Source organism: Ceratosolen solmsi, unplaced genomic scaffold (genome assembly GCF_000503995.2).
Source record: "Ceratosolen solmsi marchali unplaced genomic scaffold, CerSol_1.0 scaffold1, whole genome shotgun sequence".
NCBI lineage: Eukaryota > Metazoa > Arthropoda > Insecta > Hymenoptera > Agaonidae > Ceratosolen > Ceratosolen solmsi.
Window position 1 is genome coordinate 12845764 of NW_011948415.1, and position 72089 is coordinate 12917852.

General features: G+C 27.9%; 1 protein-coding gene across 1 annotated transcript; it reads right to left on the reverse strand.

The window, feature by feature from the left end:
- Positions 1 to 29359: 29359 nt before the first annotated feature.
- Positions 29360 to 60180, reverse strand: LOC105359081 (guanylate cyclase 32E). Its single transcript, XM_011495558.1, has 23 exons — positions 60106 to 60180; positions 54709 to 54906; positions 50655 to 50777; positions 48754 to 48952; positions 47542 to 47619; positions 46337 to 46587; positions 45688 to 45833; positions 44037 to 44175; positions 42850 to 42940; positions 37553 to 37758; positions 35866 to 36048; positions 35671 to 35775; positions 34893 to 34964; positions 34552 to 34717; positions 34201 to 34405; positions 33914 to 34048; positions 33716 to 33828; positions 33014 to 33165; positions 32480 to 32578; positions 32251 to 32395; positions 31975 to 32073; positions 30886 to 31342; positions 29360 to 30022 (listed from the first exon to the last, which is right to left on the reverse strand). Exons 1-23 carry the CDS (start codon positions 60178 to 60180, stop codon positions 29623 to 29625), a joined length of 3837 nt encoding a protein of 1278 aa, XP_011493860.1. The 3' UTR covers positions 29360 to 29622.
- Between the last annotated feature and the right edge of the window lie 11909 nt (positions 60181 to 72089).

The following is a 72089-nucleotide window of genomic DNA, read 5'->3' on the forward strand; positions in this document are numbered from 1 at the left end:
TCCACACTCCACGCTTTTCATCATCCGTCAACGCATGGTAGGTTGTAAGCGAAGCAAGAGAAATATAGAGAATGCGATTTAATAGCCACGGGTTGCATCAAAACGTCTTCGGCCGTTAGCCTCCGCGTGCAAGGGGCACTTACATAATCGTGATCGCAACCGCCTGCGCTCCACCGTGCATTTGCGTCCGAACGTAAGTGGGATAAGCCGTCTTGCTATTCCCCCAATAATCTCGGGGACACACCCTCGAACCGATAAATGACAGGCAAACAACAACGGGGCCCCGCTGGATTTCGTGTAAATTGCCTTCGCGACAACGTGTATAAATAAGTCGTTCTCGAAATGTCTTGGGGATTCGCTCTCGTGGGCTACCTACGCGTTGCGCGCGCACCACTCAAACAGGTGTTTTTCCTGACGAGCGTGTGCTGCAACGCTGGCTATTTATAGACGAGAGCCTTTTCTCTACTACCTCCACTCCCCCCCCCCCCCCCCCCCCCCCCCCCCCCCCCCCCCCCCCCCCCCCCCCCCCCCCCCCCCCACACCCCCCCCCCCCCCATCCCCTCCCCGCCCCTCCCATCGTACCTATCCCCACCCCCAAACCAATCACCGTCGCCACCTTACTCCCCGTGCGAACGCGACCTATCACGCGCTCTAATAATTTCTAGGTGTACGCCATGCAACCTTACTGAAGAATTCTCCGCGTCTTCCCGCTATCGACGATCCTGGCAAATTAATTACGAATCTTGCAAATGGCTGCGTGCCACTACGTGCGAGCAAGTTTACACTATTGGAGCTGCGCCATTGATATGAATGCTGAATCTAATCCTCTTGCATGATGATTTGTTTTGCGAGCTTCTTGTGCATTCGTTCCATTGACTACCGAAGGCAAATGGCGATAGTGCGACTTTGCCAAAAAATTTAGAGATTCCTTTAATCGGTTTTTTTTTTTATGATAGAATTGCGTTACGCACAGTCCTTCTTCTATACTATTATAAAAAAAAAAACAAACAAAAATTCTAGTCACAGTCGATGAATAAACGACGTCGTTGTATTTTTTTTTTTATAAAAACTACAATTAAATTAATTCTTGTCGTTTAGATCAGCCAATCGGCTGATTATTGCAGATTTATCTACCCATGCGTACAACTATGTAATTTTTTTTTTTTTTTTTTGTTTTTGTTTTTTTGACAATAATATAATTTTTATACGAGCCTATATCGATCATATTATTGTTCATGCGCTTCTTATTTAAGATATTCCTTATTATGAATATGAAGATTAATTGGAAAAATAAACTTGTTTAAAACTGCTTCTCACATAGTCGACCAGTCGACCAACCATAGTCAGCAGTTAAATTGCTTCTATCGTCATTTGGCTATGAATTAAAATTTTATGAATAAAAGCTTACAACAAACATCAATCACAGAATTCGTCGTTAAGCTATATTATCCTTATAATAATGAACAAATTGACTAATAATAAAGAAAAGCAAATTGATCTTAAATATCTATTCTCTTTTTAACACAAAAACTCATTATTAATATTTTACGTAGATTAGATGTAAATTAATCAAAAATAAAATATGATAAAAGGGTCAGATCTTCAATTGTGAGTTTACGTAAATTTTAATAAACATTATGGTTAAATTCATTTAAATAAGTTTAACTGATTTTACGCCTGGCTATCGGACACAAACGAGATAATTATTCTATCACTATTCTTACCTATTACGGTATTTATGAATAAAAAGTATTTCACAATTAATTAGAAATGATAATTATATATACGATTTATTATCGACGTATTCAAACGGAAATTTAAAGGATAAAATAAAGTATCATAGTAATCATAAATAGCGTGTGTGATGTAAAACCTATGCACATAGCATATTACACAAATAAATTTTTTATCCAGTACAAATCTTAGAAAAAAATTTATTTTTTACAGTATTTCAGAAAAATGTTAGATGACTAATACAATTTAATTTTAAAAAATAGCCATAAACATTGCCAACATTGCCATCGTGTACAGGACAAAAATTACAAATATAGATCATCTAAATAAAAGTTAATACTAAATTTCTAAGTAATATCATTAAATTATAAAATTATTATTTTAAAGAATTGAATTTTTAATATGATTTTTTTTTCAATTTTAATTGCACGTCCTGTTAAATTGAGATTTTTTTAATTTACATGTTTCTGATTTACAATTAATAAAAGTTTTGTTATTCAACAAAGGTTTATATACATAATACTATCAAAATTACAATAAAATAAATTTATTTGTAATAATTCGAGTTTTTATTAACAATACATTATGTATAATTTAATTATATGTTTTAACTTATAAAATTCAAATTGTTAATAAATAAAAAAAATACCCGAGTAATTTACTATTAGAGTAAAATCATAAGCTAATTAATGCTTGTAAACTTTTCAAACTACTAGTCTTTACTAATAGTAGTTTCGAAGAGTATTTAGCTCAAGTTCCAATCAAGTTAATATATCATTAATATTTTCAACGAATTTTAATCAGCTTATTTCTATCTGATTAAAAGCAATAACCGATTGACCTCAAGTAGAAGAAATATTTTAAATAATAATTTATCTTCTAATATTATATTGAAATAAATTAGCTTATTATAATGAAGATCAAACGGTATTTATAATGAAGTTACCGTGACACATTTGTCACTTCACTGGATTAATTGCATCCTTAATATCACGTGACACAAAAACGTCATTATTAATTAATCAAATTGTTGCTCGTTCAAACAAGCCTACTTTTGTACCTTATATCAATCGGGCCAAAGTTGTGACTGATAAAGTCAACAATGTACATGTTTTTATATAGGCTAATTAAGATTGGTGCTGGATCTGTAAAATAATATATCTGTAAAATTAAATCATATTCTCTAAACTGTACATTTCATTACAATCAGTAATAACGAGTATATTCAAATTTATTAATTAACACTAATAACGAGTAGCTGATTTATTTCAATGTTATATATCAATTTCTTATATAATGTTGAAGGTTACTTTTTAGGACACTGCTATTTACATTCATTGTATTATCAAATGGATTTGACATTATACGCCTAATCTTTGCTTTTTAAATTGTATTTTCTACTTTTGTGTGTATCATTCTTATCATCTAAGAAAATAATATAATCATCTTTTTAGAACGTCGTTATTTTTTAATTATGTATTTCATCAAGTATATGTTTGAAAATATGGAATAATTAATTATTTGCCAATTGAATTTGAAATCGTGAAACTGTACGGTAATTATGATGCGATGAACTTAAATTTATTAATAATATGATAATAAAAAGTAAAATTACAATGATTAATCGAGTAATCGACATTGAATTGAACATTCTGAACAGTAGAAAGCAATGATTGCAAAAGACCTATAGAACTTTAACATTAAAATAAAATTCTTTGAAGTATATTTATTAAATACCAATGAGTATATTATTATATCATTTTCATTTCAAATTTTCTTGGAAATTGGTGAAGCTGATATTGTTACAACTTAAAATAATTTACCACGCATATAGAGAGTAGGATTAATTATAAATTGACCTTTAGTAGTGGATCATTTTTATCTTTAGATTAAAATAGCTGAGAATATATCGTACTAGAAGAGAGATAAGAGTTTGTATGCATGTATACATTGTTTGTGCTTATGGGTCTTGTTTACGCTTGTGTATAATTTTTCATATATTTGGTCTTATGTGTTGTATAAATTCTATAAAAAAAAAATAAAAAAAAAAAAAAAAAAAATGAAAGGGTCTACATTACGGTACATTTTATTATATACAAATATATCGTTTACAATTTTTCAATCATATCGAACAAATTAAGCAAGTTATGCAACTAGTATTTTAGCGTTTCTCAGAATTGTTATAATTATTAACACAAAAGTTAGTTTGACCTTTAATTGACGAGAATGCATCGATATCTTTTGGAATTTCATTATATAAACTCTACACTTTATTAGGCTGATTAAAGTGGCATTAGTACATAAAATCTATTGTTCATTAAGATTATATTTATTTAAATTTATAATTCATATTTCTTAGATCAGTGCGCCTTTAAAACCCCATAAATTAAACATGATAAATATTTAAAATACAAAAAGAATTAAATGCAATCGAAATTTATTTTAATTATTGCATGGATATTTTGTAAACCAGAATTGATATGGTTATTTCTTATATATTCGGCAAAATTTTTAACAAAGATGCATTTTAAATGTGTTTGTTAAATAAAATAAAATAGCATTTATTATTATTTTATTGTAATTTTCAATAAAATGAAAATAATTTTAAATTACATTAATTTAATCTTTTTAATGTTTAACCATTGAAGAATTGCTTCTTATTTATTTAGTAAAATAATGAAATGTAAAGAAATATAAATACTATATTAGAAATATGAAATAATTGATATATTAGCGAAAATCTATTCATTCAATTAAATTTCATTATGAAAGTATTATCAACCTATTATTATAGATTATAAAATTTCTCTTCCTAAAATTTTAGATAAGAAGATTGTTTATAAAGTAGTGTAATAAATATAAGTTATATTGTAATTTTAATATTATTTTAATATAAAGAGAATAAATAATTTTTTAAATTCAATTATATATTTATAGATAATAGATAAACTATATATGAATAATAAACAATAGATGAACTATTCATATTTTAATATGAAATAATCGTATGAAGTCACTTTCCAATTTTATCAGATTATCAAATGAACTATTCATATTTTAATATGAAATAATCGTATGAAGTCACTTTTTTCATAATTATAATGTTTATTCGATCTGAATATTATTAAGACAGTATTTCATTTTAATAAAGATACAAAATATCTTTTATTTGAATATATTGCTTTACTAGTAAATACATTGGATTAATAGACGTAACTTTAGAATTTAAAATACTTGACATTAATTGTATCACTTTTTTTTTTAGATAATAATACATTTTTCAATTATTCATAGATTTTGTAAATATTGGATAATAATATCGGAAAGATAAAATTTGATATCATTAGTATTTTTTTTTTATGCGTAGAAATCAAAGATCGAATAAAGTTTTTATCTTTTCATTCTTCTACATTATTATCATATTAAAAATCAAACTTTGTACATGAAATTGAAATTTACAATGTAATATAAAATATATATTTTAAGGTAGCATGTGTAATATTTTTATTCCGTTGCATTCAAATTTCATTTAAAAAACATATTCATTAATTATTAGATTCTAATTCGTGGCTATTTGCCATAAGCCATAGAATAAATTTTGCTACCAAGCAACTTTTACGTCATTTAACTGTAAATTTTTATTATATTTGTGAAACTCGTTAACCAATAGTCATAATTCATTACGATTGGCGAAATTGCATGCAAACATATTTATAATCTTTCTAGGACCAAAAGCCTTACACGCATGCGAGTCATATATGCTCATATACTTATATTCGTATTATTTAAATATTTAAATAATTTAAATAGCGAGTCGTAGTATAAGAAAATAGCTGAGCCCATACTTCTAAAAAATAATAATAAATTATATTTAGCTTGAAAAGTTATAATACTCCCTTATGTTGTACGCATTAATTTAATTAGTATATGGTATTAGCCAATGAAAAAGAAAACTATGGGAAGCCAAGTTGAATAGAGTCCCTGAGATATGTTTGAAGAATTTGGAGAAATCTTTGCAATCATTAAGAATTCGATTAAATAGAAAAATGCGCAAAGAAGGTTTCAAATATCAAATAATTTAAATGCTATATAAAAAAAAAAAAATGTATTTATAAAGTCATATAACTTATATTTGTACAAATAGCTTATAATAAATATTATTTTTATTCTTAAATAGATGTATTTTCTACTTCAGGAATTAAGAGAAATCATAATTGTATCATAATCAAATATTATTAAAATTTTGGTACTTCCGAAACCATTGCCTACAAAAAAAAAACCTATAATTTTTAATAACAATGAATTTTAAAAGTATGACGATATGTGGTAAAGTATTGATTATAATTTATCTAATAATTTTTATTTTTAAACTACTAATGTAGATAGGAATAAAAGAATTTTTAAATAATACAGTACGGTAATCATTTATATTGATTGTCTTTTGAAATTTGTAATAATACTGGGATAAAAAACTTTTATTTTTTAAAATTTCATAATAATAATTATAATAATTTTACACTGATGATTGGTGTATTATGTGTGATGCAATAATATCGAAGCTGCATAAAAATAATCATGCAATTGAAATTATTATTTATTATTGTCATTAAATCGAACGTTCAAAAAAAAAAAAAAAAAAAAAAAAAAAAAAAAAAAACTCATGAATTGATTTAACATAAAATTTGTTAATTAATGACGCATTATAGTATTTTATTGTCATTAATATAACATTTCTTATTAAATAATATATTTTAAAGTAATTAATTAATATTGACCTATGCTTGTCGTTTTATATTGGGCTGGTAAGTTCTATCAAAGTTCCGCTTAACGGGCTTTAAATAATATGAATATATCTATTAGGTAGAATTAAATAATACATTTGTGCTTTTAGTCTTTATATATAATATATATATATATATATTATACAAAAACTATATACAGTGGTAATATTTATTAAAATACAATTTAACGTGACTAAGTGTTATATTATAAGTGTTTAGTACAATGTTAAATTTAAAAAACTTGAAATAGGGAAATTAATGATTTAAAGTTATTTAAGATCCTTTGTAAGAGTATATATTTTACTAATTATTAGTTTGATTAATGCATGGTAATATTTTCATTATTCATTAATCTATATTATTTCCATGTCTAATTAATCAATGCCACGATTTCTGTAAAAGTACAAAAAAGGTAGAAAATCTAACAAAAAAATTATAATAATATAAGAGTAAAATAAAATTGTAATATTAATGGTTTTAAGCCCTGTGATTATTAACAATCAAGTAATATAATTATTGAGATCTATATATTTATTTTATATGACAATATACTGAATAATTATTTAATTAAAATAACGAAATATCGAATTACGTTTATTATAAAAATTGGAGAATGAAGCTTTTTCTTTTAGGTGCAAATTTTAATGAAAATTTCCTTTAAAAATTAATAAATAATTTTATTATTTAATATTGAAAATTGATTGGGTATTAATTAATTTCTCTAATTTAATGTTCATATGAATCTAATTTCATTTAGTTAGCCATTTAATATTTAATTTCTATTCTTTATTTTCAGTTCTAAATCAATGCTGCATTAATAAATTTCGAGATACGATTTCTCCATTATCTTTCATTAAATCTAAATCATCTGCGAATGTCAGCACTTGAATTACTTCACTTAAAGAAGCCCCTTTTTTATTCTCTGGTACGAATTTAATAACATACATCAAAATGAAATTGAATAAACGAGATATTAGCGGTTTACTTTGTCTTCGTTTGAATCTACCCTAAATCTTGTATAAGTCTAATAAATTATTTCTACTCGCAGCCTAACACCATTACATTTCATGTAATTTACTTCATTAATTATTAATATTTTCTTTTAAATTAAACACAGTCTATTGAAATATTAAAAATTATCGGTAATTTACTAGGAAAAAATATTATTTTGTGTAGGTGTTTATTTTATTATAAAATTTGGTGTTCCTCATAACATGAATACATATGTGGATTTTAGCAAATATCTTAGCAACAATCTTATCAAATATATTGTTAAACAATATTGAGTTATTAAATATCGATGGAATTTTATGGTCCATAATTTTCGATGATTTTTTTAATAAGTTTTTAGTATAAGAATATATATGTTGTTAGTATAAGAATGAAAATGAAGTCTTTAATTTTGAAATTGCCTTTTGCTAAACGTACTTTTGAACTTAAAAAATGCATTTAACTTCAATGTTTTAATTATGATTATAATTAAATCAAAAGAATGTAAATTATAAGATATCAATTTAAAATAATAACTCGTGAAGATTATATGTATATCTATTTCATTCAGGACACTTGCTTAAAGTGATTATTAAAGTTTGTTAAGTAAATTAAATAGATTAATTACTATTAATATAAAATAATTGATTGACTCAAAATTGCTTTATGATGCATACCGCATTATTATTATTATTATGTTTTTCATGTTATTCGAGCTGGTTTCTGATATTGCCTTATGAGGATTTATTACTCTAGTATAAAGTGATCAGAACAATTTCCTGTAATCATAACTCTTTGCTTTTTTCTTTCTTGATAGCCAAGGGTAATATCAATATGTGCTAGTATTTTATTTAGAATCTGATGTCGATATCAGATGATAGCAAAGAGTGTTGCTCTGTCTAGTTACGTTTTTTTTTTTTTTTTATTCAATGAGGATGGTCAGTAAATTATATTATACGTACGTTGACCAAGAAATTAAAAATAGCCATTTATTAGAAAATTTTTACAGAATTTTTAGATTACTACGGAATTTTAATATTATACCAAAGTATATTAGAAAATCCAAAATTTAAATGGCCTTTAACTGTTACATTTATTATTTTTTATATCATTCCGTTTCTTGAAATTTTAGTGAATACAGTTTTTTTTTTTTTTTGTATCAATCTCTATCATGTTATTTCTATAATGTTATTCTCATGTTATTTTTCCGATATTTTCTGTAGATTATAAAATTTTAATGCTAATTGACAAATGTAATAGATAATAATTGGTAATAAGAGAATCTATCATTTCCTAATGGTAATCGAATATTCCTTTTTATTACTCCAAAGCATAGGATAAAATACGATGATAATTCTTCTAGTTTAATCATAATACAAGAAAATGTTTTACCCATTTAGTTTATATTATTTTTACAAAAAATTATATACAATTTACCGTTTATAATGTGAATTATATTATAATGATTCATTATGAAATAAATTTCTTCTTTTCTTTTTTCAATGAAATTACCAAAACAATAATGAATAATGTCTTTACCTTTCTTTACGTTCATCGCTATAACGAAAGAACATCATAACCTATTGCGCTTCGTGTTTATATACTAATAACAACGCCAGCCTTTATCCTGTATATTCCTAAATGTCCTTTTGGCTCTGACATATATTACGGATCTTTGATTTATAGGCATGTTTTCTCGCTGTTAGCCAGCTGAAAATCAGCAGTCTTCTTTGCTAAAAGCGCTTTAGTTTTCATGGGTGTTTAAATTATATTTCCGTATAAGTTATTTATTTCCTTGAGTCTACACTCGACTTTCTTCACCTGTCATTGCATCAATTTATCGCCATTCTAACTACGTGCACGCACTATTTACGTGCTCATGTATATTCTGAAGGTTGTATACTTTTAATCGATAATTTTTCGAGAGATCTGCAACAAGCAGAAGAAGATGCTTACTTGTCTCATTCGCGTCCTATTTACGATTTGTCGTATACGCGAAGAGATTTCGTTGGTCGTATATTAATTTTATTGCTACTTTGTGATATTTGGTGATAGAAAAAAATGTTTTTCAACTTTATTCCGTAGATTAATTAACGTTATACCGATGCTGGTACTTATTATTCACATATTATTTGGCCTGTATATTCTTTGTAAGTTTTTATATTTTCATTATGAAAATGCATTCTGATTAGATATTAAGCCTTGCTTCTTACATGTATTAGGTAATTTACTTGTACACTAATATATTATTAGTTACGTCATTAACTATCAAAGATATTGAATAGTATATTCTAATTTCTTGTCAATATAAGATAATTTATTTATACTGACGTAATAATCTTACATTTTTACACATATATTTTTTTTATTTATCAATAAATAATCATTATTCATTAGATGCTTAATGTCTAAAAATTACTTATTTTTTCATAATTTTTGATATTTCAGTCTTGTGACATTAATTTAAAAACATATTTTTAATATGTGTAGTATTAAAAAACTTTTGTTGGTTATTCGCGTTCACATAGTGAATATTCGTATGAATTATATAATTACAATTAAAAATATTTTCTCAAGAATAAGTTGATTAAGAGATTTAATTTTCGATGTTGTAGTTAAATAGATTGATAATGCATTAATTATAATTTTTTTTTAAATTAATTTCATTAAATTATTCTTTACATTAAAAAATGCCGTAAATATTCAATTTTATATTGTTATATTTCATATTGTTAATAAAACTATAAAGATATGAAGATAAATGACATTATTATGAGATATAACGTGTTCCTGCATTGCGTAAGAAAAAAGAATTTTTTACGCAAATAATATTGATTTCCATAATGTTTATAAATGTACTTTTTGCAAATCATTACTAAATAATTATCACGTAATATTTACACTTTTTCATATTGTGTCATTTTTATTATTTTTTGGATTGTTATTTATGTTTATTTCAAAATTATGTCAGGCCTTTCATTTCCTAGCAATTAATAAAGTATTAATAATATGTATCTACATAATTATTTCTATGAAATTTTTATATTAATGTATCCTTATAATTTGTGCAAAATTTCTCATCACATAATAATACTTACATTATTTTTGTTTCAACAAAATACAGATAGTTATGTAATTTAAATAAAAATTTATATTTTAATGTCTATTAGTAGAAGTATAAAATATTCTAGAAATAGTTTGAGCAATAATTAAATTCTTAAGTATTTGAATGATACATTACTTTTTCAGACACCTTATATCGTTTTATTTTTGGTTAGGAGAATAATATTTATTATATAGTAATTATACGATATTTATATGAATTGTATATAGTCTGCAAATTATATTATGTGTCGAATGTAAAAAAGAAATAAAGATTATGTCGTATAACAATTCAAGAGATCTTCATTGATTTTTTGGTGACAAAAACATGAGCTTTTTTATTTTTATGTATTGCTTTGAATTTTTATAATTTCTATTGAATTAATTTTCATTACTGTTCAATATAATACAAGTGTTACATTATATTATATTATATTATATATATATATATATATATATATATATATATATATATATATATAATTAGTTTTTGTATTGACTAATAATGGTTTCAATATTTTACCACAACTATTTTGCATTTTGTAACAATATAAATACTTGTGTAGAATTAGTCTCAAAAAATACGAATTAAAATATTTCTGAAATTAGGTGAATCGTTTGTTTAAAAATGAATTTTTTTGTATCGAATTATTATTAAAATTGTTAGTATAATATGTAAATTATAATGGGGATTCAAGAAACTGAATTAAGTGACTCACTACTAAAATTGTAATTCATTGAAAAAAAATTTATTAACAGTTAATAGCAACAATAGTTGCTCAATTGTGAATAAATATATAGGAATAGTTTTATATATTTATTCAATGTTTTATCTTTTTACTAGCTTTCAATAAAAAAAAAAAACCATTGATATAATTGTTTTTGGTAATAAGGCAGTAATTTCGTTAGAATTAGAGGATTTAAAAGAATATTTTAATAATTAAGGAACTGGTGTCTGAAATGCACAATACTATTGTATAATAATTATTCGTCAAGTAATATTATTAATTTTTACTTATAAGTTATTTGATATTTTAAGTATTATTTAAGTATGAAGACTATAATATCGTAATTATACGATTATTAGCATTTTTTTTTCTTTTAGAATTAATAATTAATGGTATTTTCATGCCATTATGCGATGGGCGTATATCTGCTCGGTTAACATCCGTTTATTTGCAATTAAGTTTATTAAAACATTGGAAAGCACAAATTTATTTATACATCCAAATGGATTGTGATTATAGCTGTACTAAAATGGTTAATTTAATGCTAAATAAGATACTTTCTGGTCATCGATCCGTTACAAAAGCAAACAATTTTATGATTTATAGTTAACCTACTTATATTTAATGTCGGATTGAATAGATCAAAATATACATAACGGCAACGGCCATCAATATATCTAGGTTGTATTATTTCTGTTTGTTTATCTTGATTAAATTCATAAGTTTATGTGAAAAGGGCGCATGATCTTTATCTTTGTTATTTTCATTGTTTGAATTGATGGCGGTAGATATTTTCCAAGTTAATAATGTTTTGACTCCAGTAATGCAATACGATTTATGATTGTGATATATATATATATATATATATATATATATTTGTAATATTAATATTTTTTTTACTAATATCATGATTTAATTGATTTAGTTTTTCAGTATGCATAACTATTATCCGAATTTAATCTTAGTAAGAAAGACATTACGTATAGTCTACTCACACCCACACGAGCTACTATTATCTGACTTCATTGTATATAAATATAATAATGAGTAAATATAAATTTATGTATAAACTATATTTGTATATAAATATAATAAGATAAATGGATGAGTAAATATTTAAGCTTCTATCGTGTTTTATTACAATAGAGCTCAACTTACTCCAAAGAAACATCTACAAATATGCAAATAATATATATATATATATATATATATGGGGAACAGAAAATATTTTGTCGAAATATTTTTACGTCTTTTAGTTTTATAATGTTGACATAAAAAAGTTTTTTCTTATTCTATTTTTTATGGCAATACTTTATATTTAACGTTTCTTTAATTTTCTTCAATAATGAAATGCTAACTCTAAACGATACGATTATTTTAAGATAGCGAGGGCACTGTCGATTATCTTATTATTGTTTCAAATACTAAACCAATGTAAAGGAAATTTGAAGCTCAATTATTTATATTACTCAATTAGATTATAGTGTACGGAGCTGATCCGATCGTCGCGTTGTACTGTTTTATTGGATCAGCATATCGCTTTCAACTTCGGCTACTTCTGATTTTGCTATTTCCACCAATATATATCGGAATTTTATGTCATATGGAAGTGATATTTGATGTTAGCAGCTTATGTGGTATATGAATGCGGGGGTCATCCATCCAAGCCGTAATTCAGTCGGAGCTGCTTAACTTCGTTTGATTGGTATTAGTCAACTGCTGTCACTATTAAGCTAGCGACCGATGACCGTTAGCTTTGGCATGTTTAGCGTTAACCGCTACATTCATTACTCTATGTAGTAGTTTCAATCTTAAATAGCCACATAGTAGAAACGGTAATTGATTAGGTAATTCGCCGAATGTACCGATGCATTAATCTCTTCTCCCTAATTGCAATTCTATCCTTACTTTCATAAGACTTCTCGTATGCAGTAATCAGAGTCTATGGATAATAAGAATGTTTGGATAAATTTTTTAAAAGCTTTAATTAATAAAATTAGCCAATATTATGGAGCTAGCGCTCGTCTTTATCAAATATGCATACGAGATTTACTTATCCACTTCGTGGACTCTCGCTGTAAAATAGCCGAGACAGGCTTTAATCGTTAATTTAATTATACTTCAAATATTGCTCGCGATATCTTAAACGTAGCTTTAATGAAAGTTAAGTGCTTTACACGGACCGTAGGAGAATATAATGTGTTAGTTAAGCAAGGGCGTAATGATGGTATTAATTATTTTGTATGTTGTGGGTTACGTTCGCGTGATATCTTGGTACGACAATCACGCATTAAGCGTGTCATAAAAAGTCAAATGATATAAATGTCGCACACCTTAATGGGGACAATAATAAATGCTGTAATGACCTTGAATTTATAGAAATGTCGAATAAACATTAGAACATACTTATTTTTGGAATAATTTATTCAATAATTTTTTTGGGACAATTTGTAACATGTATAGTTTTACAAGATGACAAATAGTCAATAAGAGAGTGATATTTCAATGTTTCAACGAGCAAACTTTGAAATCATGTATTTTTATCTTTTGCTTAAAGTGATTAAGCTTTCAATACTCATTAATATATGCAAGTATAGTTTGTTTCATATATATATTGCTATCAATTATTATGAGAATAGTATCGTCATAATGGTCCAAATTGTTATTTCAGGCTATTAATTGCCCGAGTTAGTAATATATTAGTTATTATAATTCATGAGCAGCTAGAAATTTCAGATAATACATATAATTTAATATGTTTATGAATTAGGTTAATTTAATGCACGAATAAGTAATTGACTTGAATTGTTTTTAATAATATTTTCAATAATATTACTTTATATTATTCGTAAAATATAAACGAGAGAGTTTTTATTTAGGTAGATTTTTTGTTATAAAAATACTTATAGTTTATACAAGTGTAAGATTGTTTTTAAAATCATATAAAATTTTTTTGACGACCTATTAGAGCGTCAAAGTATTTCACTACTTTGCTTTATGACTTTTATACTCTTTACAATTGTCTCGTCTGTCGTATTAAAATTACATTTTCCCACGTCCTTAATTAAGAGTGCTGTCTGAATATTATGAATATTATTTTGCTCCGTTTAACGCCTCTCAATTCCTAATGTTAAGCTCATCTCTACGTAGAGCTAAATTCTTTTTTGTAAACAATACTGATTAAATCATTGCACATCTTGACAATCATTTTGTAGTTTACACTGCCTCCCTCCTCCACGCATACACAAATTAAACAAACAAAAAAAATATATAAATACACACACACGCGCGCACACATGTAGATAAATTAATTTGAAATATTCTATTTTGAGCCCCATTTATTTAATTGTTTGTTTAATCAAATTTAAATCTACTCAAAATAATGTTAATATTTATAATGTTTATTGAACGAATTGTTATATTGTGATGATTTATTCGAGTGATATTAAAATATTAATTATGGTAATGTAATAAAATAGAAATATTTATTTGCACGAAAGAATGGTTTATAATTGCATTTAAAGAGCGTAATTAAATTAGATACAAAATGATAATGTGTTTACTTTAACTGATTTACTAACCAATTGGTATAAAAAATATTATTGCCTATAAAATTAAATTCATTTATAAGTTTTCTTACCCAATATCATTACAAGTATTTATAATTATTTTATGTAATTGTTTATACTAAATAAATATTTGATATCTTCGGTTTATTCTTATAAGTCGAGCACACATATAAAAGATTTATTAATTATAACTTTACTTTATTAACTTTACATTATACATTACGTAAATTTTTTGTTGCACAGGCGTTTGCAACATTATTTGATAAATTTAAATACTATTATTTATGTGTATTTATTATAATATTCATCGGATATTTAGATGAGTAAAAATTTTGTGAATTGATACTTATATACTTAATAGGTTTAAAAAAAAAAAAAAAACACTTTCTATTTGATATTTATTTAATATTTCAATGAGCACAAATTGCCAATGCATTGATTTTTTAAAATTTATTTTTGGGAATGAAACGATTATTTTTACAGATTTTTAATACTGCTTTATATAGAACTTTTAACAGTTATGTTTATTAAATCCTTATTGAATTGAAATTGTTTCTGTTTAAAAAATGAAATGTGAAATGAGTGAATAAAAATTGTTATTTAAGAATCCGTTTATAATATATTATCTAGCATTAATAGTTTTGTATGGCATATAAATAATTATTATATGATATATAAGAATTATTATATGATTAATAAATATATATGATTATATAAGCGTTTTGATATTGTAGATGGGGATTTATTTTGTTTTGTAATTAATGATAGTTAGAATATCAATCAGGATGTTCTCTAAAAAAAAATTTACACTGTTATTAATTTCTCAGCTTTTATCCGAAATAAATTACAGTCTGAAGTGAATAAAATAGAGAATCGAAAAGAGAAGAACATGAGTATATTGGTGGGGTGAACGTACAAGAACGTGAGAAGTAGATAGACAGACAGAGAGTGTTGGAGTGGGAGGGAGGAAAAATTGATAACAATAGAAGAAAAAGTACATAGGACAATGAGAAAAGATAGGCAGAGGAAGAGATAAAAAGTGTAAATCGAAGAGACAGAGAAAAAGTGAGAAGGAGAAAAAAAATAGAGTGCGACAGAGGGATAGATAAATAAAGAGAAAATAATGGGTTAATCAAAGAAGATTTCACTTTGTTTACTTTTACCATATATTTTTATTATATTTTATATATAGTATTTATATATTACTTTAGTGAGGTTATATTAGTAAGTAAATTAGTTTAGTACTAAATATTATTAGCTTCCATATTAATGTACAGACATAATATTAGTTAATTACGATGGTGCATGTTTAATAAATGGATGAGTTGACGAGCTGAAAAGTTCATTATAATTTTTATCTTAATAACATTTTTTTTTTACAACTAGAATAAAATATTTTTATGTTCTTTTTGATATGTCACTTTATCGTAAAAATAATTCTTTCTATCGGTTACTAATTGATTACTGACAATACATCAGTAGAAATTCCGATTGAAAGTCACTTTTCAGATCGAGTCACTTAACAACATATTAATTATTAATGTCGTTAAACTAATTAGTTATTGAAGTGAACGAAATTTTAACACATTTTATTTATTATATTTAACTTCGATATGATAGGAAGAGAACTTTCATATAGTTTTATCAAATTTTATTCTGTAAATTATTATCTGTTGTCATTGACTGTTGGTAAACTGTAATTTTCAATTAATTTATTTTTATGAAATTAACAGTATTTTTTCTCGACGATTCGTAAATATGAAATGTAGGATGGCGAGGAAAATTGTCTTAGCAATTGCATCAATCGATTACTGATATTAAAATATTAAATATATACATGGTAAAGTAGCGTCACGATCTAAAGTTTACTATTAAAATGAGACGAGCAAGAATTTTTCATAAATTTACTCTACCAAAATACTAATTTAATTTTTTTTTTTAACGACTCTCTGAGTCTCATATCCCTTAAAACTGCTTTATATATTGTGATATTGAGGAAATATTCGCTCTACCCGTCAGACTCTCTTCAATACTTGTTCGAAATATATTTTGAATATTCGAATTTGAATGGCGTTCGAGTACCATTCTGCCTCAGCATCTTCACGTGCAAATTCATTAATCTTTAACGAGAATATCATTTTTAATACATATCTTCCCAAATTCTTTACAATAAATTGTAATATAACACGAAGCTTATATTATAATCACGACATAACACTATGAGTTTTTATTTATAGACCGCTTACACATTTCTCATCATTTCGAATTTAAAACGTTATATGAGCTTTTTAATATAAACATTTGATAATGCATATCTAATTCTGATTTTCACTGCTGGCTAATTATAGAAAATGCTGAATAATAATTCTGTTCGCATCACACGATTAGATTTTCATCATATAGATTACATTTCGTGACACTACTCGCTTGGAGCGCGCAGATCGATGATAAAATTTAAATTAAAATTACAATTAACATTCAAACGAGTCTTAATAGAAAAAAAAAAAAAAAAAAAACATCAAGATTTTAAACATTTTGAGGTATTAATGTAATACCAACTCAATAAATTATATTTTTCAAAAAGTAGCATATAACTTGCAATTTCAATAGCAATCAATAGTAACATTACATTATTATTTTCATTAATTTACTAACAAGTAAACAATTATATTTACCTAATTCTGTTTTTAAAATAAAAGTTATATTATTAATTGTTTATATTTTGAAATACCCGTGTAGTCTATTTGCCAATACTTTGTATAAATACATTTACAAATAATTAATAACTAATTCAATCTATGATGCCTCAATAAAGAATTGACTACCTAGAACCTGACTACCTAGCGAGCTAAACCAAACAGTCTCCGCTCGTCGATCAATCTTATAGTTTTTATTTTCATTCAAATACCTTTCGTTTGCTTCTTAAACGACTTTTTAATTCCCGCTATCGAGCGTAATTGACAAAATACGAATAAGTTCTATTACCAAGCATGCTTATCCCTACATAGATATGCTCTCATTCCATTTTCTCCATACCAACATCACTACTGTTTGTGTTCTCGACCAATCAGCATCAAATCGCACATCACCTCGCTACCGTCCAGCTGCAAAAACATCAATCGAGAAAGGCTCGATTATTTACGCCAACGTTAAAAAAAAAAAAAGAAAGAAAGAAAAAAAACAACAACAAAGCCACACTCGACGCGCAATGTACCCAACACTTTCGCCCGTGCAAGGATCGATGATTTGAGCGCAACTCGCGTCCCACGCTCGACTCGCATCCTCGATCGAGTCTCGGAAGCGCCACTTGGAGCAGACTACGACGATACGTCAGCCTCCTCCTGTATAGCGTACCCAAGGCTGCACTTCCTCATCGTCTTCCTACGCCCCTCTGTATCGCTATCAGCCGGTGTTTGCAAATAGCACGGCGCCGCGCTTGCCTCCATCAGCCCAACCTGGCTACAAACAGTCGCAGCAATCATTAGGCGAGCCTCGGTCGGCCGTCCGACTTTATACGATAATCGAGCCTGACGTCAAATATTAAATGATCTCGCCGCGTGGAATCGGGATGCTTAAATTGTTCCTCGTCCCCCGATCCCCGAGCCACGACTCGCGTTAGATTGGATGATGGCGGCGCACTAAGTTGGCCGACAACCACTTCACCGATAAATAAGATGGTGCCGCACGCATGCGAACCCGAGCCCCTCACGAATCGCTTTCCATACGGGGGTGAGAGTGAGAGACGGCGAGCCCTAGCCGGAAGCCCGGCGAGCCGGTGCGATATGTGCATTATGTCGTCTTCCACTCGCATTAGTGGCAATGATAGAGCCGCTCTCCGCCTACTCTCGTACACTTTGCTCACAGCCCGTGTATTGGTGTAAGCCTCCCCGGGCGCTTTCCCACTCGGCACTTGTCGCACCGAGTGCCCATTCGTGCATGAGCCTCGAGGCCTTTTTCGACGCCTCTCTCAAGCCCGCTGCCGACGTTCTTGTCCTAGTCGTTGCAATTGCAATTCGGCACGATTGCCATTAGGTCCGCGAGCCTTATTTCCTTAACATTCGTTAATCCGATGCTTTCATTCGCTTTTGCTCTGGAATCCCCCGTATTTTTTTCAGCTCTACTCTACTCTACTCTACTCTACTCTACTCTACTCTACTTTACTCTACTCTACTCTCTCTCTCTCTCTCTCTCTCTCTCTCTCTCTCTGACTGATCGTGCTAATAATAACGGCTCATTTTACTTTTTAATTGGCCTTTGAGTTGAAGGAAGTTTATGAGATTTATATAATTGCTGATCAATGGCATTGGCATTTTTTTTAGATTCGGTATAACGCATGGATCGTTAATCTGCAAAAAGAAAAAGAATGCATTGATTCGTTATGGGCGGTAATAGAGCCTAGAATACAAAAAGAATTAGGCCAATAATAAATATAAAATATCGTTAGTAAATTTATAAAGCCACGATCTTATTATTCATTATGCCAGTTCAATTATCCTACATACGTATACGCACGCGTATATTTTGATTTGGTAGTTTAGTAACTCATTCGATTATTACATTATAATTACAATGAACGCATTTCGCAAGATTTATTAATAAATATTAATTATCCGTGGCTCGGTCAATTAACGTTACAAATTGACTCTCTTTAATTGAAGCCGTTGATATAACTCGGTAATATATGAAATAGTAATTTCTCTCTTTAATTATCCCCGTTATGATACTCAATATTCATAATTTTGTTAAACCACTATTAGATAATGATTATTTAGTATTTGGTTAATAAGTATTCTTCAAAACTTTTATGAAACCCTTACTATTTATCGGAGTTACTATTGAATTCTTTTCATTCCTTTTATTATACGAGGAAGTACATTCATGATTTATAATTTTCAAAAGATAAATAATCAATTTGCTTATATTACGATTGTAAGAGATTGTAATGTGAGAAATAGAGAGAGAGAGAGAGAGAGAGAAATATTATATTCTAAATTACGCATTAAATATTATGGCAAAGCACATACATAATGATTCAATCATTGTTTAAATTATAATATACCGTAGTGACTTGAATTAACAGATTAGTTATATTTTATTCATAATATTTTTATAATTTAATTTAATTTTTCAACTTAATTCTTCAGTTTTGAGTTCATACCGTTTACACGATGAGGTTAGTATCTTTTGATTTGGTTTGAAAAAGTGATAATCTCATAGAAATATTATGTGTAAAAACATTTGGTTTTTATAAAATACAACATTTACATAATTTTAATGACTTAATAGTGAGTAATTGTAATCGAAATGATTGTACAATATAAAACATAAATCAAAAGACTGTTTTTAAAATTATAAAAACTTTCTCGACGAAGAAACAGTAGCAAATGCATACAGGCTGTATGTGTAAGTGTAAGTAAGCGTTCGATAATTTTTATAAAATGAATAAACGCTTATATTTATAAAAATTTTTATCAATGCTCATAATATTTGCTGAATATACTTTTCGATATACGTAACAAATAAAATTTTTTAAAAAATTATCGTCGAAATTAATGTTCCGATCTTTTTTATTTATTAAATAGTTGCCACGATAATTTGGTGCAATTTTTGTGAATAATATTGTTGGCTAAATTAGGCTGCTTCTATGGAGAAAAAATAGCTTAGTCAACATTCTATCATGTAATTAATGTATTATTGTTATTAAATATAGCACATAATTATTTCAACATATATATATATATATATATATATATTGATTCCGCAATAGAATATTCAAATTATAAATGAAAAACTAATTCTTACGTATGAATTATTTTAGAATTCTGGTACATTGATAAAATGTCTTTATTTATTGAATTTATTTTACTTTTTTTACTATCTTCTTATATATCTTATATATCTTATATAAGATGATGTTATACAAAGAGAATTGTTTATATTTCCTATCTTTCAAAGTTATCAAAGTAAAAATGTATAACTACACAAGAGATAAATTAAAAATATTTGATCTGTACGTACGTGATAACGTGTTAATAACTTCGTCCGAGGGTTCAACAAAATTTTTGCGCTTCCTTTATTTTATGTTTACCTTATCACGCTTACCTGTTCTACTTTTATTTACAAGTGTATCAAAAATAAATATATATATATATATATATATATATATATATAAAATATAAACAATGCTCATTTTCTGGATTATTTTCAATGGAGTTCAATTTTTGCTTATTAAGTCACAGTATACAAATGAGATAAGTAGAATTATAATAAATTTATTTCTGAATATCTTTCTAGGTTAGAAGATAGAACAATTCTAATTTATCAAACGCATGGATTTATAAAAATAATGGAAAAAGTTTCTTTTACATAATTATGCATTCATTTTTCTGATTGTAGAAGAAAATATAAGCAGTTTCTTGAAAAATGTCGTGAAGTAAGAATTTTATTATAGAAATAATTTTCCGCACAAATAATAAATGTTAAACGTAATTTTGATTCGATTGCTACTTTAACCAATCTAGGATTCATTATAAATATTATTTCATTTGTATTAGATATAGGACAATTATTATTTCAACATCATTATAACTAAATTATACGAGTATATTTAAATTAAAGAAATACAGTTTTTAAATCTTAAGTAATTTAAATATTTATGCTTTAAATATATTGTATTAATATATTTAATAGAAAATGTAATGTAAAGAAAATATAAACCTCGTACAAATACACTAAATACACATATACCATTCTCATATATGATTATGTTTAATTTGTTGAAATTCAGTTTACCTAGGATTTATACAATTAATATCTAGTAAAACGTTCATTGTAAAATATTTTAAAAAATTTTTTGAGATAAATATCGATTTACGAATGTAACTCAATGTAAAATTTTTGTTTTATTTTGTTTTCATATCTTATTAAATTATGATATAATGCTGTATTTACATTTATCCAACAATAGTATGCACCAGTTTATGTAATATATTCGAGTATCGGTCGATTCTACTTAATAGAAACAGTATATGAGAATAAGAAACATTGAAGTAACGGAAAATTATATGTAAGTATATATTAGTCAATAAAAAAGATGCAAGCATATTTTCGTTGATTGATTAATGTCGAATAATATTGCAATGAGGATATTTATGTTGCTAGAAGGCAAAGTAATGGAGAAAGAAAGAATGTGTGTGTTCGTGTGTGCGTGTGTGCGTGTGTGTGTGCGTTTGTGTAACGGCGGAGTGACACGACGCGCTGTGTCTCTCCTTTTTATGGAGTACTTTACATTATCTTTGCTCTCTCTCTCTCTCTCTCTCTCTCTCTCTGTGTGTCTGTCTGTCTCTTTAGCTCTGTTGTGAACTCGTTTCATTTAAAAAGATAAATGGATAGTATGGTTATGTCTTTCTCGTTCTTTCGATGAAAATCTTCGTCTATATTAGGTCCGATCAAACCTAATATAGGAATTTTTGCATTTTCAAAGCCCATAGAAAGGACTTTGTGGGACATATAGAGCCGACGTTTTCGAATCGACCAGTTCGACCAATTATTCCTTCGACTGTCCTAGACTTCAGGGCTCGGAGAACTCTGAATCGCCTTCGTAGTCACCGATGGTCACTTTTCTCAGGAGTACTCGAGCTTCTGCCATTGAGGCCCTTATGCGATGTATCGTAATACCTTCGTAGCTTCGAATGTTCAGTCCGCTGTTCGGCAGAATAAACGTGTGCCAGCAGGAGCCCTTTGTGAAAGGGGTTCTGGGATCTGGGGAAAAAGAGTTCTTTATTCGTAGAACTCTATAATGCCAAGATAGAGCGAGGAAATAATACCATAAATTTTTGGAAGGCCGGCACGAATTTAAGGATAGAGGCGGAAAACTTAGGAGCGGTACAATAGACTTGCTTCGGTCTTTTGTCAAATACGATACAAATAGGACTTTGTAAATAAATTTAATAAATAGGAACTGCGGTTGAATGGGAGGGACGAGGTTTGGGGGGTCTAGAAAAGAGACATCTGGCATACACAATAACTCAGAAAAGTAACGCTAAGCTATCTTATATAATCTTATTTGATGCAAAATTTTTAACTAAAATTTTCAATTTGAGCTTTAAATAATCTTCGGTAAGAAATGTGCGTGTCGGATTGATTATACGGGATTGGATGTTATGACTAATGTTTGTCGAATGAAAATGCAATAGACTTTAAGAACTCAATAATACATGTATGTTAATAATATTATAGGAGTTTTAAAAGAATTTTAAAAGAATTAGTTGGAATTAATTAATTTTTTGTTGAAAAATTCCTCACTTGGAATTCGATACCAACTGTAATGAAATTTATATAACGCAATTTTCTGTAACGCAAGATCCGATAGATCGTGTTCAATACGATATTTTCAATAATATGTCTAGAAGTGCTTGAATGTCTCCTCTTTTCATGAAAGTGGTAATCAATAAGCAAATCGTTTATATAATAATGAACGAGGGAGTTAATAAGCCTTTTCCTAATCTTTTCAGTCCTCCCTGTTATCCTGACCTGGCAAATGGACGATATTAAACACTAGCCGCTGATGGACATGATGCCGTGGAACAACGTATTGTCTCTTTTGTTTTAACGAACATTTTATCTTTAATCAATCGCTGGAGCCGAGTACTTTTTTTCCTATCGACTCGAGAAATGGAGCATCGACAACACACTGATATTCCATTTGCTAGAATTATTTCAGGAAAGCACGTGGATCATTAAGGGATAGAAAGTCGGAACGATAAAAGGATGTAAAATTTCGGCTACGATCAAATTTGCTTAATAACGTTCCTCTTACTTTACGCATATCATATATAATATAGAATATGCATGTAAGATATTATTGTATATAGTGTATCCGCTATGACTACAAAATTATAATTATACTTGGATGATATTTCTTGTTCTATCTTACTTGACGATATTTAATATTGGATCGAATGACATAAGAAACCGATCAATTGAAATAATTAGAATTTATCTATTTCAACAAGTTATAAGCGTTTGATTCAATATATATGTAAATATATATATATCTTATTAGTAAATATATAGTAAATAGTAAATATATATATATATATATATATATATATATATGAGTTCAAGCCACGAATACTACAAACGAATATTACATTACACGCGAATACATGAATTTATTGAAAATGCAGATTTTAATTAATACTTGAGAAAGCATTTAGGTTTTGTATTTGATTTTGCATTTATGAGATGGTCCAGATGCCACTGGAGGTGAAGTTAATATCAAAAAGTGATTATAAATAGTTCGTAATGTTATACTCTTTCAAACTATAATTTATTAAATGGTTTACTTTAATAATAAAAACGATAATTCAACAAATAACCGATATTTTTAAATATACACATTCATAATAATATTAATAATTACGAATCTAAAATTCGTATTCTAGTTGAATATATGTATGTTCATTCACGATAAATATAATTAGATTTAGTTAATAAAATTAGCGAACTTAATATTAAGGTTAATTTATAGCTTTTGGTCTAAATCGCATTATAAAATCTTAGAAATAAGCAAAAATAAATAAATAATGTTCATCATTATATTCAATAATATACTAAATATATATTTCAGTTATAAATGTCATAGAAATTTTAGTTGAAACGATGCAGTTTTATAAAATTTACGGTACCGTTTAACCACATAAATTATAAACGAAAAATCACTTGTAAGTTATTACGAGTCGAATTATCTATAACATTTCTAAGGCATTTGCACTACTACAATGATATACTGAAAAGGGATGAAAAATATTTGCTACGTTGAGATTGTATAAAATCGGAATTAATGTATAATGAGAGAAGGAAGCGTAATTATCTAATTATTTCTTGCAAGTTTGAATCTACAAAATCATTTTAACAATTACTTGCATATACGTTTTAGATATGTTGATACGTAGTTTTCTACTAAGTACATACAACGATTAAAATTTAATAGATTAAGATCGAATAATGGTTTTAAGAAATATGAATAGCTTTATTTATGAAATATATTAAATTTAACTAACGATGATAGAGTACCGATATTATACATAATATAATTATAATATATTTTCATAAAGTTCATTTGAACAACTTGATAGTATGTTGGTGGATAAATACATTAGTTGTGGGGTTAATTTATGATTTTATTATAATTTAAAAGTGAACATTTTTAAGGACACTTTAATTTGACATTTTAATAAAAAATTATTAAACAATTTGATGGATAACGATCGATATTTTACTTATTTATGGATACTTATTTATGGATCGTATCAATTATTAATTTCATTAATGCATGTTTCGACGGGCTTTACACAACATCATTTTTACATTTTTTTTTCTTCTGTTATTTGAAATAAATGTAATATTTATAAATTTTGCCGCGATCTCTTATAAGATAAACTTTATAAATCTAAGAAAACCTTTTCTTTTAATGCACAAAATAATATAATCGACTGATTAATAAATAATTTTATCTAGAAGCTAGAGCTTTATATCATAAAATAATATGTTTTGCTCTGTTTGTTTTATTCTATTTTATATTTCTATTATTGAAAATCAATATTTCTATATTACCATGTATTAACAGTATAATAGTGTAAGAATCTATAAAATTTATCAAGCGAGAATATTTTAACTTTACCTTATTTATTATAAGGATAATCAAATCTGCTTAATTATAATACATATTTTCAACAATTAATAATAAATTTTCTATATCGCTAGTTTATATTTTATGTATACATTTTCATTGAAATGAAAAACAAAAGGCGCGATACCGTTACATTGTAATTACTAAAAATTCAAAAATAATATTAGATTGATACACTTATTTATTCTGAAGCTTCGATTGTTTCAAGATATTATTTTCGAAATAAATGAAATTAACATAATAGCAATAATTTTCTGATGAAAAGTAAGGGAGAGAGAGAGAGAGAGAGAGAGAGAGAGAGAGAGAGGAGAGCAAGTGATCTTATATATAATATCGATTGGGTATCGTCAATCTCTAATATGCATGTGCAACTATTCACAAAGCCACTTCCTTTAGAAAAAAATTACTATTAATTTTATCTAACTTCGGGAACAAATTGTTCCGCCTCGATATATGCTATAGACAAAAGTTATACTAGGAGCTGCGAAAGTTTGTCTGTATGCACGTGGAATAATCTATTTCTTCTGTTCCTATAAAAACAGTTGTTTCGATGTCGAAGGTTTTCTAACACGGATACATATTTTTGTGAGTTTCAATGGTCGTATTTTATTGTTGGGATTTCGTTTCCGTGCGTTGCATACCGTTTCTTTGTCATTTTTCAATTGACTTTGGATTTACGTTTGCGCCTTTAAAATGTGACCAGATCTACACAATAGCATATCGAAAATAGAATTTACGCTGTTATTTATAGATAATGTGACCGTATATTAAGCTTAGAAATGTAATTTTTCTAAAAATTTTTCGTCGACAATAATATTAATTGCACGAGGTCATGGGTGTAAAATTTGAAATCCAATTTTGTTATAAAATTAAGAGTAGTTAAACGTATATTGATGGTAAATAATGTTAAATGAAGAAATGAACATGAATTATTTTATAAAATAATGATATACTGTTGTTACATATACTGTAATATAATAATATTTTATTTTTAATATACTTTACAATATATTTCTTAATGACAAACAATCGTATATTGTTAAAATTTTTATCCTTCAATTATTAAAAATTCTATTTAATATATTTCATATATATTTAAAATATTTTGAAATTGTTTATACGTATAAAAGTTTTTTTTTCTTTCGATTTTATGCGATGATTCATTATATTTTTATTCGTTATTTAAGAAAAAAAATTCAAATTTTTTTAGGCTTAAAGATTGACTAGATTTTACTGTGATTCTTTCTATCTATATCTCAGATTATTTTCTTAAAATTAATTTCTTCAAAAAATTTATCGTTGAAAATATACAAAATAATAATTTATTTAATTATCATAGCTAGCACATGTGATATATTTTTAAATAATGTAAATAGTGGAGTATTACAATTTTGTTTACAAAGAAATAACTTTTATAGATTATAAAGGTTATTTAGCTTATAAATTAATAGTATTTAAAAATTATAAATAAATAAATAAATATATATATATATATATATATATATATATATATATACACATATGTATTTTTCTTATAAATTAAATATGCACGATCATTAATGTTTAAACAATGAAGAGATTAACCGGTAGATATCTTGTAATCGATAATATTAATAAAAAGTACAAACTTTTTGATTGTCTACACATCCTTAATGCTAACTTCGAATACATAAAGTAAGCATTCGAAATAATAAATTGATTTCTACAGAGTTGTGAAAAAATATAAAAATCGTATTCAAGATACTAAATTGTTTTTATGGTATTGTTTTGTGTATTTGTCTAATATAAAAAGATCTAAACATTAATGATATTTTATATATTTTATACGCGATTGTATTCAAAGTTTTTTTAAAAAGATTTTTCGCCATTATATTATTATTTATATTGTGTTTATTGTATTTGACATTAGTTCACATAGCAGAAGAATAATTAAAAATTTTCCTTAAAAGTCTTTAAATACAAATTATTATAGTCTGTCAAAGCATTTTATTATCTTATTTTATAGCATACCAATACGACTTAGACATATTAATTTAATAAACTTCCTTCTCTCTGTACAAATAAATATGAAATTTATATTCATGTAATATAATTTTTTATATAATAACATTTTCATTTATTTTATAAATTATAAATGGATTTACATTTTTTATACAATTAATTGTATATAATTCGTTTTAACATAGAGTCTGTATACTATTTTAGGTAAGAAATAGATATAATTTTTTCAAGTATAGTTTCTTAAATATAATTGAAGTCTTTTTAAAATATAAATTAAAATATTTGACGTTTTCAGTCTAAAATTTACATAGAATATTTTACCGCTGATTTCTTTTATTCCATAAGTAATGGTGCTGTGCATTATTTATGTTGTCATATTATTTATTGACCTTTCTGAATTATTTTTAAATTTATGTTCCAATGTCGAGTTTTTAGTGTGTGCTATAATATTATTAGTTCAATATTGAATTTATTTAAATAGTTGAGATAAAATTGTTTTTAGCAATATGTCTTAATAGCCAACTAAAAAATTTAATTTTAACCTTACATATAATTTCGACAATTACTTTATTATTACGTATTAATCACGTAAAAAATAACAATCTAAAGATTATTTGTAACACTTGTATTGTAAGTTTAATAATAGCTTTTATCATTAAAATTATTCCGATCATAAAATATAATATTAAGTACTTCGAATAAAAATGATTAAATTTCAGAATTGTCCATGCAATTCAATATTTCAATGCTTAATTTTAAATATTAATGCTTAAGAACATTCAGACTCAATTTCAATTTGTAAATCTATTAGTTTTATACATACATAAACATTGATAAAGTTTTTTTTTACATATATTATTTTAAAGGATCAAATATGATCTTAAATATTAAGTAAAAATTGTCTGTCATACCATTTTATTTAATTATTTTCTTCATGTATGAAATTTCATTTTTTTCTTTTTGTTTTCAAGCTAAAGAAATATTTTACACATTTCATATAAACTATTAATTTGAGTAGGAATTTTTGAACTTTTCTTAAATTTTTAATATTCTTAGACATATTTTGTATCTTAGAGGAATGTAGAAAAATCCATAAATTATTACTTATAATAAAAATCCTACAATACATAGAATAGTTTGAATATATTACTCTAAGACCAATTATTATCTGGATCGATTAAATAGTCTTGATATTAGGTTATAAATTATCTAGAAATTAATAATAACGATGTGCATTATGTCAGTATAGATACAAAAATTAAATGCGCGCAATAAAAGATTAAATTAAAACATTGAAATGTAACAGATTAGAAAATCAATTTGTAAAAATTAATTATTTTTTGGTGCCTTTTTTTTTCTTTATAGAAATAAATATAATTTATAAATCGGTTTATTATGAGTGTATAATATAAATTATAATATAATTGTACATATACTCAAATTCAGATATTTGTATATCTTTAATTATTCAATTGCTCATGTTTTTTCTCTCGATGGAAACGTACTATTTCTTAACAATAAAAAAAAAAAAGAAAAAAAGATTTCAACTTCTCAATTTTGTCAGCAATTATTGTGAAAACATCTATCTTATTTGAATATTAGCTTGCAAAGTTATAAATAGACGCTGGTAAATAAAAATAAATATTAATATTAAAAATTGTTTTATACTCGAGGCTTCGTTCTTAAATTTATAAAAGTATAGAAATTTATAATATTTATTCCCTACGGCACTGAAAACGAACGCATTAACGACTGAAAGCAACGAATGTTCGCTCCTTATAAGTAAATATTTCATCATTTTGCCTAATATCGTACAGATTTAATGAACAACGCAGGAAAGCTCAGGCTAGTGATTTCGTATGTTGATGAGTGTCAGCTCTCGTCGTTTCGGGGCCTCTTTTCTATAAATACTGAAAGTCGGCGAGGACCGCCTTGGTAATTAGCAATCGGTATCGTGGCGTCATTAACGAGCTTAAATAAATCGTTTAAACGAATTACAGTCGCGAGCGCGGCATTGCACATCTTTACACTCGGTAATGCAACTTCGGGACGTGGGATTCGTAATGGATGAGGGGTGCGGCGTCCCATTCCTCGAGCTCTTCGTTCGACTGGACGGCTCGTCGAGGGCTGACCAGGAGAATGGAGCCTCTACTGGGACTACTGGGTGCAGACCTGCAGGCACCCTGGAGTAGTCCTTGCTTGCCGGGGTGAAGACCCTTATCGCCTAGTCGGGAGTAGTAGCCGCCGGCCCCGTTTTCTTCCTTCTCGTCCTCTTCCTCGTGCTCGCGAGCCTCGGGTAGGAGAACCGGGACGCTACCAGTTTCCAGCTGGGGTGCGAGCTTAAGATGGACGGCTACAGGTAGACGTAGTGGAAGCGACGTTTCGCCAATTTGCTCGACGCACGGGCACGAGCTGCTCGACGACCTGTATTCGACGGTGAGAAGGGACTTTTACCTTTTGGCTTTTACAGTGCTGGTGGCTTATTTATTTGTTAATTGTATAAGATTATAGGGGAATTTATTTGTGCAAGAGACTATTCATTGGTAATTTGAGAATCGATCAATTTTTCTGTTGACTATAGAGATCGATGTGATTTGAATTTTAATATTATGTCGGCGAGCAACGTTGTAATCCCGTTTTCTTCTTCATTTTTTTTTTTTTTTTTTTTTTTTTTTTTTTTTTTTTTTTACAAAAGTACATCAATTTTTCCCCTATGGCAATGTTTCCGATCTATCCGATTTTAAAACTAAAAGTTAAAATTCTTTATCGTAACTTGCGCGTTTTCATTTCTAATTTTTCATCGCGCTATATAACGTAAAATTAATATTTATTAGGATGAAATAACGATATTATTGCATTTAACATTGTAATACGGTAATCGTCCGTTAGACGAATTTTAAAGCTTAACGAATTTCATGGAATAAATCGCGACATCTCGCAGTCCATGGCTTATTAATCGCAAGCCGAATAATTTTATCTCTCGAACAATTAAAATGTCGATATAATAGTAAATAATCGAAATAATCGTTCGACGAATTTTCTCTCTCAAACGTCAATTACCAAATATCTGGAGAAAAAAAAAAAAAAAAATTTTGTTCTTAAAATTCCATTACTTTGGCGATTACGAAGGATTACGAGTAACGAATTTCTTAAAGCTTTTGGCAAAACCATAAATAGCTTGTCAAAGTCGTGAAACATTGGTGAAAAAATTCGAAATCGATAAGATGGAATGTGTAGAAAGAAAGGTCGAATTACGTACGATCGATGTCTCGATTAAACAATAATACCTCGTGCCCTCCATGCAGGATGATCTGCCGGAGGAACACAGTCCACGGCCGTTGCAGGGGCTTCCATCGGCGATGGACTCGGGCTTGCCTATGTCACCGGGTCGCGCAACCTTGGTCGCCTGGTCGAGGTGGTCCGAGCTGGCGAAGCGCAGCCTCTTGGGCGACTCGCTCGAGCATCGCAGGAAAATCGTCCTCGCGAGGGATTTGTTCTTGAGGGAGCTGCGAGGCGCGGATAGCTCCTCGTAGGCGCTACACTCCGCTCCGGGCGCCAGTCCCACTCGCCTATTGAGTCGCTCGCGGTTCCGCTCCTCCCGCATGCTCGGCTCCTCGCCGATCAGCCAAAAGGTCAGACGCTCACCCTTGCCCTTCATCGGCACAAGGCCTCGCTCGGCCAGGCTGAAGCCACCCAGTTGATCGAGCAGCAGCTTCGTTTCCATGCTGCAGTGGATGCGCAGCGCTGCCCGTTCAAATACATTTTGTTTTATTTAACGGCACATGCTATTTAATAATATTTGGGACTTAAGCACCGCTAATCTTTTGTGGCTCGATATTATATCGATGATGGATGCCCGTATGTTAGACGGTATTTAGCCGAGGGGAGAGGAGTTTATTTATCGAACGAACATACAATTTCTTAAAACTTATCTCGTTATTTTTATGACTTGAATCTGCTGTCTGTACGACAGGTCAATTTTTATGTATTTTAACGATAGTTTATAGTTAATGGAGCGTATTCCATATTTAGGACGATCATTAATTATAGGCCAAATTGTGACATTGTTTTAACGTAATAAATGCAAGGTGGATCGTTGTAATTGCAGTTAATAACAATATACAAACCCTTAATAACAAATTATGCCGTTTATAATAGAGATTTTTACTATTAAGTGACTAACGATCGAGATATCATTGGCGATATCGATGTTGTTTAATCAAGACATTAGTTGTTCATGCAACGCCGGTCTGGTGCAGTACTAATAATATTAGTAAACTTATGTGATTTTTGTTTCATTATTAGAAGGTGGGATTTTTATTTTATTTTGTTCTCTCTTCTCTCTTCTGTCATTGTATTTGGTGAATAGGACTTACGCGAGCCTGTGGATTCCATTCGACTGGCCGTATTAACAGTATCGCCAAATAAACAGTAGCGTGGCATTTTGAGACCCACGACACCAGCGCATACAGGTCCTGAAGGAATAGAGAAACAAGAAAAGATGTTACTGAAACTGAGGTATTTTGAGGTTCGAGGTTAAGCGATAGTATGAAGAAAAACGTGTTCTATGGGCCTGAAAATTCAAGCATTATAAAGGCTATTTATCATTTTCTTTCGAGCCTTCATAATTAACGAATAATTTATAATTATACCAGAATGTATTCCAATTCTTAATTGTAATTTATCTAAAGGCCTGTGACGAATTGAAAATTGTTTTATAGCATCCAAAAGACACAATGACATGCTTGCTATCTCTCCCGCGTGTTGAATTCCATTTCTAATGGGCAATCCGCTTACCTATAAATATAAAATGCATTTAAATCCATCGAATTGCAATTTATGAAATTAGGCGCCATTAGTCCATTTTAGCATTATACTTACAACCATATAAGCATCGCCAATTGTTTCGACTTTGTAGACGTCGTAATTTTCAATTGTAGAGTCGAAATATGTGTAAAGGTCGTTCAGGAAATCAACTACCTATAGATCAAAACTGAACTTTAACCGTTTAATTTTAATTAAACATTGTTTCACGTAGATTGGATAATTGATTTATTTGAATAAAAATTTAATTACCAAATTAATCCATGTACTTTTATAAATCATGAATTTGATAAACCGTTAATTATAGTCGTAACTAGAAATTCTTAAAGTACAATATACTATTTTATACAATATGTGTCTTTTATTTCCAAACGCTGATCAAAGTTATTATTAAGTTTATTTATTACCGAATGTAAATGAGGCACATTGTTTTCCGACAGAAAACAAACACACACAAACACACACGCACACACGCACACACACACACGCACGCACGCACGCACAAACACACACTTTCAATCGCTCATGCACACTATGGGGTCTGGAGCTTTTCCATCTCTAAAAAGCCTCTAATTGGCGGCTGACGGTTACCTGAAGGGGGGTGCTCTCGGCGGACATGGCGGTGAAGCCGACGATGTCACTGAAGTAAATAGTCACGCAGTCGAAATTCTCGGCTTCGACTTTGTGGCCGCGCTTCAGCTGTTCTGCCACATAACGCGGCAGCATCTCGTACAGCAGGGCGTCTGCAAGTCAACAAGCTACATCGATCTTCCCCCGTTGTTACATCCTCCCGTTATACGCGAAGTTGAAAGTAAGGTTGACTCTGCAGTCGGCTTGGCTTTTGTTTTATTTAGACGAGAGGTTGGGAATACGCGAATATGCGAGTCTACAGTTTTCTTTATATGATGAAAGCGAAAGGTCGTTGCAACTACAGCAATACCGACATTTTCACATAAAATCGATACGTTTAACGGAGAGAGAAAAACAACAATAAATAATCACGCGACCGATAGTCCAATGCCATTGCCAATGCCATTGCCAACGAGTCCTTTACGTAACGTAAAACTTGTCCGGTGCTTCGACAGCTAATAATTAATTTGACTATAATATATATATATATATATATATATATATATATATATATATATAAAGCAACAACAACAACAACAACAACAACAACAACAAATACAAAGAAAGAGAATCCTCGGATGCATCCTTGATTAATCAAGTTTATCAGAGCTCGCCATAAAGTATTTAAATTCGTGTTTCTTAATGTCTTAATGCCAGGCGTACCAGTTTTCTTTTTCTCTTCGGACAATTGGTCGGTTCGCTCGTCGACCAACGCTTCCAGATTATTAGCATACTTTTCCATCATCGCCATCATATTATCAAAGATGTTTGGCTTCCTGAAATTATTCCAACATCGACCCGCACGAATTAGCACGCTAAACAAAGAAATTGCTTTGCAAAAATCCTCGGAGCTACACTCACATGCCTTTTCGCAGTGGTCGCAATTTACCTCGGATGACTTTGAAATCGGGACGAAGCTCCGGATTCTCCGACCAGCATTCCACAAGACAGTCCCTAACAAAGTCAAAGCAGTTTTCCAGCTGATCCAGCGGTGGTCTGTGAAAAATGATTTCTCCAATTTATCACCCATACGATGCACTACGAATTCGCAACGTCCGCGCGGCGAGAGTACTTAAACGTATAAAAGTGCTTGCGCCGCTTGAGGCGCGACACGCTTTAGGATAGTAAAATTATGGACGCGAGGGTACCGGAATAAAGGGGCGCCTTCCTCGATGCTTATGATTTTCTTGAGAATATCGGGGGCGGACAAGTCGGTGATGCCGTAGGGCCCGTGTCTGCCCTGGAGTTCGTAGAGAACGATGCCGAAGGAGTAGACGTCGCTCTTCTGGAAGTCCCTCAGCGACGGCTCGATCGGCTTCGAGCGCAGCAGCTCCGGCGCCTTGTACAGCAGTCCTGCAAGTTCGGCTCGCTTAATTAATTCCATTGTGTCCACCTCGTGGACGTAGGATTTTCATGGCGAGCGCGACGAAGCTCGGGGTCTTTAGCATTAATAACGCTATAATAAATGGACGGGGAGGCCAAGTACTTTCGTGCCTTACCGCGATACTTCTTCATGACGTCGACGGACTCGAGCTCGGAGTCGCGTTTAAATTCGTGGAGCCCGAAATCTGCCAATTTAACGACCCAACGCGAATCCACGAGGCAGTTGGATGTGCTGAGGGAGCCGTGGAATTTTATGACGGACTCGTGAAGGTAAATCATGCCCTGTGGAAATAATGGCGCTGGGTGAAACGAACGGATAAATTTACAACTCTTTTGCATTCTCCGCACAATTCCGTAGAGCCATGCATTGCTCGTTAATTCGTTTATGTGAAAAAAGCCATACGGATAACGAAATTGAATTTGAAATATCCATAAATAAATGGGCTCTTTTACTCACTCTCATGATGTCGCCTACCAACGATGCCATGAACATGTTATCGAGCTTAATATCTTCGTTTTCTAGAATGTCCTACAATTAACGAACACCATCATAATCATCATCATCATCATCATCATCATTATCAATATTGTCAACGTAATCATTATCATTATCATTATTAAGCATTATTATTGTTATTATTCAATAGTATATTACGAATACGGCGTCGTAAATATTTTAGTCCATTAATTCATGGTTGTAATAAACGATAAAAATTGAGAGGATTGTATGTCCAAGTTAAGTAAATGACTCTATCGATTAAATATCATATTACATACAATGTTCTCTCCTAATGGCATTATTGCGTCGAAATTCTCAAAGTTTCATATTTCTCTTGTTTGCTCGATTTAAAATATGCATGCGTAGCATCGCATAGCACTTTGTGAAAAATTTAATCTCTTATTTTAGATCTTAAATCAAGTTGTGTGAAACAATTTTTTTTATTTTCTTTTATTTTTTATTTTTTTTTATGATAGTAACTAGATAAAAATTAATCTCGTTGCTTTGTCAAATGAGCGTATTTCAATTATAAATTAAACGAATAATTATCATTAGTGCTCAATTTCATGCTCTTCCTACTTCTGTCTGCAATTTGCAATTGCCTAACTTTCATTATTATAAATTAATGCGCCTATGTCCTTCTTAATCTACAAGAAATATTTTTATATGAATATCTTCATTAAGCGAGTGATGCTGTCGAGGGGGATATCTTAATAATAATGAATGGTAGCTGTACCTTTAAGCTTCCACGGGCACAGTACTCGACGACGATGCAAATATTCGGTGGATCTGTGCAAGCTCCAATGAAAGCATTCAAATTATCGTGCCTTAAGTCTCGCATCTGTAACATGAAATTTACCGTCCGAATCTCTGTCCTTTTGTGGTGAATTTGTAATTGATTCACAACTGATTAAATGATATTTTTATTTACAATTTTCAATTCCTTCTTCATTTCTCGAGTGATTTCTATTGATTTTTTCTTCACCTTCTTTACAGCGAAAATGCGACCTTTATAGATTCCCACTTGCGTGTAAATCATTGAGTAGCGAAAGTCAGCGTCAGGGTTCGAGCTGAGAGACGCTTGACTAGTTCTTACGTGTGGTTGACATGGATTCTAAAATATATACGTCAATTTGCTTAATGTCGAAATTTTTAGTAATATTTTTCGAATAATGATGGTAGGTATGAAAAACGTGAAAATTAGACAAGTACAACAAAATTAGATGCAAATTATAATGAAAATTACTTATAATTATAAATTTAGTAAATCAAGTAATTCTTCTAATTTAGTAGCATTTCTTCAAAAGACATTTTAAAGGAATAATAAATAAATAAATATATACTATTTTCAGATAATTTTTTAGTAGTCTCGATAGATTTTGAGATATTCTTCAATGAATTACCGTGTGTCTGGTGCTTCAAAGAGAAGATACGAAATTAAAAAATGAATTAAAAAAAAAAAAAATAAATAAAAATAAATATAAATATTGAATTGTTATTGGAAATTTCTTATTTGTTAAATTTACTTGGTGCAATTTTCTGACAAGTTTTCATCATTATTGAATGGATATTTATTATGTTTAATTATACATTAGAATACGTTTATTTATAAATTATAAGCAATATGTTAGTGAATACGAGTAAATAAAGTTACTCCTGACTAGTAAACACTATATTCCAAGATGCCATTGAAATTTGTGTTAAACATTTGCAAAATGTGCTTTCCGCTTCTATAGATTTTAGTGTAAAATATTATAAATTTTTGTCAACAAGTTGATAATATTATCAATTTTATTTCAACATATTTTATATAAATATTCAATGAAGGAAACGAAGAATCAACTATAAATTATTAATAATAAGTATTATGAAATCGTAGTAAAATATTCAATAAATGATAAAATTCTGACTGAAATAATACTATATGAAGCGAAATTATCTTATGTACTATTATGATAAAATGTCGCTTAAATATTCATTTACTGATGTATTGGTTGAATTTTTTTTTTTTTTTTTTTTTTTTTTTTTTTTTTTTGAAGCAAGTGTAGTAGTAACGCAATTCTTGTCCTGTATAGAAAATAATTAAATGTAATAAATATTGGATGTGAATATATAAAATTATGTGTTATTTTTTGTTTTAAATTGTTGAATATTAAATAAAGCAGGAATATTCAGTTTAATGCACATTAAAGTAATTTATAAAAATATTATTAAATTTATTTTTAATGTATGTGAATTTTAGGCGAAGTTTCTGTTTGAATGACTTTTATAAAATTATCTAGTAATTTATAAAGTTTTAATGTAATATATCAACGGAATTTCGTAAAGTACTTAAGTACTTTTATGATTTATGATGTTGGAAATGAATTATTTAAAAAAGTCGTTGCTATATTCTCTTGAAACTTCGTAAAATTATAGATAAGACTAGAACACTTGGTACATATTTTTTATATCTGTAAAAATCAAAGTAATTTTGAATAATTTTTTAATTTTTATATTTATTATTCAACCAATATTGATGTTTGGCGTTTACAGTCACCATAATGTGCATTTCACTTACTAATCAATTTAGATTAATTGCTATAGATACACTCGATTAGGTAATAATTTAATAAAACCTTTGAATTATTTTTGAATAGTTGTTCGCCAGTAGTTGCTGAATCATCTTTGGTTTCTTTAATCTCAATATCTTTGTAATTGACTTTCCATAGCAAAGAATCGAGTTCTTGTTCATACTTCCAATTTCTATAAAGAATCAGAGATATTGCAACGAACACTAATAACAGTCCGCCTGTGATTCCACCAATAATTTCACCTGTGTGGGCTTAGTATTTGTAAAATTATTTTCAATATTCCTATAATTGATTTTCTGTAATATCAATATTAATATACTCTCGGGTTCACTACTTTAAAAGGTATACAAATTGAAAACTACAACATTAGAATTGAAAAGTTTAATTTAAAATTTCGTTTTGAAAGGTATTATTTCTAAAAGTTTATATAAATAAAAAATACATTCCCATTGATTGGCAGTCTTATGCAATGAGAAAATACAGGAGATAAACAACCAAGTAAGTGATTACGAGTAGAGACAAATGAACCATAATCAGTTGATTTCTGTGCTTTTACCTTTTCTCTTATATTTTCATTTAAACGCATGTAAATAATAAATGATATTGTAATTTAAGAACTTACGTAGCTATATTTATATATAATAGAAAATAATATTCTAAAAAGTCTAAAAATTTTATCAATAAAACTCTTGAGTAATCGTTTTAAGCAAAAAAAATTTAAAAAAAAAAGAAACTGTAAAAAATACTTTAATACAAAGAATATTTTATATTAAAATAGATACAGATGAGTTTATTAATTTTTACTAACACTCATATCAAAATCAGATCAAGATAAAAAAAAATAAACATTACTTATATTCATTTGATTTTGATATCGAATTTTCCTTTTAAAACTGTTGTACAAAATCTACTAATGATAATGTATCTTGGTCTAGTAATTCTTAAAATCTTTTATTCCAATTTAAAATTGAAATTTCATTCTGAGTATTTTGCAAATAAATCAAATTAAAATATGTTGAATTGATATAAAAAAAAAATACCAGATAAATTTCTTGCATATTTACAATAAATGAGTTTTTTTTATGAAATTGAGACATCTATGGCGATAGTACACTGGTTAGTAAAATATTAATTTTTTTTTTATTTAATCTTTTGTTTTTTCGAGTTTATATAAAATAACTATGAATAGTGGAGTAAAAATAGAAAAGTAACTTATTATTTTAATAAATGATATTATTTATTCGTTGGTAATTAGGAATTAAGAGATTAGAATAGAGTTTTGTAAATCTTGGTAAAAGGATTTATGTAAAGAAACTTGATGATAGCAAATGATATAATTTTATAATTTTTCTGAACTCATATTCCCAATAAGTTGAATTAATTAGATCGACATAAGTAGAAAAAGTCAAAGTCACGTAAGACTGGTTTTTACAGATAAGTGGAAAGTATTTTTAAAAATTATTTTGAGATAAATTTTATAAATTAAAATATACTTAATACTAAGATATATAAAATATAAAATATTAGAAATATTAAGCATTTGTAATAAAATTTATATTCGTTTAAATTATCATCTTGACTTCATGAATTATTTTCGGATTACAGATTGATTTTCAAATTGCATTAAATGCATAATCAGTTTATTAAAAATAGAAATATTCAATTACTAATTCATAATTTATATTATTTTGATATACAAATTATTATAACATACGTATTTTAATACTATCGGCAACACTTTTATTATTATATTTTATTTGACAATATAATATATTACATAACAGTTACGTATCATTTTAAAGTTTATATTATTCCGAAAAATAGTTAATAATAATTAATTTAATAATAATTAATATATGATTAAAAAATAATATATTAATTTTAAATATATTATTCTTATAATATTTAAATTATTATTAAAATTTTGTATTATTGACAATAAAAAATATTTTTTTATATTTAATCAACATTTATTAATGTTCATGTTAATAAGACCTTATAATATATGTATTAATTATTATAAATATATTTTTATTTTCTATAAATAGGTTATGTTGTTATTGTATGATCAATGAAAAAATAAACTTGAAGATATACATTGAAAGTTTACAAATCCCTCGAGTGTTTTGTAAAAAAGCAAACTGATGGTGTGTCAAAGAGATTGCAGGTTGATAAAGAAATAAAAAATACATAAAAAATAAAAGAGAGATAGAAAGAGAGAGAGAGAGAGAGAGAGAGAGAGAGAGAGAGAGACAGCGAAAGAAATTATAATATTGGGAGTAATAATAAAAAATGTTTTTTAACGCTTACAAAAAAAAAACGTAAAACTTTTTACGCTTTATTACTTATATGTTTTGAAAAATGCTTGAAATTGTTACAGAGGCATTTGTTTTCATTTTTTATTCATTATCAGTGACGAGTCTCTTAGACATTATACATATACAAATGCTTTAATTTTCAAATCAATCCTTTGTGTATATATATATATATATATATATCTATTCTATATATATATATATATGTATATGTATATATATTCTGTATATATATATATGTATATATATATATATTGCGTATATATTATCTATTTATTTATCTATTTATTATTAAATCATAAGTAGCTTCATTTCGCTTTATTTTTACTTTTGAAGTTATCGTAATGTGCATCAAAAACAATATAAATTAATTTTGGTCGAGTTATATAACTGTTAAACATATTTAATATTAATTATTCATGTTATTTTCGGTAATAACCCTACTTATTTAGTAATGTTAGTCTTACTTAGGTTATTTTTGAATTTATCTTATTGTTTTGCTGGCAGTAAAAGGTTTCATCGTCGATGAAATTACATTTTCTTTTTCGAGATTTTATCTATAGCCATTGCCGAAATTGCATTTCAACTCGAATACATAATATGCGTAGAGCACATATAGATGTTTCTTGGTGAGAAGTACGTGTGATAATGTTGTAAGAAAAAGGGAGAGCGAAACAGATGCGTTAGGGAACTCAAATTAACGAGATCGTATTTGCGAGAGGCCACGTAAAATGTCTTGTAGGATGAGTGACGAGAATCTTATTTTCTTCTCCTATAAGTGCCTCGAAAAGAGGCTAATTTTCGCCTGTGGGGAATATACGGGCGAGTAAGTACGAGTAAAATTAAGTGGGCAGAGTGAAAGATTCTATTTTGGCACCACACGTTGACTTTGTATTATACTCGTAACATATTTCTTCTTACAAGTTAAGAAAACAATGGCTATGCCTAAATAGTACTGTTTACGTTTCAATAATGTCGATGTTTTTTTGTTTTTTTTGTTTTTTTTTTTTTTTGCGAGAGCCGTCAATTTAATGTTTGGTAAAAGTAAATATTTCTACCGATACAGTTAATATTCAATATAATAAAATAGTTTCTTTAAAATAGTGATTGTGGTAAGAATAAAGTTTCTAAATTTTTATCTGAAAATCGTTTAATTGTTTAAATAATTCTTGTTTTTCTTTATGAAATTATTTATTCTTAAAGATGGAGAATGTTCTATAATTAGATAAATTATTGGATCTGTATGAGCTATTATATTTACAACTCCCTTAATTTTTTTGTCATTGTCAAAATTCTCTATATCCGTAATGTATTTATTGCTTTTGTACTTTTATCGTTAGACTTTATTATATTATTCCTCGATTATTATCACTTTTATCAATGCGATGTTTTGAAAAATATTTCAGCTATATTGACTTAATAACGTAGCTCAATATATTTTTTTTTTATAGAAAAATTTCCTTTATCTAACTACAGTACGATTAATAAAATAAAAATAGAATATTGAATGTAATTTCATGTACAAAATTAATAGATGTGAAATATATAAATAATTTTTATTCTATTAATCGTACTGTTGTTAAATAAAGGAAATTTTTCTACGAAAAATAGTTTACCAACGTTAAGTCAATCATTATAGCTGCAATATTATTCGAAACATCTATAGTACATCATTGGTAGAAATAATGATAATTGATTTAAAAAGAAAAAAAAATATTAAAAATAATGTATGAAGTACAAGAGAAATAAGTTATTTCTGCGATCAATATTATTGTATCGAACGGAAATGTAACATTTGCAAAACATTTCAGTATTTAAAAAGAAAAAATATTGTGTCGGATGTTATTGTCATATGGACGATTCGATATTAGTAGAAAATTTTTTTATTTTCCTAGACCTTAAATTCCATTATGTTGCCACGTTTGTATTATGGATGTATTAAATGGATATATTAAGAAATATTTTATAACAACGTTTATGTTTAATAATAAATTATTTTACGTACAATAATCTGAATAATTGAAATAATATGTATGAGCATTATACGTAAAGCAGACGAGGACATTTTAATAAGTCTGTAGTTAATAAGTTTTATCAAAAATAAAATGAATTTGTTTAGAGATTTGATTATTTTGAGAGTAGATGTATATATATATATATATATATATATATATATATTTTTTTTCAATTTTATAATAATAAATTGTTGTTGTTGTCGAAACTAAGCAATGACTAACTTTCAAGTTTATAGCATAACAATTTATAATATTATAAAATTTAAGACATTTTATATATTTTACTTCATTAGAATAAAGCCTATTTTAAGCGCTTTTCTTAATAAAAAATATTTACAAAAATAATTATTACTGGACGGGTATAATAGAAGGTTTTAAAATAGTTGTTTTTTTTCTTTCTGTAAAATATGCATAAACCATGATATTCATGTAAATTATATGTAAATCAAATTCGTTTAATATTGACTTCATATATAATTATAAAATTAAAAAAAAAAAAAAAAAACTTTGAAACTCGCTAAAATTGATGAAAAAAAAGTTTTAAATATTTTATTGAATTTTAACATATCATTAAACGTCATTTCATACAGCACATTTGAAATAATTGGCTAGATATCTGTAAATGTTTTGAAACAAATAAAAATAAATCAATCGCACAATGGAGGATATTTTTAGCATTTTATATCTTCCGTAGTAATATTCTGAAGAAGTTCAGATAAATTTATGGGAACGTTTACGTGTATTTAAATAAAAAAATACAAGTTGTTATTGATTAGCTCTTACTGTTTCAGTCTGTATATGTAATGGCAGGTATTTTATCATTTCATGATAAAATTGTTTTATCTTAAATTTTGATAAATAAATCATTTAAAAATTGAATCCTTTTTATACAATGTTAATATATGAATATATAATTTAATATAAAGACGTTGTAGTTTTCAAGTTAATACTAATTAACTAGTGACCTATCGCTTTGGTATATAATATTTTTCAATTATCAATATATACTTACAATAACATTTTTCCCCGTGATAACCGCAGTAAGGCTCATCGACTGGAGGCTTATCACCGACCCAAGGAATATGTCGAATAGTACGTAATTTCTGTAATAAAATTATATGTACATGCATTTATGTATTCATGAATTTTATGAATTTCAATAAAATTGAATATAATAAGACACGTGGATAGTTTAAACGAAGATACGGGCAGTCACTGAGTTAGTGGATAATTCGTCGAGAAGAGGAAGAAAAGTCTTGACTTTATTTGCAATCAATTCACGTCGCAATGTATTTCATGAACTATTCTATAAGACAATTATTAATGCATTTTACAGAAGAAAATTAGCGAGCGAATAATTTTAAATTAGTAACTGTGGAATGAATGACCAACCGATCACCAATTGATAATCAACATTTTGTAATTGTGAAGTTGTTGTTAAAGTGATATAAGAGAAATGCCGGAAAATAGAATATTTAGCCATATAAATTTAGTTGATTATAATAAGGTTAATACAATGGAGAGATACATACACATTTAATATAATAATTTATATTTTAGGAGATTGACTTTGAAGTAATAAATTAATAGGCGTAAAATTAAAAAAGTTTATTGTTAACAAAATTCGATATGTCAAAGGGATTTACAAATTTTATACAAAGTATTATTAATAGAGAGAACTTAATGAAAGTATAACAAGCAATTATTTTTTAATCGAAAAATGATTACGATACTCAAGATTTATCATTTTATGAATTTGTACAATAGAATCAAATTGACTAAAGTGAACGAATAAATTTGAATTTCACATAAATCTGAATATAACTTATATAAGAGCAATTCATCTGATAGAAGAAGGATGCAGACTGTTATTGCGCATTCTCTTACGCGATGCAAATCGAAATTTATACGAAGTAGTAAAGTTATAGCATAAAACGAATGGATAAGTAAAAAGATGGCGCATCGTCTTATAAAATAAACGTTTAAGAATATTTTAAATGAATATTTAAGGAGAAAATAATGTTGATTTTCATTGGTATAAAGGATTATTGGTTTACAGCTGATAAATTGTTCTTAATTTAATATTGAATTTTGGATTTAAATGAGAATTGGCATTTCAAGGAAGCGAGGTGGCAACCGTTAGGTTGTTCTAAACATATTCGAGTAAAGTTTGCATACTCGGTAATTGTTGTATCTAACCGGTAGGTTTGTGCCGTTCTCCTTGCCGATGAAACGGCCAATGGGATACAGTCCGTGACCTTTTGAGACCTGATTGTCCAGTGCTATCAAAGTGTAATTGCCCTCCGGGTCACCGTCTTCATCCATGTACACCATATATCTAGTCAATAGACAAACAAGGACTAACTGTTATACGGAACTACGAGGTTTCTCATAACCCGTTTTGTTTCTTCTTGGCGGTAAGCGTTGTTGGTAAGCGTTGTCGGCTAACTTTACAATTTTCAGTAGTATTATGATTTCTAAAGCTGTTATTGAAACTTTTATCGTTTATAAAATATAAGAGTATAAATAACGGTTTGAATTTATTGTGATTAGAAGGAGCGGTTTAAGGCAAAATATATGTTTCAAGGATTCAGGTATTACATTCAATGTACATGCTTATTTTTAAATTTCATTAATCGTTGCGACATCTATTAAATATAAATTTTACTGAGCACACACTCATGATACGTAAGCATCGTAAGTTAATAAGATAACAGAATTTTCTTGCATATTTATTGTATTAAAATTTCTTTTAAAAATAAATTGTAAGCTAATTAAATGTTCATCAAAACTTGAAAATATTTTAATATTTCATGAACATTATTATCTAGCCCTATCAATAATAATTTATATATATATTTTTTTTATAGTTCTAGTTTTGTTATGTAGTCTTGTCTCATAAAAGCATTCCAGAAAGTAACAGAAAAAAAAGCATTGAATGTAATATTATCAAATTTCTTATTACATAATAGATAAAATTGAAACTTAAAATATCGAAAAAACTGTACGAGAAAAGATAATTAATGTTCTAGAGAATATTGGATCTTAATAAATTTAACGGTCGACACATGTTTTACTGTGAAATTTCAAATTCTTTTTATCTTTCACGTGGAAAATATTATGCTGGCGTGTTTAATGTTCAAATTCAGTTCAAAGTTAAAAATGATAATAAATCTTCAATGGGAAATTTTACGAAAATTATCAAATTCTATCTTGGCACACAGTTTTATAAGAAAACTAATATAAGTTTCAATACAAAATTATCTTTTTTATATAGTGTAGGTAAGAAATATGAATTTTATGCAACGATGTAACATTTATTATAAATATTTGAAATATATATATATATATATATATATATTGGTATGTTATGTTGGGAAGCATCTAATTTACATATAAAACCTCCCTATATTATTACACAAATGAATTTTCTACAATTTTTAATTTTATGCTCCTCTTATGTAATTTTTTATGCTTTATTTTTTCAAATTGGAAAGAATATAGGATCACAATTAAAAAGAAAATACGGCACTCACATTAAAATATATAATTTTTAAAATTTGGCGTCGAAAATAATTCAATAGCCGAATCGTATTTTACCGTTTTTCTTATCGTTGGCACAGCTAATCTGAAATCGCTCAAAAAACCTTTGCTCAAGCGCTATAAATATCTTTTCTAAACTTTAATTACAGAATGGTAGCAAAGTATGAACTTGCTTGAATTAATTAAGAGAATAATGAATTTTTTTTTTTTTTTTCTAATTGAACATTTCTAATAGAGCAGCACAAGCAATTTGAAAACAATGTAAGCGCTGTGTAAGCCGATTTAAATCCAAAGTAAAATACCTTACCCCATCGCGCTGCGATAATGAAGTCCATAAAGTGAAGAAATAATCTCTTTACCGTTTCGTGGATCTCGGCCCTCATCGAGTGCCTTAATAAGACTTTGCGCGTAAAGGTGGATTGAGTCGTAGAGGTATGCAGTTTCCGGTACGGCCTGCCTTGTAGCGTAACAAAAATGAGGATTCCAGTAGATGAGTCTTATTCAATTCCGAGACTTTATGTATACTGTTTCAATTTTTCAATTGTAATGACTATGCGTAAGTAGAAATCAAATAATAATAATTTATGTTTGAGGAAGCGATTGTACAGATGGAGATTCATATTATATATTTAATGCTGTTTAAGCAATTACGCAAAAGCAGAGCATTCAAAGCTTTTGAATTTGAATTTTTTAATTTGGAGCTAAAAAAGGTCTTTGATAGTAGGATTGTTGGATTCAAATTGAAATTTCAAGCGATCATTTATTATCGATTAGATGAATATTTTCAATAAAAGATAATTAGATTTAAAGAATTTTCAAATATGACTGTAAGGACTTCTTAGGCAATCAATCGCTCTAACTAGAGTTTATTGGTATTATCCGCCCCACTGTACTGACTATTCTTATTACGTAACATTACTATTTAAATAAATCTATTATTATTATTTTCAAGTCACCTGAATGTGGCCTTCCTCTTTGAAGGTCTTTAGTGGATTCTTGAAATTAAACGGTGGCTTTTGTCTATATTCGTTGACCTTATTAGTGAAGTTTAAGTAACCAATTGGAGCCGAAGCTATAACACTGAAATAACTTTGGAGGATTCGCAGGGATTGGGAATTGGGATATTTTTTCAGTAATCCACGAACATAAACATCTGGTTCACGATCGTTGTACGTTTCAGTGTTCACACCAACTACCCAATACTCCCCTGGAAGTAAAATAAAAACGCTCATATTATCATATAAAATTACACATTATTCGTCGATTATTCAAGTATAAATAAAATCATTAATTGTATTTATGTGGAATAGGATAAGGCTTCACCATTAAAGTCTTGCAAGTTTCCTATATTTATTTCTTACTCAGAACTAATTCTTGCAAATAAAATATATTGTATATAAAACTTATTCTGATCAATAGGTTGAAATAATCTTCAATCGATCAATTAATCATTCAATTTTAGTTTCGTTCATTATATTATGGTATAAAATGATATTTTTCATCGATTTGCTTTTTTAATGATTTATAATATTGTTACATATAAAAAAAAAAAAAAAAACGAAAAATTGGATAGTATTTTCATCGGTTATTTAATTATAACGCGGTAGAATGTTCATTAATTTGTTTGAAAAAGTTGCGTTAGAATTTGATGGTAAAACATATTTCTATTTCATTTAATGTTTCTTACATAGAGAAATCTAGTCTATTTCTTAAAAAAAAACTCTGACATAAAATAATTATCTATTTTATCTTTGCAAGAAAAAAAGAAAAAAAGAAAAAAAGAAAAAAAAAAAAATTTGTTATCCCAAGCATTAGTGAAAGGATTTTCAGGATTTTGTATAATATATTCATTTATGAAAATAGATACAGAACTTTAAAAGTATCCTATCGTATATTTTAATGAAAGTTGCGTCTTAACACAAAGAAATTTAGTTCTTTTATAAAATAGATACTCTAATTCTCATCGATAGAGTTGCTTCCTAATTAATGAAACTAATTTTATAAATCGCAAACTTTTAAAACTTCCATTAGCACGTCGTATCTATGATAATTTCATAATAATAATAAAGATTATTAATAATGTTAATGCGAAGGTAAATTTGTATTCACTTTAATGTTATTTATTTCTATTATCGAGCATAATGTAATGAGCATAGATTACCTGTTTTCAATAAATTTCTCTTATCTAACGCCATCAGTAGACCAATATGCTCTTCGACATTTCCAAGAATAACGTAAACTGAAATTAAAAATAAATCCATGATAAATTTTGAATATACGTGTTCTTCTATTGGCTTAATCGGTTAATGCGCATATAAAATAGACCACGTGGATCAGTGCTTAAATAACCTTTTTAAATCTAAAATTTCATGTTAATTTCATGCGAAATATTATAAATTTAATTCAAATATATTATTCGAGATGGTATTGCGCTTAACAAACGTGCCCATTTTGCTTTTCACAATTAATTGCCACGAAAAAATAATATCATATACCCGAGGATTGTTGAGCTCCAAACTCACATTCATTACACGTACTCCGTGTATATTTAGAAATTGTACGAAGAGAACGCATAGTAGAACTAACGGGATAATAATAGAACAAACAGTGTGATATATCAAAAGCATCACGATAGGTACTTAAAATACAATAGCAGCGAATGTTGTATTTTACGAATCATGCGGGCTTGTCCTCGTTCAGTTTCAATTTTATTTACATAAAATGTATTTGTCCATGCGTATAAAGTCTCGTTCGACTGAGCTGATGAACCTGCTAAGCTGATTTTCATTCGGAAATTTTTTTATCCATAAAGCTTGCGTGTCTCAGCCTATTGCCGACGAATTATATTACTATCGTTATCAAATTTATTAAAGACAAAATGAAGAGAAAGAAAACAGAAGAAGGAAATCGATTCTACTACCTACCACCTATTACCTGCCTCATTTCCATTAAAATACAAACCTGATGATAAGTAATTTCTAAACTATCGGACACTCTTTAGTTACTCATTAATTCATTAAGCTCGTTAAGCTCGAGAGAATGGAATGACAAGCTCCGTCTTCATTATGAAATATCATCGGAGCGATTCACTTCCGAGTCGCATATACGTTTAGCAAGCAGATAAGCACTCGGCAAAGTTCATACTCAAAAGCACCGAACTCGAGTGTTAAAGTCGTAATTGAGCGGAAACGCCCGTCATTTATTCTCATACATTGTACGAGCCATTCAGCGACACATGCGCAAGTTACAGTGTTACGGTTATAGAGCTTGCAGTTTACGAGGATCAAGACCCACGCATAGTCAATTAGGACAGAGAAAGCGATTATCCGCCAGTATAACCAGTGCGCGACATTAACAACCACATGGTACTCACTTCGCGTGTCAGCGTACGTCTCGGCGACAAGCTTGTGGAAGGGATTGTTCAAGTTTTCCACGACTCTGTACGACTCCTCCCAGCATTTGACACTGTTGAGTGTTATTCCCGCATAGCGGAACGAGGCGATGATCGTTTTCGCCACTGTCGGCATCTCGTAAAATTCGAAGCTCGAGGCGTTCATGAACATGAATGACACCTGTGGGCGAAGCAGAGAGCGGATTGAAGAGCTTTTCCGATCGATGGATCAGCATGGCTACTTACTTCGGCCATTTCTTCCCTTCAAATTTCTCGCTTACTTGTCGCGTATTATAACTATTGGATTATAATTTTTACCATTGCACTTTTCGAAACTCTATCTTTTTGTAAGTTTCGCTTCTAATGAATGAAAAAAAAAAAAAAAAAATGCAAAATTTTCTATTTATGTTTTTATTCTCGTTATTTATTCTATCAACTTTTAAATGGGCACTCGACATGACAATTCATAAAGCTATTTTTTATTCGAAATGCTGGCGCGTTCGTTCAAACACGAAGATTTAACGTACAAATAAGAAGAAATTTTACGTAATTTCTTCTTACGTATTAGAGATCTTGTCTTCTCAATCACCACAAATCTTTAAAAAGAAACAAAAAAAAGAAAAAAAAAACATTTATTACAAATAAAAAGGTTAAACACTCGCGTGCGATCTTCTAGATCGTTTTATTTCAGATCAAAATCTCCGGCAGACGTAAAATTACACGGAACTTAACTTTCAAACAGCCGAACTTTAAAAGTATACTATTCTGTATTTGAAGAAAAGTTATTTGTACGATTCAACTAAACAAAAAAAAAAAAAAAAAACAAAAAAAAAAAAATAAATAAATAAATAAATAAAAACAGAGGCGAACGGGTAAAATATATTAATTACGATTTCAATTTTTAAATTAGTTTCTTTGATCTCGATAATGTGAAAGCTATAGACTATAAATTTCTTTGTGTTATGAAATCATCGATCGCGTATGTAAACAAAAAAAATGCTTATTGACAATCATTTTTCTATATTAATAAGTTAAAAGTCAGTTTCTTTTGAACATATATTCATTCGACATTATTATCATTATTATTATTATTATTATTATTATTATTATTATTATTATTATTATATACAAATACAAAGATTTATTTTTGAATATGACAGTATTCAGTGTTCTTGTTAATATTTATATAACTACTTTTAAACAACATTGAAAATATTGTTTAAATATTGTTATAAAACTACGGCTTTTAATTTTGTATTTTATATGATAAATAGCCTTCGAAACGTATTAAATAATTTTTTTTCTTCACGTAATTAATATTCCATTAATGAATGATGTGCGGTATTATAATGAATTTACAAATTACAATTGCATGAGACAAGGCTCATTTCAGTGAAAAATTCACTCAAATTTCTTAACTATTCACAAAACCATTAATTGTGTTAATATTCTTAACGAAACTCAATTACGTCCAATTATGTGCTCTCATTGCCAATATTTTATTCAATATTTTGCTAATATCTACATAAATTTCCTATACACATACATAATTTTAAAATAAACGTACATTAAACTTTGATTATTTTTGGCAATGTGTGATTTAAAAATAAATTCGTTTTTAGTAACTTGAGTTAATTTTTATAAAAATAGCATCAATAAGTAAGACCCATCGAAATAACTTCTATGTTTTCTAAATTGTACTAAAGTTTTTCAATTTACCTGCCAACAAGTTGTTATATCTATTCTAAACTTTTATTCGCAAACTTCGTTTTCTCGCCTTTTAGATGCTTTTATTGTCGGAGTGAAAAGAGTTCAATACAATGAAATCGCTTCAGAAAATTAAAAGTAATAGAGTTTAGTTCGAAGATATTCTTTGTCCTTACCTTAGTCCAATTGAAAACTTTTAGTACTGCAACTACGGACTTGGAAATTTGAGTGTCGGGAGGGCGAGTGCGGGCAAATGTTGGAAATTCTTTTTTGTTGGAAGTCACTCGATTTGTGCAGTACTGAAATAACATTGCCAAGCTCTTTTTACACCTTAGCCGAATTATTATTATCACTTAATTCTAGAAATTATTATTTTATTCGCGAACATTTTGTAATTATTGCGTGAAATTTTTCGTAATGTATGAAATGTATATGTATTATTGTTTCACATCATATATATTATATTTAACATCTTATATCAATACATTTGTTTTATAAATTTATTTATGCATTTATCATATCTCACTTCTTTATAAGTGATTATAAATTATTTCGTTTAATGAATCTGAATTTATTGTCAGAAAAATCATTTTGATCATCAGTGAAAATTTTTCGCGTTGAAACTTGATATTATATCTCTTTAAAAACATAATTAAATATAAATAATAGAAGTATATTCATAATATGATTACGGGCTTAAAATAAAGTTACACAAATACATATAAATAGCAGAAGAAAAATTGTAAATTAAAAATAAGATAAGATGTGCTCTAAAATTGTAAAAAATTTGTATGTATATATTCAATCGTAGGTATGTTAAATTTAATGCTAAACTAATTCTAAAGTTATTCGATATAATAGAATTTCTATATAATCTGATGTTTTTTTATTATTATTCATAACAAAAATGACAATATAAGTTTTTAATATCAAGATATCTACGATTCGATTGAGAAATTAAAAATTAAATATCATAGCATTTAATTATACTAAACCATCATTAATTAAATTCGTCATTCAATTAATCATTTCATTAAATTTAAAAACGGCATATACATATATATATATATATATATATATATGTTGCATGCATACGTGTATGCATGTGTGTTTATATGCTATATCATTATATTTAGTTATGTATATAATAAACAAAATTATAATATTAGATAACTGGAAGATATTGGATTTTATTATGTTATAAAATAGTCGTAATAAACACATTGAATGTAAATTTCCTTTATTATAAATAAATATACATTAATATTATGAAAGTAGAAAAAGTAAGTTTAAATTATATAATTTGATTTATAATTTGGTCTAATATTATTAGAAATACGTTTTAAAATAATATTTTTTATCAAAATTAAAATTGAAAAATTGAGTTTTATATTAATTAAATAATTATAAAACAATATTTTAATTTATAATGGTTTATACTTCTAAATTTTTATAAGACCATTTTTTTTTTATATATAAATACTTTTATAAAAATATTTTATAATAATAACAGCAACATCTATTATTAAATATAATAGAATGACCATTATTTATAAGAAATATACCCGCTCAAGAGTATTATTATGTTAATCTAAAAAGAAATCCTGAGCATTTTGTATCGCCCACTTGAATTTAATAGAAAAATCTATATTTTTACGTTATACTGTAATAATTTTGCAACTTCATTTAGTTAGTCTGATATTTATTTTCATATCTAAAGTGTTAGCTTTATCTCATTATAAGTGACAAAATTTGGTATTTTATTTCATACTAATGATAGTGCAAATTTCTGCTGTGCATGAAATTATGATATATGTTTTTGATAATTTATAATGCTAATATTTACACAAGTTATATTTACCTGTTTCATAATAATTATTTTTAATTAACCGATAGAGTTTAAAAAAAAAGTTTTTATTTTTAACTTCGTAATTATATTATAAAATTTAATATATTTATGAAGTTTTAATTAATAAACACGATATATATTAATTACTCGGACAAACGATATTATTAGAAAAGAATGTCTATTACATTGAGATAAATAACATTTTTCAAAAAAAAAAAAAAAAAAAAAAAAATTATTTGTTACAAGTGTACATCTCACAGAGAAGGAATCCTATTTTTCTTCATTTAAATATAATTATTAATTCCATTGCACTAAACGTTGGAATCATAGGGAAATGTTAATGCCAGAGATTTCAGGAGAATGGATTTGCAGTAAAAAAGGAATAATTTTCGTTTAATGTAAATTTGAATAGATAAGCTATTTCATAATTACATAAATTATAAGATACTGGGGTGCATTCATAAATTAACTTCATATTTCTTATCAGGATATTTTCGTTACTTCAGAATAATCAGGATATCTTGAGCTAATAATACCTTTTTACTATTATATTAGTATGATAATGAAAGAATTTTTTTTATTTCTATTTAATAGGAAAAATAGTAGGAAAACTTTTGCCTTGAATTTTTTCAAATTAATGGATAATTCCAAAATTTTAAGCACATACGAAATCACAATCAGTTCAATAAAACGTCTATAATGTTATATAAATATATTTACTTCAATTGAACATAATATAATTAATTGGGACATATGTAATAATAATAGTTTAAATAATTGTATGATGTAAGAGATTTTTTATTAATCACATATTGTCGATTTGATTTTCATCATTTTATTCCGATTTATGCTTAAACACCGTAAAATAAAATTAACACGTCATTTTTAATAAAAACAAGTAGAACAATCTTAATCAGTATAAATATTTTTACAACTAATAAATAAATAGGAAATTAATATAGACAGTAATATCTATCTGTAATAAATTTATCTTCGTTGCATTATGAGCATAAGGTCATTGATCTTCGTAGTTTCCACGATAAATAAGGTTCGATTAAATATCTTTTAATTTAACATTTTTTTTTTTTTTTTTTTTTTTTTTTTTTTTTTTATAATTTGCATTTAAGTATTTGAAATAATATTATGAAACCAAAAAAGTCTTTCATCATTTACTTTATTTAATATACTAAGTAAATAGTAATATTTTCAAGTAGCCTCTAAGGTATAATTTTATAAAAGTACGTGTACATCTTTTTGAAAGCTACTTATATTTTCTAATATTAAAACGTAGTTTCTATATTTATTATACTAATTATTTTTTGAAATTATTCTTGATTTTTGCATTTTTGCATTTGACGTATATAAAGTGCTAATAAAAAATCTCATGTCTCTCCAAAATCTCATGTTTGTAAAATTTTCAATTTCATAGATTTTTGTTCATAGCTTCAATGGCATTTAAACTTATAAAAATGATTAATATACTGTGTGCGAAGCACGGTATATTATATTACTAAGTGAAATATTTTAAATTGGTTCATTTCCTCACACGAAACACCTCAATCCCATTATATGCAGAATGGTGGTAGCAAAACTAAAAAAGGATATGGCAATTTAATGGCATTCCAAGGATCCATGGGCGAATGGACAGGTAGCCGTTTGTATTTACGCCTTGGAATTCAAATATCCTAGTTCTCGAATCACATAAAAAATATAGCACTTTGAATATAAATAATGTATGTGTGTTACAAGGGATGTGTGATAAGGGACATATCGACTATTGGATTATAATCATATACGCTGAAAATTATCGGAAAATCTTTCAATTATAGTTTTTAATAATAAGCTTTGTTTACGTTGTTTTGTACGATGAAAGAATTATAAGATAAATTAGGATGTAAATCATTATTGGTACTATTTAATTTAGAATTTATAAAAAGCCATATAATTGAGGTATTTATAATTTAATATCAATTAAATGTCGAGTAAATTTTCTATAATTATGGATAAATAAATGATATAAATTTTACGCATAATTATTTCATATTATTTTTTTTTTAAATAAGCTTGTCATGACGCGTTAAGGGTTTCAAAATTTACACACAAGTTTAGAAATTCATACAATTTTCAATACACTCATTATATTTATAAACTAAAATTATCATTCACATCAATTCTAACTAATTTCACAAACCAATAAGTATAGACATTAAATAATGATATTAACTTCATTACAGCTCGATCAAGAATATTTAATTTTTTTTTTTATATATCATTTATTTTAATTTTATCTCACACTTATGATAAAACTTAAAAAAAAGAACTTGTCAAATTAACAGAGCCGAGATAAGGAAAAGGAAAAACTTCAATATGGTCTTACGTACATAGGAAATCATCGGTATGTTGAAAGCTGCAGCCATTCGTCCTTCATGCACGCAAGTCTCTTGTGGCCCAATGTATGCACTGACATTTTTCCGCCAAAGATTCGCCGTCATCAGAATGCTCTTTTCTTCATTTCCATATGTCTCGGCAACGAAAAAATCTAACCGGTGACCGCGTTTTCCCAACTCACCAGCATTCACCTGCGGATAATTAAGGCATCGCGACGATGATTATGATAGGACAGCAAAGAGCCTTGAAATTTATGGAAAACATAAAAGACTAATAAGAATAAAACGACGTTTTTCGAAATAATATTTGCGTTATTTTTAAGCTGTAATGTTTCAAATTATTCGAATACGATCGTCTATAATTTAATTGTTAAGATCTCCGAGGGAAGGGCAGATTTTCATTTTGATTCTTGGTTGAGCAAATCTATCTACCGTTATCTACTAAATTCCATCTATCTTTTTACAAATTAATAATAAGGCAATAAAAAGAAATCTCCTCGTTTCACTAAATTATTAACTTGCCCCATTACTCTACTACATATTTGAAATAATTTTTCAATAATATTAATATTTTTAATGGATAATAATACTACTCTAATTATATATGAACGGAGTAAAATAAACTATAACATACATTTTTTCATAATTCGTTTTATATTAAAATATTCAGAATTATTTGAATGTCATAAATTATAAATGTAATTATTGAAAAGCGCAAACAGTAATATTTATAGTAATGTTTCCAATAGTAAATATTGAATGTATTTAGCATTACTTGATTTAACAAAAGATATTTAAATTATATTTAAATTTTATAAAAATTTTATAAATTTGTTTTATACTTAAATTGACTAAATTATGCAAAATGAAATTCAGTATTTCAAATATGTTAGTCTTGATAAAAGACCATATAGTGATAATATCGCTTTGACGATTATTGGGATGTATTGGGATTTGTACAGTACGTTAATTTGTGCTTTTAGCTAGGGATTTTAGACGATTTTCTCTGGACTCTCAATAATTCGAAAATTATTCAAATACAATCTTTCAACAAAAGTATGGAATTGATATTTTATATTTCTCAAAATAAAGCGTAAGTATTAAAAAATTTGAACATTTGAAAAAGTGATGTACAAGATTAAGAAAGTAAAGGCAACTGTATACTATTATTTGACGATGACTGAGTTGAAGTGTAATACAAGGTTTTTTTTCATCGTAGCAGTATTGTTTATTTATTTATTTATTTATTTTTTTTCTAATAATAAAGTATTTTATCGAATAAATTACCGTCAGACACACACACACACACACACACACACACACATTCATTCTTTAATAATTACAAACTGTGATAATTTTTAGTTGATGTTAAATCGAATTTTAACAATCTAATTAAATAAATTAATAAATAAATCACGTCAAAAATATAAGTGAGAAGAATGTTTATAATTCGTGAAGTTGATGATTGCAAATATCCTTGATATTCTATAAGGAGAATTAAAATTTTAATCTATGAACCATAGGCAACATTGATTTATTGAAAAGATAAAATGATAATATTATGATTTTATTTATTAATTACTTGAACCATGAGATTTAAAAAAAAAAGTAATTACCAATATTTTATTTATAATACTTTTATTCAATATTATAACAAAATATAATTGCTCAAAAGTGTAGAATTTATATTATGGAATGATAAGTATGAAGATTATGTCTACAAATTTGATAAAGGAATTTTTGTCATTACAAATAATCTCTACACACGAGTTGGGAATATTAAAAAAATGGAGCTTCGATTATAATATTTCTTTATTATTATTGATATATTCATCAAATTTCTTAAATTTGTTGTATTTGCAAAGCTGACATCTACATAGTTGTGGGAAACTAAGCAATTTCAAATGGAAAAAAGGATTATAATCAATATCTAATATTTAAGAATGATTAACAATATCGAAATTTTTAATAAAGATGTGGAATTGAAGAAGAGACATAAAATTGTTTAATGCAGCAATTACGATAATACTTACTTAAAAAAATTATTTAAAACCATTATAAGCAGTAAATAGAAAATAAAGCATAAAAATATATCGTCGCGCAAAATTATGTTAAAATGATAAATAATGTTTCTACAGTAAGCATTAAAAAAAGAAAAGAAAAAGAAAAAAAAAAGAAATTAATTCTACGATTTTTAATACTTGTGAAATACATAATATTTATACGATATGTGCATTAGTATTGATTATTAAGCATACGTAGTTCCACATAATATATATATATATATATATATATATATATATATATATATATATATATATGATTATATTTATATAATATATTAAATTTAAATATATCAATTTAACTCGCAAACGTTGTTATGCCTAAAATGATATGTGGTGACTCAAATATTCGAATGGCTGAATTGCAATGGCAATATTCGAAAACCGCCAACTACGGTTATCATTACTCATGAATAACATGAAAGCGATTAGTTAGACGATATTATATTACTGCAATAAACCATCAACTACTATGCAAAAGGTTGTACAAGAAATGTTGAACGGTAGAATAAATCGAATATTGATTGGTAGCAGAAATTCTTATGAATATATGTATGATACATAATTTATATGAATTTAAGTATTAGCCTTTTTTTGATATAACTATGTTTCATTTTGGTTTTTCCAAACGACCAAATACATGGAAAAACAATTGAACGTGCAGTGATAATGAACGTTTAAGTAAATTAACATTTTGTTTACAATTATGGTAAAATGGATTGTAAAAATCGGAAAAATAACCGTCATTCTACTATGTATTGTCTCAAGTTTGAATTTTCAATGAAAAATGAAATAAATTTTTATCGTCGAATACGTTTTTATACACTTCTATACAACTTACCTATTAACTGTTTAAGACTACAATATTTAAAAAGAGCCCCCATTAAACTATAATGACCGTGAACCAAAGAGTACTAGTTTTTATTGGAGTAAAAAATGGAGCTCTAGGATGCTTGCCTTGCAGCGTTTAAATAACTATAAATGAGAATTTTCACCTCGTCGACGGCGAGGGTAATAGCCCCCGATATCTGGAGGCCGGGACGCGAGTATTCCCAGTCTCCAGGGCGTCTCTTAGAGCCGGTTATGTATCCCAGGGTGAAGCTCTCGGCGTTGACTGTGTCGACGAGTAGAGTAGAGCGTCGCCACGAGAAGATCGAATCTTTCTGAATGTGCTACTGGCATCACACCCTCGGTCCTCCTCTTTCTCCTTTGCAAAGGCCCTTGCCTCGGTCCAGCCTGCGACACATCAACATCAATTCATCAAATTCACTCGATTTGTAGGGGAATTTTGCATGTGTAGTGAGTCGAGAAGTTATCAAGAGCTCGTTACCAGCACTTCGATTATGATTGTTGTTACATTTAAGTTGAAAATTTTGCTTCTTACGTTTTTCAAATTGGTAATTATTTTTTGTCGTCTGCATTTAAAAATGATAAACAATAATGTTTGTCACCGTAAAGAAGTCTGTCTTATTGTATATTCTGTATATATCGTAGGATGCAAAATTCCAAATAATTGTACTTTCAATATTCATGTTTTAAATTTTTTTCAATTTTCATTCTATAATATTTTATTTTATCGAGGCCAAAATATTATGGCCTATTATTATTATTGTTCTTGTTATTGCTTTGAATCTGGTATATATATATATATATATATATAGCGAGTTAAAAATATTTACAAGAAAAATTATATTATAAATATTATTATATTAAACATTTTTTTTTTACTTAAAAACATTAGGTTAGTCGATGCATGTATTATAATATTTATTAAACACAAGGTTTTGTGAAATATTTTATTTTAAAATTGAAATAGACAAATCGGAAGTATAAGTGCCGTTCATTTCACAATGTTGAATGGCATATATTTTTATTTTTATTATTTTTATTATTATTAAATAATATATAAAATTAAAAGAAAAAGAAAAATTACCGAATGTGAATAATAATCAACTATTATACTACGCAAAAGTTGAATACTTTTCTAATTAGATGGCCCATGTCAGAAACGTGTACGTACGTTTTATTATTTTTTCAATGAAACGCATTTTTATTTATACCCTTTGAAGATTTTAACTAAACGAACCAACATAAGTGATAGAAATATTTACATTCTGATTTATTTGTTGTATCGGGTACAGTGATTTTGCCAACTTTACTGCTATTTACATTATTCATTAGATAAATAAGTATTTTACATATAGTAATAAAAATATCAATATTAATATTATTAATATAATTTTTATTATATTTTTATAAATTATTATATTAAGAAAAGGTAACTTGATTTCGCAATTTCTTATCTTTCAGTCAAAATTTTTTTTAAAATGCATTGAAAATGCGCTAGTCACTTGTGAACTTATGAAAAACACATAGAGCTACTTAATAAGTCCAGATGATCGTTTCTTCAAATCTCAAAAAACAGCTGCACGTATTCCTTAAGAGAAGAGTTTGCCGTTTAACCGAGTATCACGAAAACTGCCGTATGACAATGACAAGTTAATTAAAAGCTCAAGCTGGCGAAGCGAATCATTAACCGATTGTAAGAAACTTGCGAGTGGCGTCGTATCGATGATCTACAATACTTCCTACGAAACCCAACCTACCACTATTTACTACCCGATCTACCACTGTTTACTCACTATTAGTAAAACAGCAAAAACATCAACGGTGTATATATGTGCGACGAACCAGCAGCCGTGAACGCAATTTGACAAGTAACATACCTTTGGGTAATCATACTTTTTTTCTTATTTTTTAAAATATTTAAATTATTCAACCTAAAAAAGTAAGTTTTATGAAATGTTTTAAATATATATATATATATATATATAATAAGATTATGTGAGCATGAATTTTTGTGCAATCATTTATCTTTATGGACTGTTTCTGTGCTCTTTATTGTTCTAACAAAAAAAAGAAGAAGGATAAGTGTGAATTTTTTTTTCAAACCATCATCGCTATGTATGTGTGTATCTATGTACGCATTTTCTTACGATATCTTTTTAAAATTACCCGATTATCCTTTGTTATTAATTAGAAAAATGTAAGCTTTCTGTATATTTGAGTAATCAAAAAGAATGAAAAAACAACAATTACACAAAAATTATTTTCAAGTAATTGGCATTTTCGTTTTATTGGTGTCTATATATTTGTATAAAAAAAAAAAAAAAAAAAAAAAAAAAAAAAAAAACACACACAGACACACACACAAAAACACAGCTGCGACACAAATACGATCCCCCAAAGTGTTAAGTAATAATATACGAAGAATATAGTGTTGGCATTTGACAAGGATATTCTCCTTCATATTTTTATTAATGCCTACCATTACTTCTTCGTCTAATTGATAAATCGAGTTTTTAGATAGATGCTCACCATTTTCCATGGCCAACTTCTGCATTGTGTTTTCTCCTGTTACACATAATACACACGCTGAACTAAGTATTATATATATATATATATATATATATATATATATATATATATATATGTTACGCGCATGTACACACGTAACTCTTAATAATTAAGCAAATTCGTCATTGCTGCTAAAGTCAACAAATACCTCTTCACCGAGGCTGAGGATATAATTTTTTAATGAGATTTATCGTTTTATTGAATTATAATTAAAGTAAAGATAATAATGACTTGGCTCTATATAGCTGATATTTATTTGGAAGTGATAGTACCTTAATTAAAGTATAATAATTTTTTATTTAAACATTTCGTCGCATCGATTTTTCTGTAGCATTGACACTGTATGACATATGATAAGAATTTTATGTACAATAAATGTCTGTCGGTTATCAGAGAAAATTAATTAAATTAGAGGAATTTTTACTTATTCTAATTAACTCGAAAAGATTTTATGCAACTATAAAGCTATAATTTTTTAAATTATAATTGTTGTAGCGAGGCTGAAATTATTATCATAAAAATTTTTATTAGTAGAAAAATTTCATATTAGTAGTTACTATTTACTGCTTTGTAATATGAATAATTTTGCATGGGGTAACGCTTAAATAATACGAACGTAAGAAAATGTCAATTAATTATAGAAATCTTTATATTTAGAATAAGTTATAATGTTTAAGGGAACTTGATAGTAGATATGTATGAAAAATGTATTTTATGCTTATTAATAAAAAGTCTTATTAAAAACTCTAATAAAAACTAAATATAGTTTCACTATTTGAAAATATGTCACCGAGTCCGCCTTATAATATGATACTTGTTGGCATCATATCAATTCTTCAGTTTCAATTTATAAATAGAAGCCCAAATTATTGAGCTGAAGAAAGTTGAAAAGCGATTAATGACAGTAATGCGCTCTACATGAATATTCATTTGATAAAAATCTGTAGATAAATTAAAATTATAATCTACTATCTAATAACATAAATGTAAATTAAAGCAATAATATAAATCTAAATAATAGCGAGAAAACATTTTATAATATATTCATTATCGGCAAACAAATTAACTTAATTAAGAAATTACGAAATATATGTATATAGAGGTAATCAGATAAAAAATAGGCAACGATGGAGTCGACCACTTTTTCTTCAATCCGACTATTTATTCAATATGAATGAGACGGATTGGGAAAGATTATGCCACAACTTATCCATAATGGAGAAAACTGGTACACAACAGTATGAGGTACAAATAAATAAGTAAATATCATTGATCTCCCGCGCGGTCAAGAGCCATCAATTCTTTCATTTCTATGGCTTATTATTTTTTCTTACTTAATTCTTGCTTTTTAATGCTTTATACGAAGAATTCATTTAGACTCTATAATTTTTTCTTTTAATTTTTTGCCTCCTTCTACTTTTGCCATTATTATACTGATAGGACTACTACAGGACTATCGATCTCATTGTAATTTGGAAATTATAGGAGCATTGGACGAATCTTTACAGTTTATTGCATAATAGTATGCTTTTGCCGAGACTTGTACAATTGTATACTTGTGCTATGTGTTGCATATAAAAATGTTTAAAATTAAAGCTATTTTAACTGGCCAGGATAAATTCATTTTTTAATTGACAGGCAATTTGTAATAATGGGAAGAATATTTGGTAAAAATTATGAAGGAGTATCGTTATACCGTGAAAAGGGCAATTTTATCAATTATTTAAGTGAGAAAAAAAAACATTTTTTTTTTCTATTAGGATGACGATATAATGAATTCTTATTTTACTTGACTATTTCAAATTAATTCGACCAATATTGCTTTTTTCTAGTTCATCGAATGAACATTGAAGAATAAGAATGTATAATAAATCTTCCGTTTACCACGATAAGCACTATAATAAATAACGTTGATCTATTTTGAAAGTCCGTTAGTGGCAAAGCTCGACAAAGACGAGATAAAGGAAGAATTTTTTTTCTTTGCAAATAAATAGTTTTACTGCCTTATATATATATATATATATATATATATATTTACACAGTGTACATCGAGTATTGAAATCTTATAGTTTATACTTTATTTATTGGGATTGGTTGATCCCTTTTTTCTTAATCTCTCTTTTTTTTCTTGCACAAATCATTTTTCCTTTATTTATTATACAACATTTTAAGTATATTATACATTAAATTGATGCTCTGTTACAAAAAATACTAGACGTTTATTTTTACACTAAGAATCTCAATGCACGTGGATGATGTAAAACCAGGTAAAGAACTTAGACAGATTGTGTATAGTTGAATACACAGATGTATTTCCTATATGTTATATATATATATATATATATATATATATATATATTTTTATAAAGAGAATCGAAACTACAAAAAATTACAAGATAACATTTTTAATCGTGCAATTTTTTCCAACGTTCACAACTCGTTAAAAGAATCAAAACATTTATAATACGAATAATGAAATGTTTATGTAAATAATTTTGCAAGTAGGGTAAACCTTTTATTCATCGATATTTGCCTTTTATTGTCTTCTTTTTTTTCAATTTTTTTTTCTTTTTTGTTTTGTTTTAAATAAATGTACGGTATATGGACAGAGATATCCCTAGCTCAATTATGAAAATGACGAAAATCGAAAAAAATGAAATAAAGTATTCGGGACACCACAATTGGCGTGTTAGTGACTGTTAAAAGTTCTGTCTGTGCATCCAAATTGCTATTATTGAAGTAATTATGAAAACTTGTACGTGAATCCTCTAACTCCGTTTCACTATGATCGCACGCATCACTCAATCGACCCGACCTACCTGTCCATCTACCCACTAAGTCCTCTGAACTTTCCTGCATATCAACATGCTCACGTAAATGCCTACGCTATTCAAGCGTTCAAATTTGTTTCAACGTGTCTACGTAATAAATTATCGATTACCGAATTACGAATTTCTCTGTATTTTTCCTGTTTTAAACTCGGAGAATTTATTAACGCTTACCCTCGTTTACACTAACTATTACTCAACTCGTCAAATTCTGACTTTGATTATGATAACACAATTTCTATATACGTTTTCAATGTACGTTTTTATTCTCATCAGATTTGATTGTTTTCAATTGACCTCAAACGAGATTTTTGTTTTTCTTCTTTAACTAGGTGTAAATCATTTATTACCCTCAAATTCTCGAACACTAGTGTTTGTCCAAATTGATTGAGTATAACGAGAAAAATAGGCGATGAGGGGCCACACCGAAAAAAAAATAAAAAAAAAATATATATATATATATATATATATATATACAAACTATGCCTTTATATTTTGAAATGATTGAATGGTTAAATAATTATTTGTTAACTATAATTTGGTAATATAACGAAGCAGTGAAACGATATTATGGCAACTAAAAACTGTACAGAGAATGTTTATAGAAAATATATATTTTAGAGAGATAATAGGGAGTGTGATGAGGGAGAGAAAAATAGGGGGAAATAATTGAGGTTTTATCTTTTTTTAAATTTAATAAAATTTGTTGACTGCACCCGGTGAATTATATGATCGTGAATATCATTAGAATAAATAATTGAAACATAAGGAATATTAACAATTGCCAATTGGCCAAAAAACTGTTGTAAGAAAAACATAAAATTATATTTTAATAATTATACAATAAACTATTAATAAACATTTTTATGCTAAATCGTAATTATTCTAACTAGTTAAAAGAGCATCAATTTTTAATTATTATATATTAATTTCCTTTCACTGATTTCAATCTTAAAGTTATGTATGGGTCTAATTGTTTTTTTTTCTTTATATATAAAATTGTATCATTTAACATTACACGTTATTAGTCACTTTTAAATATAATGTTTCATAGAGCCTATCAGTATGTTATAATTTTGTGAAAGTTTTTAGATAAATATAGTTTTTGACAAATATTGTGTATATTAACTTTTTATTAACATTTTATAAAAATTGATGTTATTTTTTTACGATTACTAGAAGTTTCATTTAAAAATAATTTATTTATTGTTACTTTTAATAATTTATTATTATTACGATACTTTTTTTACCAAATATTTCTAAATATACAACAGAATAGTTTCTTTGCGTAATTTTTTAATTACACTTTTTCGCTGATTCCCCGTGATATTACGCGTTAACATAAGTTTTTAGAATAGAATTTAACGTTTTTTTTTATTATTTAAATATAAGAAGACTAACATTCTACCCTAAAACTGCAAAACATTACAAGACAATAATGAAAAAGCTAATTAACACGAGTGTTTGTCCTGGTCTCCATGTCATGGATTTTAATTTAGCCGTACGAAGTGTGTTTTGTGATTATTAAAAATGATTTCTGTAACGCGCAGTCTTCCTCATACATTTTGATTTCGTATACTACTAAATCATCCTATATCAAATTATATATAACTTTTACACAAAAAGGATGAATGTGAACATGTGAATTGTTACACGCACGCGCGCGCACGCGCGCATACACACACACACGCACACACACACACACACACACACACACACACACACACACACACACACAAAAAATAGAGTAGAATTTGAATTAAGAACTTTTAAAGCAGTGCCAACGTGAGATATATAAATTCTATGCACTTGTCATTCCAGATATTTGTGAAAGTATCGGCATATGTAATTAATATTATTAGAAGTACCAGCTACAATTGAACTAATAAAAATGTTAATCAAAAGGATACACACTCGTCCAGGCGACGCATAATAACGCTTGACCACGATACCTGACACAAAGACTGCAATAATTCCTTATCGGTATGTCATCGAGCCGCTCACTGTTACTATTTTATCGCCTTAACTAAAAGTTCGCACTAAATAAATAAAACAAGAGGTGAAAACCCGTAAGAAATCTCTTACAAGGTACGGATGATGAATAAAAGAATGGCCGAGTGCGTGGAAGCAGTAACGAATCTAAAGAGGCGAGCACTAGGTATCAGGAAAACTCTTTGCTCCCGAATCGGCGAAACTTAATTTAGCAAAGGGCGTTAATTGCCGAAATCCGGTCAGACGAGACGGGCAGTGAGCTTGAATACTAATTGCCCTTGGCTCTTCTGGGCGTGGGAGCTCGGGCAAGGGTCCCGGAAAGTATGGGCAGTCAAGTATTAGAGAGATCGACGCTGGAATACCGTATGCGTCGATACGACGGCTGAATTAATAGTCGCGTCTAACGGAATGACGATTAGGCGCGCTAGATGTTACCATTCGGGCCTACTCGGTAGCTTATCGCGAATTCCTAATGAGGGGCCTCCTTCCTTGCGTCGCCTTCCCTCCCAATCGGCACTTAGTCGTCTACCGACCGTCGACTTACCGCGCGAGTACCTAGTGGAATTTGAAAATGCGTTTACTTGGTGGAGAACTGGAATGCCGTCGAGATTGTCTTGCATTCGTTCGGCTGATCTTTGGCAACTTGGCCTCCATCCGAGGTCGAGCAATTAATTACATTTGTACTAGAATTTTCACGTTATAAGATCGATCGATCGATCATTACAAGGAAAATCGTTCACAATCATCAAATACTTTCAGGAACAATCAAAGCAAACTTTTCGTCCCGGCATATAATAATAGCGAGATTACATCGAAGAAGATGGAATTTACTTCATCGTTATTATGCATTCGACTTGACTGACATTGTATGATTAAACAATGTTACAAGTTATGAAAAAAAAGAAAAAAAAAAAATCTGTGCACTATACAAACGCAGACATTGAAAATCATTAAAATTTATCCGTAATTTTTAAATATAAATGATTATGCTTTTAAAGCTGAATGATATTTTGTGATATATTATTCATGAGGAGTGACACATTCATAAGGAAGAAAATACATATTGTTCTACGGATTAACGATAAATATTTCATGTGAAATTGACTATATAATATTACATATTTCATTAATTATCATGACAAAACAAGAGATAAATATAACAAGATGAGATTGTCTAATATTATAAGATTGAAATAAATTTTTTTAATTTAATTGTCGTTTATTACGCCAAACGCATATAATTCCATCAATTCTAGCTTTAATTAAGATAAATAAAATAATAGTGTAAAACTAACATAAAAAAAAAAAAAAAAAAAAAAAAAAAAAAAAAAAATAAATAAATAAATATACTTCACGGAATAGAATAACCACTCATTATCAATTATTTATGAATAATATTAATAATGTATAATTACTATACAAGGGTTGGATAATTGTTAATAATATTATTTGGAAGATGAACATGTTAAAATAATTCGATATTATTATATACGATATGTGAATTAAATAATCAAATATATAATTATCTTAACAAGTTTGATGCTTTTTGCTTTTATTATAATTTATTAGATATTACTAGATAAATTTAACATGATTATTGGGAATTGTGAATTTTCTCACAATTCAATATTTTTACAAATTTTATTATTTTCAGTTGAATTAAAACTTTTTGTTTTCAATGCGAAGAGTTAGTAGGATTAGAATTAAAATAAAAAAATCTCAAATATTTGATATTTAAAATGAAAATTGATTATTAACAAAACTTAGTCGTATTTTTTAACATATAAGTTTTCCAACAATTTTACACAATTGTTATCATTAAGTAAATAAAATAAACGAAAATTGTTTCCTGTTATTTTCCAAGTCCAATGTGTATTTCATGTTTTAACAATAAATTTTTAAATTATTCCAAGATCTATAATTTCGTATTAATTTAAAAAGATTAGATTATTCATAATGTGAAACAAAAATTATGGAAGAGTAATTAACATAAATAAAAGTGTGAAATTGTTAGAAGTATTATGATTGATATTCTGACTGTTCCAAATCACAATATTCACCGGGAGTGTTGATATATCTAAGAAAAAGTAGGTCATAAAGAGTGCGTGATACGGAGAAACATTATTCTTCTGTACCCTCATCAAAATCAACTCTGTTACGGAAAGAAAATATTTTTCTTCGGAATATGTTATTTGCACCAAGCTCGAGTAAATTCAAACTGTAAAATTTTACAAGAGAGGGAATCATGAATTACGAATATATCGAAGCGTTTGAGACTGCTGAGGTCTGAGGGAACTTGATCTCCATCTTCACATAATTTATTGTTATTATACAAAATATATTCCTTGACATTATCAGAAAGATACATTTTCCATCTTATACGCATGCAAGCGTAGTAAACGCAAAAAATAAAATATATAAAGTATAATTTATTAGATTATAAAATTGGATTATATATATATATATATATATATATATATATATAATATACATAAAATAATTATTTTGTCATAGACGTTGTGCAACTTGTTGTTATACAATTAAAGTCAATTACTTAAAAAATGGTATTTTTGAATAAAAAAATATCGAAATTAAGATTTCTATTACAAGTTTTATAATATTACTTTTACATATCTAAAAATAATAAGTCTGCATAAAACCATTAAATGTATTATGGTATTTACTTTAAAATACTTTTAAACAAAAATCATTTCATTATTTATTTCGATTAATATGTTATAAATATTTTATCACTGATATTCTTAATGATGTTAATTAAGGTAGAAATATGAACTACAATTAAAGGATGTAATCAAGAATTTTTGGCAACTGGTTTGAAAAATTTTTCTCGATAGTAGGGAATTTTATCAACTGAGCTATACAATGTTTATTTTCCCTGGCAATGGTCGACAGTAAAAACTAAGTCCGCGTACGACATACGTCAAAGTCGATAAAAAGACGGATTCCCTTATTTGTAAAGAATGTGTGGGACGATGCGGGACTCGTGTGCGTGCGATAGAGTTGCTAACACAAGCACGAGGAGGATGAGAGTATGGAGAAAAATATTTCGTGCCCCGCGGCTCTTCCCCTTCTCTCGCCGCAACCCCGTCACATACCGCGATTTTTTGCTTGCATTTACATTCGTTTCGAAAGTGGACCTTTTTTCATAAATTCATCCTATCAAAAAGAACGTGATTTAATTTAAATAAAGAAATATACTTTAGAAGTTTGTAAAAACTTGCTCTTCAATATCTGATGTCTCGTTCACATTCGCAACATAATTATTTAGATAAATTTGACTCTTCATCTCTTTGACAAATTGAGATATCAAAAAATATTAATGGAATTGAAAATTCTGGTTTAGTTTAAGTTTATACAAGTTTTTCAATTGCTCATTCTTGCAAACAGAGCATACAAATGGAATTTTTCTTATTGAATAAAGTAGATACTTTTCTCATGTGCTTTTTCGAAGAATCGAGAATCATGAATGAGTGAAGATGATGACATACATAAAGTAGTGACATAAATTCGTCAAATCATGCTTTCCAATATGCGGATTGATGTAAATGATTCTAAAATATTGGCCAAAAGGTAAAGCGATAAATTGCAGGAGAACATTGTGATGTAAAATTGGTCGATCTACAGATGTAAATTGATTCTAACCAACGATCAATGGACATTTTCTGATCCTTTTTTTTTTTTTTTTTGTTTTTTATTATTTTTATATGTAAATTTAATTTCACTTGAACAATATTTTAACAACCTGCTTTTTTTTTCAAAGAACAAATTAATAAAATCTCTAATAAGTACTGCAATAGGGTTGAAATATGTATGTATGTATGTATATATATATATATATATATTTAAATGAAAAATATGTTATTTTTAATTGGTCAGAAGCCAATAAAAATTTTTAGAGTATTTATAAAATGTTTGGTGATAAAATCGATGTAAAATAAATAATATATTATATTTGCCTGAACGATACTTTTAAGCGTATCAAGATAAAATTATATATAATTTTTATCAATCCATCAATAGCCTCTATGAGTCGAAAAGTATATTCCGTATAATCAAAAAGTATCGTAATAGATTATTATATAAAAGTGTTTGAATCTTTTTAAGATTGTAAAATTATTTTTTAAACGACAATTGTTTTTGCTAATTTATCAGAGCTTTTCTTAAACGTATTAAGTAAATAAAATCAGTAAAGTGAGATAAATAAAAATATGTATAAGTATCTTTTTAAAACATAATCGCGATATTTTTTCTTAATTTGCATCAATTTTATCGCTGAAAAAAAAGTAAACAAATAAACAAAAGTATATTATAAAAATCAATATATAAATGATTATTTTAATAGCTAATACAATAAAATTATTTATCGTTTATATAAATGTTCAAAGTATTTGATGTATGAAGAATAGAAAATTTTCATTATTCAAATAATAATTTACTTGTATCGTAATTTTTTTTCCCAATCGATTACATTCAATAATAACGTAGAAATTCATTCGATTAAAAGGATAAATAATTGAATTCTATGGTGTAGTTTTTTTTTTTTTTTTTTAATATTAGCATTAAAATTTTTTTGAGTAAAGTAAAGTGTCTACTTTTAGGAATTTGTTTCAATCAACTCGTAGTATTAATTTTTCGATAAAAATGAAAATTCTTTTATTTAATAATAATAAAATATATGTTTGTAATATAACATAAAATTCCTATGATCATAGACAAGAGTGCGAAAAAGCACTTTCTATTAAAGTGTGCACATACAAATAAAGACAAATCAAATGAAGTAATAAAAATGAAAATAATAAGGAAAAAGCTGTCGCGTTTAATATTTGATAGTATCACTTTTAATGTACAATCAATCGAATATTAATGATAGTTAAGAAAATGAATAATTAATGTATTAATTCCTTCATGATTGAATTAAGTAATTATTTATTTATTTTTATTCATATTTCATTCTTATATTTAACAATTTAATTAAGTGCAAATCTCATTATACCTTATCTGTCGCTCTTGTATTTGTCGCGGTCACCATGTACCTGACAGTCGCTCTTGTGCAGGAAATGCAACTGAGTCAGATATATTGTTATATGCGCAGGCTTTGCGCATACACACACTCATATATATAATTAAGGGATGTCGGGCTCTCTACCGCGGCTTCAGCAAGAACAGCAGAGTTGCCGAGAGCTTTACGGAGGACCGCACTGACGAAGAAAGCTTACGAAATGGCTGTAAGGGGAGAGGGAGCTTTGACCGATGTTGAGCAAAGCATCCGACAGCACCAACGACCAGAATAACAATAAGATAATTGTATGTATGTTAATATAAATAAATTAGCATGGGTTCTATGAATTATTTGAGTTGACGAGCTTTAGCTAGACAATTAGTTTAGATAATATTATGAGAAACACGTACTTCTAAAGTTGGGTTCTCATTTTATATTATGCTGGAGTTAGTGTGAAAAACCTTTTTAATTTCATTTTTTCAACACTGTGAATAGTTTGTTTTAAAATAAGAATATTTATAATTTGGTGGAAGTCATTGTATTAGAGCTAAACTTTCATTAGAATTAAACTTACTTCTGATAATATATTATTTAAGTATAATATAAAACAGTACACACCCACACATCCACACGCACGCGCGCACACGCACGCGCACACACACACACACGCACACACACGTTCATTATGTTTATTTTTTATTTTTAGGGCAAGTAATGTAGGACCGGTATTGTAATAAAATAATTTATAAAATCATGAATTTTTGAGAGATGCACTAGTTAATCATTTCAATTTCCTGATGCATCTGCCGTTAATTAAGAAGTCAATAGATTTAACAATTGACTGAACAATAGATTTCGCAATAATAATAAATTCATTACGACTGTTAAAAATTCAATAATTTCAACTTACATTTTATCAGAAATATTAAATTAAAAGCTCGTTTAATCTCATCTATTACTGTATTAATTTTTCGTAGAGCTTTTCTCGGAGCTTTTGCCGTAGAACGGTTATTAGTAAGAAAGTCTTAAGAATTCTATTGCGCTTACCACTAGTTATTCCGTGGAAATATATGCAATTAATAATCTCGAATAAAAGCTTCTCGAACCAATCAATCATTGGCCCCCGTATTTGTAACGTATTTTTTACGAGACGAAATCGTTATTTGCACCCTGCAATCGCCATCCAACAATCTCGAAGCACAACATATCTCTCTCCAGTACTTCATACAGCTTATGATTATGTGTTCCTCAAACTATTTAAATTCTCCTACGTCCAGTTCGCGGTGTGAAGTATCGAGGGTAACTCGAGCTTGAAATCATCGGGAGAAGGTGGGGAGTAGCAATAGAAAGGTAATTGCTATCCTCAATTTCTTGGTTGTCGAGTCAGAAATTTATCCGCGCATCCTTCCTTTGTTTATCTCTGTCCCACCCGATCCCACTCCACCCCACCACGTCGCCTAGTCAATAGTCTAGTCGCACTTCGCGCGTTGCATTTGAATTGCACGCGCACTAACGCGAGCCCCGACACACAAATGCTACGCTTATGGGTTAAGGATGTATGGATGTCGTTATGGATGCGTGCCTAAGTCCGTAGCCATTCAATTTATCGAATGTACAAATGGCTCTCGCTAATAAGAACGTTCGAATTGCTTTTATTATTATTAACGCGATTACGTAACGGTTGTAGAACAAGTCTAGTGTTCTCAGAACATTGAGTTAAAGATTAACGATTGAGAGCGGTCGCTAGACAATGGATGGAAATATTTGATAAATGAAGCCCAAGTAGCCTTTCTTTTATTCAAATTTTACTAAATTTCGTATGTGGCTCGAGTAAGGAATTGATTAAATTCAAGATAATTTAATAATATTTACTTATTATTTTAATTGTCTATAAATGTATATTACATCAAGTTCATTTCTCGGCTTTAGTTATTGCTGTTGTTAGTGTTAATTTTCAGTAAAGTAATTAATACTTTCACATGACGGATTTATTTCTAGATTACTATAGTCTTATTGCTGTTTGAATTTATGGAAATGAATGCGAGAATTATTAAT

What these genes read in the sequence shown, in the direction of transcription:
- LOC105359081 (XM_011495558.1), bottom strand. Translation starts at nt 60,180, where the DNA reads ATGCAGAAGTTGGCCATGGAAAATGGTGAGCATCTATCTAAAAACTCG. An exon ending in TCACGGGGAAAAATGTTATT is followed by an intron (nt 37,759 to 42,849) that starts GTAAGTATATAT and finishes ACAAATACTAAG; the next exon opens with CCCACACAGGTGAAATTATT. An exon ending in GTGCCCGTGGAAGCTTAAAG is followed by an intron (nt 34,965 to 35,670) that starts GTACAGCTACCA and finishes CGTTAATTGTAG; the next exon opens with GACATTCTAGAAAACGAAGA.